The sequence below is a fragment of the Chinchilla lanigera genome, unplaced genomic scaffold (assembly GCF_000276665.1).
Source record: "Chinchilla lanigera isolate Chin_1 unplaced genomic scaffold, ChiLan1.0 scaffold00016, whole genome shotgun sequence".
Classification (NCBI taxonomy): domain Eukaryota; kingdom Metazoa; phylum Chordata; class Mammalia; order Rodentia; family Chinchillidae; genus Chinchilla; species Chinchilla lanigera.
The window spans coordinates 3,265,278-3,337,366 of NW_004955417.1; the positions used below are offsets into that span (position 1 = coordinate 3,265,278).

The window sequence follows — 72,089 nt, forward strand, 5'->3', positions numbered from 1 at the left end:
GGTTTAACCTATGTTCTACTTGGAAGTTTAGGTTTTTTTTAGTTTGTTTTCTGATTAATTTTCTTATTTGTATAGACCTATTTACTTAGACACTATTTAAAAATTTATCCAGTATTTACAAAATAAATGTAATTTCCTGGCTTGCTATTGAATCCATATGGTGGGTAGAAGGAAATGGCTGCTTTTGATACTCAACTGACATGCTAAGGTTCTACTAGTATAAATTTTAGGGACAATACTGTGTAGGTTGCACAACTGGAGATGTCTTGCACAAGTGAAGCCATTTCTAAGCTTTATGTAGATTCACCTGATTTTTCTCTTAATCCAGACTTTACTTTCTTCTTTTCCTTTCATCTTCATGGAAGTGATAACCCATTTCGAGACTCCATTTGTATCTTAAATTTGAAAGAAAAATGATAACGGGTGTTATGGTTTGTGTCTGGGTGTCCCCCCAAAGCCTCATGCGGTCATAGGGCAGGCTTTTGGGGTTTGATTGTTTATGGGTGTGAGAGCTACACCCACCCTGGGGTGGATAGTTTGCATATGTAAGGGAGAGGAAGAGGCTGCTTGGGGCCCTTCCTCCCTTGTGTGCTTGCTGCTTTTGCTGTTTTCTGCCACCATGAGCTGTAACCCTCTGCCATGTGCCACTCTGCGTTGTAACCTGCCAATTATGGACTAAAACCTCCACAAACTGTAAGCGAAATAAGCCTTTCCTTCCTTAATTTTGGGCATCAGGTATTTTGTCCCAACAATGAGAGAAAAGTAACCAAGACAATGGGATAATGTACAAAAAATACTGAAGGATCATGTGGCATAAAATCATAGAGAAACATCATTCATTCATATCTATGCCTGCCTCTCTGTCTACCTCTTTGTGTATTACCTGAGATCGAAAATAGCAGAATCTATTAGTAATAAGGAAATCCCTGTACAGTGTGTCATAAGGAATAGTTGACAAGCACTTGGAGTTCATAGTAATCACAAAGACACATAAAGTATTTTCTTATGCTTTCATGGTCTTGGATACAGAGAATGTTCACATTACTCTGAATGATTTTGGCCCATTATTAATCTGATGATCTTAGTTGAGCCTTTTCTTTTTTGTGGTTTTAAACTATTTTGCACCTTTTTTGTTATTTTACCCATTAATAAAAAATTCACTAATCTTTCAATTTTCTTTCATTTTTATCTTTTTATATCTTTTCTAAGAAACAAACTTATATCAACTTAAAATAATAATTGGAAAGAGAAAAAAGAAAGATAATTCATAAACTATCCCAGAAAGATATGGTCAGTCTGTCCTGAAGCAACTGCTATAAGAAATAAGGTAGAAAAGCAAAAATGCATGTTACATTAGGGAAAAAGATAAAAAATGTACAGCCCTTTATAGCCCATTTTTAATGTTTGTATTTAGAGCAAGGATCTTGTTCTGAGGTCCAGAATGACTTGTGACTGAAAAGAAATGAATAGGGTAGGTTTTTAAGGAGTATAAAATTCAGTACAAAATTTGGTTAGATCTAATTGTGTAATTTGTTTTGGAGGGGAGAGGGAGAGAGAAGTTTCACAGCTTTAGTCACATATTTATAGGTATCTGTGACCACAAAATAGTAAGGAGCCACAAATCTGGAGTAACATAGACAGATGCTCTTTTGTATACTGTAAGGAATAAATTGTTTCTTTTCATTTCTTTTCTTTGGCATAATTCCCCTTTGATGAATTTAATGCTCTCAGGAGGTTTGCTTTAGTTTAAACTTACAAACATGAACAACTTAGGAAATATCTTGAGCTCCTTGGGCTTGCAAATCAGTACAACATTGCCATAAATGCTCTGCATGTTCTTTCAGAGGAGGAGATGAGAAGACAGAGGCCAGCAAGGAGCAACCTTGGACCCTTGAACCTAGGCTGGGCCTCATCAGCTGGCACTGTCATTCTGGATGCTGAGAAGCCCCCTTTGACATAAGGAAGGTCCATTGACAAACGTCATGGAGAAAACAGAATCCTTGCACCATGTCCAAATCCTCTACATAACTAAATTGACAGAAGAGGAGGGTATACAAGAAGAGGATGAGTCATTGAAACATATGAGTTGAATTCTCAGATGACCTAATGCTTAGTACACATATCTTCTCTCAACAGCTGTTTTATCGGCTTCTTCAGAGAAGGATGGAAAGCCCCTATAAAGCACCTGGTAAGTTGTGCCAAATTGATGAAATTCTCGCTGAAGCAGGAAGGAGAAACATGCTCCCCACCTGGCATTTGGCTTAGTGATAAAGTTTGATGACCATCATATGTCTCCGGTCACATGTTTACCCTTTCCATAAAGGGACTCACAGACTTATCTATCAATCTAGGAATCCATTTCAACCTTCTTAAAATATATATGAGATAGCAGGGTGTTTTAAAAAGTACTTCCCATGAAATTTCTAAATTGCTTACTTTCAAAAATGATTTCAAGTATTCCGTAGGTACTGAGCATATTTTGTAGATGTGTTATCTACAAAATATCTATTTCTTTGGCTCTCATGGTAACCCTTAATAACTTTAGAATCAAAAGCCAATTGATATGATCTGTGTGAACTAAGGGGATAGTTGTTTTGTAAAAATAAATCCACCTCTATTGAAGAGCTCCCTCAGTGCAAAGAAGAATGTGCCTGGTCTGTCTTTCTAACTTTGATGACAGTTATTTGGAGATTTTGGCTGATTCTGTGATATAGATTAACCAAAAAACACTGAAATGAGCTTTGGTCTCTAATATGATTTTTCAGACAAAAGAAATAAAGTAAATCACAGTAAATATTTGACACAGGATTGCAAAACTCTGAATGTAGGTATGGCTTCAGAGAACACCGGTTTCAGATTAAGTGCACAAAAGACTGAACAATGTTTCTCTATGATTTTATGCCACATGACCCTTCAGTATTTTTTAAACATTATCCCCTTATCATTTTTCTTTCAAATTTAAGATACAAATGCATGCAAATTAATTAGTCATAATAAATGTAGAACAGCATTGACCTTGATAATGTGGGGAGAAAAAGTAGAAGCAATATTTAGAAGCATCTTCCTTTTTAAAAGATAGCATTCTTATAGAGAACACAAATGGTAGCAATGTTGGGCCAGCATAGTAATATTAACATCAGGTGACATATGATGTTACATATTTTCTTTAAAAGTAAGCAAATGACTTTCTTGATATTTCATCTCAAGTTGCTCTTAGGTTTCTTATATTTGAGGCAAAATACTCCTTGAAGTAAGGTATTTAACTTTTTAAAATGTAAATGGAATAGGAGCTTAACGGTCTTTATAGAATACTGAATATACAGGTTCAAATTCTCTGTGATGAATGTGATCATTATATATACATCTAAAATGTACCAATAATGCCCCTCAAGGTGTTGCAGGTGTGGCTGCTGTGTCACATCTGCATCACTAGGCAGCAGAGAGAATCGAGGCTATGTCTACGCTCAGTGTTCCGACCCGTGAAGGCCTGAATGATTAGTAGCCTGACACGGACAGAGCCATTACAGGGTGCCATGTGCTTGCCAGCCACTTGGAGCCTGGTGAGTGAGGCCACCTTCTGCTGATGACCCTCAGTCACCTGAGGGTCTTGCAGTCCCGAGGCAGGAGTCAGGAGATAGTTCACTGCCTGTGGGAAGGAGTTTGTTAGATTGCCTCCTTGAAAGCCATAGAAAGTAGTGCCTCCCCTCTTTTTGAGACAGGATCTCACTATGTAGCTCAGACTGGCCTTAAACTCATGGTAATCCCACCTCAGCCTCCTGAGTGCTGGGATTACAGGCCTACACCGCCATACCTGGCTAGATGCATGGTCAAAACCTAACAGTTGTACCAGCTTCCAAGGTGTGAGGATGCGAAGAAGCAGCTTTTCAAAATCCCAGGGCCTTATTCCTGACGCAGTAGCACACAGTAGTCCGAGAACTGGGTAGCTGAGGCAGAACAATCACAAGATCAAACCCAGCCTAGACAATTTAGACCTTGTCTCAAATTTTAAAATACCACTGGGGCTCGCTTCCTGCCTCGTAGGCCCCCAGAGGGAAGGCCTCCGGTGCACAGGGAGCCACGGGCAGGGAGCACCGGTCTTCCGGCTGGCTCGCTTCCTGCCTCCTAGGTGCCCAGAAAGAGGGCCCCCGGCACAGGGGAAGCCACGCCGCAGCGATCACTGTTGCGCACTGGCCTTCAGGCTGGCCACCGCGGCTTAATTGAGAACTACCACGACACAGAGAAACAGTGACATAACTGGTCCACCATGCACCGGCTGCAGATGCCCACCCACGGAAGTGTGTGAATCATTCAAACACGGAGAAATCCCTGGGAATACATGCCATACAATGGGCCACTCTTGTTCCTGCCACTGAGAACCAGAAAGGTCCAGAGTCAGTGGAGGAGCAGCTGCTGAACAAGGACACGGAGAACATGAGAATGCAGACTAACCCCGAGGAGTCAGAGGTCTTGTGGACTGGGGTCTTGAGAGACGCTGGGAAGCTGTAAACCAGGAGGATCTTGCACAATACCTGCAGAGACTCCCTGGAAGCCATTCTTCCCCTGACAGCACAGGCTGTGGTGGAGCTCCGGAGAAGTCCACAGCAGGATTCCTGCTGCCTGTGCTGACAGTTGGGGAGAGGACACTAATTGGTTGTGGAGTCCTAATGAGATGGGAGGCTGGAGAGAAAATGCTACAAAAATGGCTTTTGCCCCAAATGGCTCACTTGAGTTTTTACAACCCTTAGGCTGTAACTACTTGTTAGATTCTTCTTGCGTATCTCTGTCTTCCTGAGAAACCACTTCAAAGATACCACCATGTATTACAGCAGCCATTGATATTTTCCTACTAATCTATCCATAACTCTGCAATGTTTGTATTGTTCCTATCCCATTTCATAAATGGATGCATGTCTATCATTATGTGTTCCCTACAACAACCACTGAGAAAAGTTAATGAGTATTCAATAGGTCACTCATGTATAGCTCTATTTATTTTCTTTAGAAGCCACTCTGAAGATACCAAAGTATAGTACAACAACTATTGATAATCTCCTACCTCTTCTGTCTGTAACTCACTATTATTTGTCTTTTTATTTCCCTGAGAAACTATTTTGTAGATAACAATATGTGAAACAATGACCATTGATAATTTCCTACCACTTTGTCTGTAATTTCATAAGCCCCCCCATTATTATGTAATCCTTCTTTTGCTCTTTAAAATAAAAAAAAATGTACCAATAAAATCTGATTGAGAAAAACATAAAAATAAAAGAGCCACCCAATACAGAATAGACAAAAAGAAACAGATAAAACTACTTTATTGAATCAGTGAAAAGAAAGAGACAAATCACTTAGCTGTGATTATAAAAAATTCCATAAAATAAAGTTGAATTTATCATAAACTTATGCTTATAGATCAGTATTTGCAAGCTTAAGGATGATTTGAGTTATGCACTGAGAACTAAACTTGATGTTTCTCTAATTCTCTAGGATAAATGTATAAGTATGCTCTCTTGCTAGTATTGAAATGTTTGTTTCTTAAAAATGATCATCTGCGTTATGTTGGAAGCACGGCTGGGTTCTTGAGATGAGCTCCTTCTTGGCCCCATCAGAATGAGGCTTTCACCACTCTACCCTTCACTGGCTGTGGTGGTCGGTTGTTGTGCTGTATGGGGACAGCTTTGTCACCTTCGGCACTGGATAGAAGACTGCGGAACTGTGCCAGCTGGAAGGGTACGATATTCGAAGAATTAAGAAATATTAAAGTCCCACAAAACACTGAATTGCCAGTGTAATTAATACACTGATATTTAGAAAACTGAGTTGAGGATTGCATTAGCTTTTTTTTTGTCTTTTTGAGACAGGGTCTCACTATGCAGTTCAGGCTGGCCTTGAGCTCACTTTGTAACCCAGGCAAGTCTCAAACTGGTAACGATCCTCCTGCCTCAGCCTCCAGAGTGCTGAGATTACAGACGTGCTCCACCACACCCAGCTGTATTAGCTTTACCAATGGGAAGGATCCATCACATTCCTTTAAGTTAAGGATTTTGCTTAAATTATTGATGATTAACTGGATTAAAGTACTAAAATACTATTTTATCACTTTTCAACTGGGGTACTTTGGGCAAGTAATGAGAAATTTTGTGCCTCACTTTTTACTTCATTGTGTTGTAAAGGTTAAATGTGATAATACATAGCGTTTGCTCAGTGTCAGTTATCCATGGGCTGCAATGTTTGCCCTGCATGTTTGTTATGAAAATTGGCTGACAAAACACATGCAAGATACCTAATAGAAGCAGTAGTTTGATCAATGATAATTATTGTTATCACTATAAAGGATAATTAATATGATATTTTGATATATATTTAAAAACAAGCTTGAAAATAAACACAGCAGCTACAAACGCATGCCAGCTGAGAGCTACATTTCCTTAAAGTCTTGTGGATCTGTCAGGGACGGTTTTTCCTGTTTCTGAAATTCTTAAGGAGACAGTTACAAAGGTTAGGCTTTTCCTTATTAAAGAGAATAGTGGGAGTTATGAATCTCATGTTTTTCTTTTCTTTTCTTGTCTTCCTTCCTTTCCTTCCTTCCTTCCTTCCTTCCTTCCTTCCTTCCTTCCTTCCTTCCTTTTTCCTTTCCTTTTTTCTTTTCTTTGCTTTTCTTTTCATTTCTTTTCTTTTCTTTTCCTTTTGTACTATGGATTGAATCCAGGGACTTCGACTGAGCTACATCTCTAGCTGCCATTTAATTTTTAATTTTGAGATAGAGTCTCACCAAGTCAATAAATTTCCCAGGCTGGGCTGGAACTTGCCATCATCCTGCTTAAGCTTCGAGAGTGCTGGGATGACACGTGTGTGGCACCATGCCTAGTTCCATGCTTTTATTTTTTGCATAAAAATTAAATAAATGCTATTATACTACATTTTTTTGGACATAATTCAATAGAATTGTTCCAGGGAACAGTCTTTCATAGCTGGGGGAAAAAGCCTCTCAGAAACCTAGTTGAGATTATAACACTCCCTGACTCTATCAGTTGAAGTGGCAGTCCTGAACTGTAGTCCCGAATCTCACTCTTCCCCTTTGACGCCGTACCTGTTCTGAGCTGACACTGATGGTCTCTTTACAGATGATCCAGGTCACACTTTCATGGAGGGGAGGATGAGTCAGAGAGCCAAAATAGGTCCAGTAATCCAGGGATGAGGGAAGGAGAATGGAGGGGTCAAAATCTGTGAATGGGGCCCGTTTGCCCTGAGAAAATAAGGAAAAATATACATGTATGTGTACATCATCTTTTCATGGCATAAAATATTTACAGCAATATGTAAAGGAAGAGAAAATAAGTTCTCAGAAACTTATGCTATCCAGAGATTTTAGCTAAGGGTTTGACTTTGTTACTATATATTATTTCATAATTGGTGTGTTTGTGGATCTAAACAACACAAAGATTAGATAAGAACAGAAATTTTGGCCAAAAAATCTTCCTCTTTCTTCATTTGGTTGAAGATAAGCAAAAGTAAAACTTCTTTTTATAATTAATATTCATGAAAAGCTGTTTAATGTCTATATCTAACATAAAACATTTTGTTTCCTTAGGAATTATGCTAGATTCTGTTCTAGTGAAAAGATATTTATTGACATGCTAGCAGGTTACAATTTAGTTATATTTCCCCCTTATTTCTTGGTTATTATGGCATGTAGAAAATGAATCATTATAATCTTTTATGTACATGGGCTTTTTAGATGATTCTTTTGAGTTTTCCAGGTAGATATCAGTTATTATATTATCTGTCCACAATGGTATTTTGTTCTTTGGTTCTCCAATATTTATCCTAAAATACACCTATATTTCTTCCTCACTTTATTGCATTGCTTAGGACTTCAATTACAACATTTAATTGTGATGACAACAGCTTTTGAATAGAATATATTTGCTTCAATTGCTTTATGGGTAATTTTTTGATGTTTGATTCAAGTTTCCAGGTGGTGTCTTTTATCGAATGGAAGAGGTTTTCATTCCTCTCATTTTGTTTTACCTTCAAGAATGAGCACTGATTTTTGCAAATGCATTGTAATCATTTAACAAGTAGATGATAGGGTTTTTCTTCTTTGTTATGTTTCATGAATTATATTATGCACACTATAATGAATATAATGAACTACATTAGATATTCTATCACTGATTCATCCTCCTATCTATGGACTAAGCTCTACAAGTTTAGGAACATTGTCTCAATACAGTATTGAAGTTGATTTGCTATAATTAATCTTAAGGTTTCCTTTAGCAAGCATATGATGTAGTTTTATCATTAAAGCTTTTCTTCTGTACTTTAGTTATAGATCTTATCTTTTAAAACTTTTATTTATAATGGTATTTTGTGTATGTGCCACTTTTCCTTTACTACAGATGTCAAAAGTATGCCTTTTTTGTTGGTTATTCCAAAGAAATGACATCTCATTTTATTGATAATATTTTGTTTTATATTTATTCATCATTTGAAAATTTTTTTATTTCACGCTTTTGATATCTTTACTACTTATTTTCTTTTCATATGTAGTTTTAAAAGATATTTTTGAGGGGTTGTTTTACAGTATACTTATTTAAAGTTTAATCATCTCTCAAATCAGCACAAAACAAAGTTACTTTACATAGTGATAACGGTCTTTACAATGTGAAAGAAAATGACAAACCTCTGACTTATGGTTTAAATATTTACTGTTAAAACAATGAAAGATTGGACATTTCAGAAAATCCCTTTTTTAAGTTTAGTTGGATATCATGATTGTCAAATATGGCATACTAATGTCACCTCAAAAGAATATACTGTACTTCTAAACTTTTGTATTTCCAAAAAAAGTTATTTTCATAAGGTGAAAAAAACTCATACTTCAGGTGGATGCAGTATTTCAAGTGAGTTTTAATGACTAAGTAACCTCCTTTTGTACTTGGCCAAAATCAATAAAAAATGTGAAAACAAAACAAATTCCTGAATCAGAGGGTTTCTCAGACACAGGCAGTATCTGTATAATATGTTGATTTTTCAGATTGGTAACTTTTACATCCAGAATAAGTACTCCCCACTTCAAATGTGTGACTGAGTGATTTTCATATTTCTATGGATTATTTGTCTTAGAATTAAACTATCTTGTTAAGTTCATTTACCTTAGTTTTAACTTCACTTAGGGCATCAAGTACTTTCTGCAGCTTTGAGTTGGCCTGACCAACCTGGAAATTTAACAAAATTAGTGTTAAATGCATATTAGTAGTACACTAAATGTTAAGCTTTTAAAATCAACAACAATAACTGAAAAGACTTAAGGTAATTTCTCTCCTCTCTGGGATATGGAATTTTAGGTGTGTGTTTTTGTAGGTGCTTGTACCCTCATTATGTATTAGGTTAACCACAGGCAAAGTAACAAACAAAATGCTTGGCTGAAATTTAATTATAGTCAAGACGTTCAAAGCTACACAAGACAAATCTAGAAACTGAGTAAAATTATGACATAAAAGCCAAAACTCTTCATTTTGGTCTTTTCTATTACTAATAACTAGCACATTTTGTCATATTCTGAGAGCTTAATAAAAGTTAGGGGAATCACTGTAATTCCAAAAGTGATTTAATTGCTCAATCATACTCAGTTTAATAATGATTTTCTTACATAACTTTCCAAGGACTCTTCAATAGAGGATTTAAGCACCATCTACCAATTGAAAAAATCAACTGAACTTTATGGAGAAAATCTCTTAACTTTTCTTTTCTGATGAAATACTAAATTAATAAACTCCTGAGTCTGAGGTAAGAAATGTAGTGAAAAGGGAATTTGGAAAAACTGGAAAATAGAAATTCCTTTTTCCCTGTTGACAACTTCCTACTTCCCTACTCAAAAATTTCTTTTGTCAAGAGGGAAAAGCATAGGAGCAAGGCAACAAAGTACAAAGAAAAGTTTTCTTCAGCCGTAAGTAGAAGGGGAACTTTCCAGATGGAAAACTTCAAATGTCTTTTGTCTTATATCTTTTATTTTGAGATCTGATTGCTAAAGCAATAGCACTAGTTGAGCTCTACGGGTATCTGTAACTCACCTTCACCAAGACACCAATAATTGCTACACCATCAGGCTTTGAGATGGCTTCGGCCACACTGGAGTACTTCGCCGAATTCCAGTGGACTATGTGAAGCTAAAAATGATAATATGGCTAGTTAATTATTTATAAGAGGATAAGGAAAAAAGGTAAGTAATGTTAACTTGTTAATATGTGAAGATGTCTATGTCCCACTCTTAGGAAGAGGGATCTCTATCCTGAGTAGTGTAAACAGTGTACAACTCCTAACACTACTGAGTAAAATTTCTTTTCCTATAGTGTGAGGAACTATTAAATATTATTCCTTTAAAATATCTTTTGATTGATCAATATTGATCAATATTGATTGATCATTATTGCATGTCTCTGTCTGTTTTCATGAGTAACCACTTTGAAGATATCAATATGTAATACAACAAGCATTGTTAATTTCCTACCACTTTGTTTAAAAAAAAAAAAAAACCTCTCTTGCTATAAAAAATATCAGGAAACCTGACCAACTGTTTTTAGGAGAAAAACTCCTGCCATTTTCTTCTTCTTGTGGTAAATCATCCCCTTGTAGGAAGGGCTCCTGGGCTTCCTGAGAGCCTTAGGCACATCAGAGTTCTTTTCAGACATCTCTCAAACCAAAACCTGCAGCCTGAGCTGCCTGCAGAACTCTAGACTTGTATATCCAAGGATGTTCGCATGTCTTTTCATATTCTTTTGATATTTCCACGTGGATATCTCAAACCTTACACAGCCAAAATAGAACTCTTGATTTGTACTTGCCAACCTGTTCCATTTTCTCTTCTTAGGAGAAGATAACATTATGCATTGAATTTATTGCTCAACTGTAAAGTAGTTCCATGGTTGTCACTGATTTCTCACTTTCAACAACTACATCTCAGATTAGATCTCACTTGTCCAAAATGTTCAGTGTTTGCATTAAGTACTGATTTTCTCTAGAATTTCCTTCTCCATAATCTTTGAATAGCAGACATCTTTGTCTCTAATTGTGTTGAACTCAAATACTACTCTTCAAAGAATCTTTATTTGATCACCCATTATAAAGTGACCATCATAAATAAAACCAAGTCTTTCAATATCGCTTATCCATTTTTTTTGTACTGGGAATCAAACTCAGGACCTCATGCTTTGCTGGCATGCAGGCTCCAGGCTGCTGAACATACTCCTGGCCCTCCAATTTTCTTTTTAAGTCTATCTCTGCCTTCTTCCCTTTCCTTTCTCTCCCTTCTTTTTTAACCCTCCTTCTTTCTTCCTTTCTCCCATCCATCTTTCCTTCCTCTTTGCTTCCTTCCTTTTAAAGTTTCCTTTCATTTATCATATTCAGATTCTGATAGAACTTCCCTTATAAACAGTATCTAGCTTATTATAAGTGCTCCATAAATATTTGTTGAATGAAAAACAAAGATTAGAAAACCATTTCACAGAGATCACTTACATTCCTATTTGAAATGTCATTCATTGTAATATCCTCTGGCCATGCATCTAGAATCTGTCCTTACTCTTAATTGATTATTCCTATGTCTATGTTACCATGGTGCTTTGTGAATATTCTTATTGTCACTTGCAACTATATTTATTTAATCACAATCCTTTATGCATACACTGCCCTGTGTGAGGAGGGCTTGCTTGTGTCCTAACTATAGAAATGTAATTGACTGAGTATTTACAATGTGAAAAGGGCTGGTCTAAGTGTGCCTTACATGGGTTTACTCATTCCACTGTGTCAGCAGTTGTTTGAGGTAGATATTAATATTATCTTGGTTCCACTGATGAGAAGACTGGGACACAGAGTGATTTTGTCCAAGCTTATATGGCCAGTAAGTGGCTTTGAAAGTCAGCGGAGGAGACTGCGTTCTTAATCACTGCACTGCCTCTCAACCTGGTACATGATATGCACTGCATACAGGATTATTGAATTGCAACATGTTGAGCTTTGTGTCCAAGTGTCTCTACCCTAGTTCAGATTCTTTTACTTTCATTTTTCTCAATTTAGCTGAAAGAATCACTGGTTTCACTTTCCTGGCTACCAAGTATCCTTTCAAAAACCTGGTGCTAATGTAGGCTCCTTGCCCACTTAATTTCACTCTACCTACCCTTCATATCATATGAAAGATTTGGGGAATAAACATTTAATATATTTCTACAATGTTGAAAGACATTATCTAAATTTTATAATATAAAATAAGTCATATTTTCATAAAATTCCCAAATCATCTGTCAGAATAAAAGTTGCACATATTTTATAAGCTCTTTTGAGAAAATGTCTTACACAACTACTTTTACTGGAGCATTCGATACAAGGAGTATGTATTCATTTTTTTTGTAAAAGCAAAAAAAACCTCATAGTGGAATAAAAATTAGATGACATTATAATTATCTATCAACAGAGGCTGATTAAATAAATTCTGATATATTCTTGTAATTGCAATCCTATACAAATGTTAAAAGGTGAGAATTAAACTTCTTGACTTGAAAAGAGTGGTCATGATAAACTGGTAAGTAGAAAAAATAGCAAGGTTCAAAACTATATGTATTATAAAATTCATTTTATACAAGTAATATTAAAAATTCAACCTGCATATCTAGGCAAGTATGCTCTATGTAGTCATACATATAAAGAGCAAAGTTTCTCTCAATCTCCCAGATCTTCCATTAAATCTGATGTGCATGTGTTTTTCTTCAGATATACAGATAATGATGTCTTGGTATAGATCACACACTTTTGTGAGGGGAGGTCAAGAAGGAGTAGTGGTGGCCTTCAGCCAGGGAACTTCAGAATCTCATGTACATGCACTCACCTCACTGCGATTGAAGCTGTGATTAAACTTGAGCTCTTTGCAGGGTTTTACTGAAGTATTCCTGTCTCTGACCACACCCTTGGTATGATTTTGTGTGCCCAAATTTGAAATTTAAATAAAATGGGAATACTAGTGTCTGCATTTTAGGGTCAGAACTTTAAGGGAGAGCAGTGGTGTCCCTCTGAAGATAGCAGCATGTCAAGGTAATCATTTTTTATATACTTTTAGGACAAAAATAAATCTTGGATTCCAGAGTTCAGGTCTAAGTTTAGTTGTTTCTTTTCACATGAAACATGTGCTGCTATTGCCAGGCATGGTGGGTCTGTGTTTGATTTTAGGGGAGTCTGGGAGTTCCTTATGAAAACCAGAATAATACTTTTTTTGGCTTTTGGGCACACTGTCAGGTGATTATCTTCTAGTTACTAAATCACATTACCTCTGCAGAATACTTGGCTCCATCCACCAGGTGCTCAGAACCGTATGCATCTGTACTGCCCCAGTGAAAATGGAACTGACAGAGCCTGTAGCTGTCAGAGAAGGGGCCACCTTTCAGCACTGGAAGAGAAGGGAACTAACTATTAGTCTGAAGATCACAAATTCCAGCTTATCTTTGCACAAATGCACACTAAATTCTGTGGATTTGAAAGGCAAACAAACCTAGAGCTTAAGTCTGCATCTTCTTTTTGTTCCCTACATCGATGGTGGTGGCACTTTTGCATGATGCATCCCCCATTGTGACACTGACGAGACAACCCATAAATTATATACAATTCCCAGTACCTGAGCTACAGCTGTACCTGTTTCCACTGCCAAGAAAGCACTTTTTTATTTTAAGAGAAAAAACAATAACAAAATAACAACAGTGAAGACAAAAACAAAACAATATAAAGCTGAGATGAGTTTACTGCTAATGTCTGTTGGTTTATTGAAAGGGTCAGGTAAGGCTTTTTTTCTTTTGACCAATTTTGCATGCGTATATCTGGTAATAGGAACAACTAATCTGAGGACAACAATATGCAATATAACAACCATTGCTGAACTCCTACCATCTTGTTTAGTGAAGCTCTGTATCATTTCTAATGGTTTTTTATTACTTGTTATTGTTTTTAACTGTTTGATTAATGGTGAATGTATTATATGATTACAGGACTTTCTTTGAAATTCTGCAGTTTGCAAGTTCAATAATTACTCTTTCAACAAAAACTGCATAGGTAGTATACATCAAAATCTATAGCAGTTTATTCTGAGTGACAAGTTATGCATTACATACTTTGTACTTAATGAAACACCACAGTGTATCTTAACAGTTATACTGAGAACCCCCGGGCCAGGGAATGAGAGAAAGTGCCTGTGGGGCAGGGTCACTGTTAAAAATCTGACATTGTATGACCTGTTGTTTTGGAATTCTGTCTAATCCTATGATCGTGTAAACACACATCCCAGACTTAATCTAGCATTAATAAAGGACATAGTTCCAAATGCACCTAAAATTTAGGCTCAGAACTCATCAAGAAAGTGCTACAACAAGTATGGCCTTTTATGTCAGCAGAACTGTCTTACGAAATTGTCATTTAATGACTGATTCAACGATCACGGAGGGAAAGTTGACTATGTGGCGGGCGATGTGCCTGCTTCTGAGGTGTGAGTACTGCACAGTCGTCCTGTCTGTCTTTCCCCCTGTGCTCATCCACTTTCGTTCCAACTGGAATGTATTCACCCTTTCAGTTTTTATCGTACTCGCTAGGACTTTTTGGCTGTTTATAGAATGAACTAAGTGAGCGTAAAGATCCTGACATAGAGGAAGGGGTCGGGAGGTGTTATTAAATAGTGTAAGTACTTAAAAAAGACAAATACAGGGATTCCAAAAACTATCTTTGTCATTTGGACGCTTTCCAGAAGTCCAAGCTGTTTCACCAGAGAGCAGCACAAAATGTTTAAGATGGCTGATGGTGCTCTCTACGCTTCGTTGTTGCAATTTCCCCAGTAGATTTTAGGAAAAAATAGCAGAACAGTCTTTGGCCTCACCTGATTTATCATCCTCAAAATTCACATGGAAGGAATGTCCCACGTTGACGATTTCTTTGGCACCAGCTGGATTGTAAGAGACACTGATGGGCTTTAGAGAGGTGTCATGTTTGGCCTCACTAGTTTTAATGTCAATGGGAGACTGGTTATTTCCATTGGCAATGGGATACAGCTTGCTCCATTGATCAGGACCTAACAGGACAAATGTGTGCATATAATCAAAACTTTACTGAATGCTTGATTCCAAGTTTTAGGACTATACCTGTTTGCTTGTCACTTTATGGTTTAACCAAGCATCTTAAATGACATTGAGTTAAATGGAAATTTTGGGTTTGAGAATATTTGCTTTCTATACTGTACTGTAAAACAGTGTATGTGTCAACACCAGCAATACAGGCCTAAACACATAGCCTTTAGGAGTAGACTATAAATATTTCATGAGCAATAGATTTCTAATATATATACTGAATGCATTTTTTAAACATTTATGCCCCAAAGACCATCTGCTAAAATTTCTTACAAGGATATTATAATTATTCAGTCCAGGAAATCCAAACCATCAAACTATGCCTGTCCTATTGTTTTAAGTGCTTAGCATACCTTCTATTAGAAAAGACAATCAACTGTTATTTTGATGGATATGAAAAGAAATACTCTTACCATTTGGGCCATCATATCCCCAGTCTAGACTTGCCATGATGTTCTATTTAGTTTTCTTTTCCTGAAAACAAAAATAATATCTGGAATAACTGACTGCAATTGTGCATGCAGCAGATACCCTACTGAGTCTCTTGGGGTTTTTATAGAAATATCAATGCCCTGAATAGGCTACTATTGCATCATCTCTGCATATCAGGAAGCATATTATCTAAAAAAGGTGTTGTAAAAATGTTTACAAAAGTTAGTTGAGTTCCAATTGTTTTATTATACTATAAAAAATTAACATCATACATTTTACTAAACTAAATCCCATTTCATGTTAGTAGAAAACATGATTGAATATTATCATATGAAATTCTTTCGATTTCTTAAATTAAAAATACTTTGCACACTACACTCCAGTTCTGCCTTTGCTTGATAATTAAGGAATACTAGCAATAGTAATTTGTAAAGAGGTTAAATTTACATGTTTACAGGATGATCTGAACTAGCAGCATAATGTTAATTTAGAATTAGAAAACAAAATTACTAAGTATTTATAATGCATATTATTCATAGTGGTACATTTCGTAGACACATAAATTCCTTCAGTCTGGAGTGATATTGGAATTCATAAGTAGAGAAGATTTATCAATATTGAACTTAAAGTGGCCTAATATTTTATATGTTAAAAAAGTATACTAGATTAAAAGCTTTCTCATTTATAGTTCTATACAATTTACAAAACACTTTCATACTACTTTGTTTTTATTGTCACACACACAAACTCTATAAAAAATTATGATTTTGTAGTTGAAAGATGTTGAGAGATTTCACTATAACTAGCAAGAAACCAAGAATTCAGTTGTTTCCTTCCCTATGTCTGATAAATCACCACAAAAATGTTTTAACATCCATATGGGATGGGAGTTCACATAAAGTTTAAGTTACAAGATTGTTTTGCCACACTGGGTGAACTCTGAGGTTGAAGATCTAATTCTTCTTCTATGCCTACAAATCTCTTAATACCAATTTACTAGATGTTATCACAAGATACGGTAAATATTTAAATTGAAAACTAATTTTGTAGAAGAGGTGTTGTCATTCACCCTTCTCAAAATACTCACTTTGAATACAATTATCCCATTGTACTTGCCACTTTCTGAAGCAGTTCTGGAAAGTTCTCTTTCATTGTGCTTTTGTGGCCACCATGATATCTTGAATTAATTTAAAACATTTACTTTTCATGGTCATTTTGTCTTTGGGGAAGAGCTAGAAATCGCACAGTGCCTGATTCATTGAATAAGGTGGATAAGGACACAGTATAATGTTTTTATGTGGCAGAAATTGCCATAAACGTTTTAAATTGATTCAGAACATTGAGGCAACCACAAAAAGTCATGAAAAAGGTCGTGCAGTGCTGCCTCTCTCATGAAGTGGGAAGAACAATGGGGTAAGGGTGCTGTAAGTATCAGGGAGTGTTTTGAGGAGGACTAGGGCAGTGTGTTTTGTACTGTAATAAATGTAAACATTCACCATATCTGTTGATCGCAGCTCATAGTCTGCATGAAGATGAGATTTGACAGCTGTTGAGTGCTTAGAAGCTCCACAAGACTTTCCAGGATAGTACAGGAAATTGATTAGGACATATTGGACTCTGGCGAGGTCTTCAATTTTAATGCTGTACATATGCTCAAACGAAATACAACCAGAAAAATAAGTTTCAGAAATACTTGCTTTAACACTTTAGAGTCTGAGTTGCTTGCAGTCCCGGAAGGAAGATGAGAGGCAGGAGCGGCTTTTAGCAAGGCTGATGGGAGATTTGACGGGTTCTTTGTCCTTTTGTGACCTTTGTGGCCAATGACAGTGCCCTGCCTCTGATGAAGAGTGGACAGTGGCCCATGAATACCCACAGAGTGAAAAGAGGCCCAAGTTCCCATTCCACAGTGTTCGGTATAGGGAGCTCTTACTTAAAGGGGGACTTTTACAACATTTAATTTTTAAAAATTTGATAGATAACATTGTATATACTTATTGAGTACGACATTGTTTTGAAGTACATATACACTATGGAATGGTTAAACCTAGCTGATTAAGAATTGCAATACCTCATATAGTGATTTTTGTGGTACTTGCAAGTAAAATCCAATCTATATTTTTTGAGAATACAATAAATAATCATTATACAGTCACCGTGCTGTATCATAGATCTCTTGAATTTAATATTCCTGTGTAGGTACAATCATGTGTCCTTTGACCAACCTGTTTAGACTTTGAAATGAACCACAAATTTATCCTATTTGGACAAAGACAACCCCTTTTTCATTACATGATTACATGATGAATCACCACATGAATGTTTTAATATCCACATGGGATGGTAATGCATATAAAGTTTTAGTTACAAAATTGTTTTGACCCCTAACTATTATGATTCTTTGTTTTATTATGTACTCCGGGTGTATTTGAGTGCTCTCACAAGCAAAAAATTAAATAGAAAGGATGTAAAATTTAATGAGCACATATAATTTTAAGCCGTAAACCAACTCATTTACCTTTATTCTTTTTCTGCTAAAAAACTTTGCCTTTCTCAGTTTTATATCTAAGCTCAATCCAAAATTAAACATTTTGCATCCAATCCCCCCTCATTTACCTTTATTCTTCTTTTTCTGCTAATAAACTTTACCTTTTTCAGCTTTATATCTAAGCTAAATCCAAAATTAAACATTTTGGATTCATTTCCCTCTGACCTATAAACTGCTCCCACTATACTTTTCCAGGGCTGTGATCTTTGAACCACTTCTGAGTGCTGAGAAGGCATTCCTTCTACACAGCTTCTCTTCTTCTAGACAGCTTACTTTTGCAGGCCATCAGATAAATACAGAAATACATATGGAAGAAGTATTGTTTTTCCTGAAGGATTATTTTGAATGAATCCATATGTATTTGATACCTAGAGCAACTAGGTTGATGGAAAAGTTATATGTTTAGAAATATAGTACAGGGAGGCTGAGGCAAGAGGATCGTTGCAAGTCCAAGGCTGGCCAGGGCTACAAAGTGAGCTCAAGGCAAGCCTCAACTTCATTGTGAGACCCTGTCTCAAAAAAGACAAAAAAAAAAGTAATACAGAATTGCATAAGTACTTTTGTTAGAGAATTGTTTATTACCATTAAGCTGTATCACAAGCACTGAAGAAATTCTTCTTGTTGAGGAGAACTATTACCCAGTGTATTAATGCCAGGCTGTGGTGGTATGGTCTAGAAAAGACTACTGTGTACTCAGTGATTTCTGTCTGCTTGGCCCTATAAAATAATTGTCTAATTCAGTTCTCACAGCAGACCTAGTGTCAAGTTAGCTTTTAAAAGGAGAGATTTGAAGCTCAGAAAAATTCAAGGAGAAGAATCAGGATTGCAATCACTTTTTACCTTTCCTTCAAAGCCTAGAACTTCATCCTTTTTCCATTCTATCACAGCACCACCATGATCAGGTTTACTGTGACATTTCCTTTAAAGTTAGCTAATAGTTTATTATATTTATTTTTATTAACACTAACTGGCTTTAGCTGAAGAATGAGAACATGGTTTTCAAAAAAGGAGCAAAATTTTATTTTTCACTAGACTTTAAAACCATATTTTAAGTGATATTTAAGGACTTCTTAATGTTTATTTTAACATTTTTTTTCTTCTAGTTCCTTAGATTTTCTTTGATTCTTATTTTTGTGCTTTAAAATTAAAACACAAGGGCTAGGCATACAGCTCAGTGGCACAGCACCTACCTGGCAAACACAAGGTCCTAAATTCGATTCCCAGTACCAAAAAAAAAAAAAAAAGTCCCAAAATTAAAACACAAATACATATAGAAGCTAATGATTATAATGAGTTTCAAGTTTAATTTTGTAATTAAAAATTATTCTTTAGTATAGAAAGAGTAAAAGTGTTAAGAATGTGATGCCTAGTTATGGTATATTTTAGTTCTCAAGAGGCTATAGCTATTTTTCAGTGCTTGTATTTCCAAAAAAAATAAGTTACTTTGCTGAAATTCAGACTGTATTAGGCAACTTCTTATTACTATAACAAAACACTAGAGATAATTAACTTATAAAAGGCTTGTGTTACCTCAGGGCTCTGGAAAGGGCATGGAACTCTTGGAAGTTGTAGTCCAAGGTAAAGTGTCCCCATTGTTTTGCCTCTGATGAGGCAGAACATCATGGTGGGAGTGGGTGGTGGAGTAGACCACTCACCTCATGGTCCTGGAAGCACAGCAAGTGAGAGGACCAGTGGGGTGACACAATCTTCAAGGGCATGTTCCCAAAGCCCTCACACAGTCTTCAAGGGCATGTTCCCAAAGACCTAAAGACCTCTCATAAGACCACACCTCCTAATGGTCCACAACATCTGCCAAAAATACCACCCTCAGGATCAAACCTTTAAAACAATGACCTTAGTGGGAAATTCAACATCATCCAAACTAAAGCACAAACTTTCCTTAAAATGAGGAAATATATATTGTGAAAATCAAGTCTCACTTTTGGCTATTACATTTTTGACTAATTTTGCATTGGTACTTATATTCCCTGTCCTTACTGAAATGGTATTATTTAATGAGGCAAGATAGACCTCCTTTTGAGTAGGAGAAGTGGGCCATAGAAAATGTTGCTATTAGCCAGGACATTTCCACATTAAAATCTCTAGAAATTCTGATTGGTGAACTTAACTGGCAGGATAGTTTTCTAGAATTTATATCTATCATTCCTTCTAACTTGGACTTTCTCTGTACTGAAAACAAGATGTGGTACTAACTTTACTTTTTTCTAGTGGATGTCTCTGTCTCTATCAATTCCAAGTTTGTCCCCATTCGGGGAACATTATGCTTGCTGTTCTCCTCTCTGAATTGCTCCATACTCAGTTGTTTGCACAAGCTCAAATGTTACCACCTCAACTTTCCTGACTTCCAAACCCAACACAGGTCTCTTCCTTCCAGCCACTGTACTACATCATTCTGTTTTCTTTCTCCGTATTTGTTGCATCCTGAAAAATTATTCTGTGTTTTGAAATTACAGAATTCACTTTACAATTTAAGAATTCAGAGCATTTTGGGTGTCAGATTAGATATGCTCAGCTGATAAAATTTATGCAAATATTTCAAACTTTGAAAAAACTTTAGAGTCCAAGGTACTTCTGATCCTAAGCTTTTAAGAAAAGGATATTCAACATATATTTTATTTGCTTAGTTGCTTAATACCTATAATCATCTCTAAAGTCACACCTTTATAATTTTAGGATAGTGACCATTTTTTGCCACTGTATTCTCTTCCTTTTAACTTGCCTGCAAAACAGTGGTGCTCAATAAATATCTATACAGAGAACAATTAAGTGATCAGTTTAAAATTCAATCATTTTATTTTTATAAAGTCTTAGAGCAGAATGCTCATGGGAGACCATGCCCAACCAAATGCACTGATCTAAACTCAGGAACGTATGACACGCTGATGTGTGGGCATGTGAATGAGCTCGGCGGGAGGTAAACTCATGATCGTGTTTGGACTAAGGAGAATCTTTCCCCTTGTGGTTCTATTCATGGGAGAGCGAAGAGACCACCTGTGTCTGTCAGTCATTGTCAGGAGAGTGAGAACGTTGGTCCTTGGAAGTGTCAAATTTTTTGATACTTTATAAGTGTCAAAATTTAACTCTTCAAATATGACTTGAACTCTTGACATAGAAATTTTAAAATTCCATGACTTTTATTACTGCAATGAAAGAAAAATTTCAATATTATAATTCTTGTTTTGGAACATTTTATTTCTGAGAGAATTTTTCAAATCTACTAATATATGTCTTTTATTAATATCAAGTCAACTCTATAAAAGTATTTTAATCCACACATAGAAAAACAAACAGTGCCTGAAAACTTCATGTTTGTGAAAACTTTAAATCTATCTAGTCATGCTTTATAAAGTTACTGGCTGGAAAGATATACTAGGTACTCTGACAATATAGGTTTGTGAACTTCTGAATTAATAGGAATCTGTTCTACTGAATGAACAGCCAACGTAGAAAAGTTAAATGAATCATCCTTTCATATTTATCTGTAAAACTGATAAATTAATTTTATGTATGTTTTTATGTATGTATGTATGTATGTATTTATATTTTGTAGTACCAGCTACTTGGAGATACAGGGGATCAAAAATTCAAGGCCACCCTGGGCTATTTAGTGAGACCTAGTCTCAAAATTAAAAAAAGAAAAAATTATATAGACAGGCTATTTATATCTTATTCTCTATAAGTAGCTGCAGAATGAATATCCCCTTCTATTACAATGACATTACTAAGCAACATTTTTGTCTAAAAAAAAAACACATACAATGCTTTGTAACCCATATAAAAGAAAGCTGCACAAAGTTATCACATTAAGCATTAAAATGAAACAGTTGAATATTTAACTCTGAGGCAAATAGATGATTATATGAAATAGCTCAAAGGATTGCATGTGCCCTGAAATCCAAACAGTTGCATAACAGATATTTGCTTGCCACAGATTAAACTAAATGTAAGAGAAGGAGATAAGTTCTAAAGTGTAAATATTGAGGGAAGCAAAGGTCAGTCATATCAGGGATCTTGTCATGACACCTTTCATTCATCTTTTTCATTCATCTTTTTGTATATATAATCATACATATACAATTATCTCATGGTTAAAATATTTTTTCTGATTCTCCCAATAACTTCATCAGCTCCTAAAATCTTTTAAACAAAGACTAGATTTATAAAACACATTTGAAACTAAGTGTACATTTTCTCAATCTAGTGTTTCTTAGTATACAGTTTGCATATCACTGGCCTCAGTTTCTCCTGAAGGTGAAACTAAAATGCATGTGTGAGTGTGTGTGTGTGTTCTCGTGCATGTGATCCAATCTCTTATTTTTGTGAAATAGCCTTAGCCGATTCAGATGTTTAACAATAGGTTGTCATTTAGTGTTTAAAAATGTTAGAAATAATTTTGTACTCATAAAATTAGCATTATTAAGAGTAGCAAAAGGAAAAAAATAGAGAGCTTTTGCAAAAAGGTGGAAGAAGGGGGAATAAAGGGATAGAGGGCAAAAATAAAAAAGAATAAAGATGTGTCTTATACGTGTACCAACTCCCCATAAATATAAATGGTTATATTTATTGTGGAGAGTTGGTACACATTCAGATGCCAAGTTCTTTTGTATTAGTTGTCTTATTAGAGGTACCTAGGGGCTGTGTGACTCCACTTCCACAACATAATTACCAAGAGACATGTTTAAATGAAAGCAAGTCCTTGACCAAATTCCCCAAATGCATGTATTATTAGCACACAGGCACACAAGAGTCACACAACTTGTCTGTGGTTTCAGGGCCGTGGGCTGCAAGTGAAGCTGTCCAAGTAGTGCCTTGCATAAAAGATTCACTCCGAACAGGTTGCAGTGATGTGAAGATTGGTGATCCTTACTAATGGGCCAGGCAGCTGGCTTTAGTCTAGGCCTAGACTCACAGCTCACATCAATGTGTTTGAGTGCTACAGCTGGTCGCACATTGACCCTGTTTATAAGAAAATTTTGGTCTGGGAAAATTTTCCAGTTCAGTTACTTTTTATGTATTTTTAATTTTTTATTAGAACCTGTTTGCAGTATGTAATGATTATATTTATTGTGGGGAGTTGGTACACGTATAAGACACATCTTTATTCTTTTTTATTTTTGCCCTCTATCCCATTATTCCCCCTCCTTCCACCTTTTTGCAAAAGCTCTATATTTTTTTCCTTTTGCTACTCTTAATAATGCTAATTTTATGAGTACAAAATTATTTCTAACATTTTTAAACACTAAATGACAACCTATTGTTAAGCTTGCTTCAGATACCTAAGTATCCATGTTTGAAGATACTAGGTCTGGTTAAGATGCTATTAAGCACTGCTATTCTCTATTAGGTTACATGAACAAATATGTTATTTATATTTAAGCAATACATATTTATATTGAAGCAATATTTTTGACCCATTGAGTCAAAATTCCTATATGTGAGGCCTGGAAGTCTGTGCTTTTAGCAAATATTTCCAGGTGAGATTTAAAAAATATTTTTGGACACCTTTCACAACTGTTCTTTGAAGATTCTCAATAATATCTGCCTACATGCTTTCTCCTTAAGGAAGCATACTGAATTAGTACTCATTTCAGCAGCCACTGCAACACATACTCATTGTCTCTATTAACTTAGACTCTTTTCCTGTATGTCTTATATCCTTAAATCTTTTCCAAGTATCCAACTCCAGAGGAAAGATACTTTTAAAAATTTATCTTTTCTAGAGGAAGTGTTCTCAGCTACTTTGTAGTACCTGTTTGCAGTATATAATGACTATACTCCTCCTGAGGAGTTGGTGCATGGATATGACACATCCTGATTCCTGTTCATCCCCTCTTCCGCCACTTCCTGCCTTCTCCCTCCATTTCTTCGTTCTCTTTCCTTTTGCAAACGTACTCTCTCCCCTTTTCCTGTTATCTATCTTCTATTTTGCTTTTTACTTATATTTTCAGTTTCTCACAGAAGATAAACCATATGATATTTAAGCCTGTGCAATTAATGTCATTTCACATTATGGTCTCTAATTGCATTCATTTTCCCACAGATGACTCAAGTTTATTCTCCTTTATGGAAGAATGCTACTCCACTGTGTACAAATACCGCACTTTTCTTTAGCCTTTCATTTGTCAATGGACTTACAGGCTGCTTCCAATAGTTAGCTATTATGAATTGTGCTGCTAAACAAGCACTCCAAAAGATTCTCTGTCTAAATCTTGGAAATGACCCACCTGAAAATAGTTGTGAAGAAAAAGAAAGACTTAGCAAGTGCATTATAGGTATTCACCCCACTATATGTCTTATTCACTCTTTTATGATCAGTAAAGCAAACCTTTGTAATGTACTTGTGTGCATTCTGCCCCTGAATAATAAGTCATTTTGCAAACTGTTAGTTAAAGTAGAACATTTACCCCTTCTGTTTATGGAACTTCTTAGGAGAAGGAGCAAGTGAGAGTAAATTAAAATAACTTCCTGCATGCAAAATAAATATTTCTATTACCGGAAGATGCTTGGTTATTGTATCTGTCTTTGCATAATCACTGATTGAGCCTTAGAACTGACCACAGAATTATCTGTCTACCCCACTTTGTTTGAGGAATGGTATTTCTCATGTGTGTGAACCTGAGTTAATAACTCACATTAAAGGCTTTTCTTAGATGTGTGTTAGGGTAGAGACGCAGAGCAGATGCACAGTGTGAGATATCCTTTATTTCTTCCTCAGGGACCAGTCATATCGGAGCCCCAATGGGTTGTGGTTGAGTAGGGTGGGGGAGCTGACTGCTGCAAGAGCTGAGGGGGGTGCCGGGCCATGCAAAAGCTTTCAAGCTGATTGATGAAGCATATTATCTTATCAGCCTTAAAACTGTGGAGCAAAATCCTCCCTAGGGATTTTTAAGGAAGTGAGAAATAAATGGAATAATTACAGGCATTTTTCAAGAAAAATTTCTTTTAGTACAGTCCCATAGAATTGGGATTTTACCCACTGTAATTGTACTCACATGATCTTATATGTAACTTTTAAAAAGATTGAGCTGGTAGTGAAAATATCAGCATTGGCACTTCAAAAAAAAAAAAAAGGGTTTCACAGATGAGAAAGGTAAGCTACTTGTTCAAAATTGGATATAAGCATTAAAATTATAAGGTCAAATCTTCATTGTTTGCATATGATAAATTATTGGCAAAATCGAACCAACAGCTGCTTTTCTTTCATAACTTTTTACTTTATTATCACAAAAGAGTTCACTCATGTGAGAAACTAGTGCCTCAAAATAGTCATTGTAGTTTCCCTAAAATAGATAAGACTTGGTTTTAAACCTAGAAGCTGGTAGTGAGACCTGGGCATTCTCCCCCGCTCCCATGAAGGCATACCGTGTTTTTCACACTTCCAAAGCCAGTCCCTTATTTCTCAGACAGAAAGAGAAAAATCAATAAATTTATATTAGGGTCCTAATAACAAGATTTCAGAAAAGATTCATGTCCTCTTAGCTAAAGGCAAACTAGCAAGATTTAAATTAAAATACTTAGTTTGTCTCCTTTATGCAAAGAACTATTTGGGTAATTAATTGACAGAAGTCATATCTTATTCTGAATATCCTGTTTTTCTTTTTGATTTTGTTCAAATTGTTCCAGGCAAAGGAGAGTTACCTGTTTGCATAAAATTATAATAAGCAGTTCTCTAACATAGATTTATTTGTAAGCATATGAGGAATTTAAGGACTTTCAAAGATCTCTGATATAGTGTAACTCATCCTTGAGCAATAATTCCTGTAGAAAGAGCATAAGGTTCTCTCCTCTGGTTTCTTGGGGCCCCGTTAGCCTCTGGAATCAATATTTTGGAGAAGCTGCTTAGGTAATAGGTCTCAACTAGGCCCTGGGTTTCCAAATGCCAGAGTTGTAAGTGAAAAGGTATTAAGTGAAAGGAGCCTTATTGCGTCCCACTGAGTTCATCTAGCCCGTGGTGGAACTCCCTGATATATAATGCTAGGGTTTTGCCATAGTAGATCTTATTCCTTTAAGGCTGTCTAGGCTGTGCCTTTAACTTGTTGGTAATGTTCCACATAACCTTTGTACAACTGCCTGAGGATTACAAAATGAGGGAATGACATATTGGCAAGCACCCTAGTTTTCCATCATCACCCAGCAGGCAGCCGGAACCAGTCTGGTGAGAAAGAACTCCAGGAAAAACACCTTCCGGGTTCATGTCAATAATGTTTTAAGATGAAGACCCGTGGAGCCCAAGAAGTCCTAAGGGTTCTTGCGGCTGAGAGCCACACTCCGCTTAGAATAAGATTCTGAGTGAGAACAGATAGGGCTGATTTTATGCAGTGATTTGATCTGGAAAAGATGAATTCCTGGCAACATTCTCAGCGCTTCTTGTTGGTAATGCTTAGGGCTACTAGCCAGCTAGCATTCCCAGTTCACATCCTTATAATGTGATCTTTTGCTGCTCTGTGAAGACTCCGAGAGTAATCGTGAATTCCACTGCAGAGTTGGACAGGATTTTGTTGTGTAGTTGATTCCACCTGGCACCAGCTGTTGCTATTCTTTCTATCATATTTATTTGTGTGTGTGTTAAAATTGTTTTTCTAGTCCTCCCTCCACTTCTCATAGTTGGTGAAAGTATTATTAGTAGAGTACAGTGGATTTTTTTCCCCAAAGGAGTATTGGCTCTATGCATAAAGTCACTTCTGTGTTGAGATTGACTGTGCCATTTATTTTGGAAATATAATGTTTTTAAAAGAATCATTTTAACTTTAAAATCAGAGGCGAAGCCAGGAACTTTGCTTAGGGATTCTAGTCCCTAAATTTCAAAGTTGGAGTGGGAAAGAAGAAAGGAATCATCTTTTAGAAGCAGCTAGATATATCAAAATTTGAAGAAAAGAAAGATAGGGTGTCTTTTATTAGATCAAATATTGACAGCAATGTTCTGGCATGATGGGCATGCCTTCTGTGTGAGATGAGTATGACATCCACTCACAAAACAGCCCAGTGGGAAGAGCAATGCCAACGATAATAGATGTGACCTTTTCGTGCTTTGGCCATTGGCATCACACTAGGGTAATGCTAGATCACCCATTTTTCCATTTGGATGTAACTAAGACTGATGCGGCAGGTGTCCTGCATAAAGCAACTGATTTATGGTGAGCTCTCAGTCTCCTTCCTACTTGCCTCTTTCAAAGCTAGCTCAAAAATCGAATCCTTTTACTACCTCTTCAGGGAACCCACAGACAAGGACCCCAGATGTATTCCTCTTTTCTGGAGGACTACCGTTGAACGAATGAAAAGACCAATGATAAATTGATGTATCCAACAGATACGTAACATGGCTACTAAATTTCAAGGAATTAAAATGGAGCTACTGACTGAGGAGTTGAGCTGTAGTGTGTAGATGAAGCTAAATTGAGCACAATTTAATCCCTTCATCACAATGTGAACAAGGAACCAAAAAGAAAATGGAGCTGTGCCAGTTCGGTGCTGCTTCAGGCATTTTGGATGTTGGAATTAGCTATGAGTTGAATCTGTAACTCAAAGTTAGTTACACACTGCCATTGATGTCTCTGGCCTCTTGCTTAAATATCAGAGTTGTAAACAAATCTTCCAATTCAAGTCAAGGAGATGATGGATGGAGAATTTTGTTAGGACTTCAGTGAGCCATGGCTTCCTAAGATATAAAACTTGAGCTAGGCATCATTGAAATTGGAAAGAAAGAGAATCACATTTGGCCCTACCGCATGTCACCAGTGGTGCTGGCAGGATTCTGGAGGAGAAGTGCTCAAAAACCATGCAGGGAGCGTGTTTCAGCAATATCTTGGAGTGCATTTATGGGAAGCTATCTTTTATGAAAGCCGGATATGGGTGAGCTTGAATATCAAACCTACACTTTTATGCTTGGTCTGTGTCCTGCTCTGTGGCACTCAGGGCAACTCAACTTTCTGGACTTCCGGCCTAGTCCTTCAACCTGGACCTAGGCCTTGCCTCTGACTTGGTAGGCCTTACATTACAGGACTCATGTCTCAGGAATCACGCTCCTGCTCTGACCACCCGCTGCCTGCCACTTCAGCTCAGTGCCAGGTCCAGGACTCTCTTATCCTGTATTCTTCAGTGTTCTGATACTGTCAGTTGAGTTCAGACTCAGGTAAATATTTGGGCCAAAGACTGAGTTTGTGCTTAGGAAAAATACTGTCCAAGGGGAAGAGTGCATGCTGGGTTGTACCAAGAACAAAGGGTATGGTCTTCAGGGGTCAAAAATTAGAGGAAAATAACTTGGTTCAAATGGGAGAAAGCAACCCCCCCACACACACACACACAGAGGTCCGTTAATTATGTACCACACTCAAACTAACATGAGCTATGCACTTGTAACTCAACTGACTCGGGCAGCGTTTGGACAGCTTGAGTTTCTCATACATTGTGAAAAGTCATCCATTAACGTTTTAGTTTACAACTTTTATATAATCTTTAAAAATAGATACTATGTTTATGTGATTCCAAATTCAAGGGTACAAAAGGTAGAAAATAAAAGCTCCCTCTACCTTCTGTCCCAGAGATAATCTAAGTTATCAATATCTTTCATACCTTAAAAAGAGCTATTTAGTATATATACATGGGAATAACTGCATGCATTATTTGCTCTCCTTTAAAAATGCAAGTAATATGCTGTATACACTTTTGTGATTCTTATTTTTTCTTCTTAATGTGTTATCTTGGAGTCTGGCCACATACTATAAAGAGTGCTTTTCTTTTTGACCTTATAATATACAATTTTATGCTTTAACATGGTTTCTTTAGTCATTCCCCAATTAAAGATATTTGATTGTTTTAGTCATTAGATACCATGTTGAAATTATTAGCATATTCCTTTGGACACTTAGGAAATTGCTACTGGAGAAAAGAAAAGGAATTTGGTAGTATAAATGGCTTATAAATTAAGATTTTACTTTTTGCTTTCACCTATATTTACTTAGATTCTAATAGTGACCTTTTTTTAAAGGCTTTTTTTGTACCAGAAATAGAACTCAGGACATTGAGCTTGCCAGGCAGGTATTGTGCCCCTGAGTTTTATCCCCAGTCCTGTCTAATAATAATCTTGACAGGTAGAAAAAGATAAGGAAAAACATCTGTAGAAAAAGATAAGGAAAAACATCTCTACCATTTTTGCTTTCAGGAAAAGTGCTAAGACAGAAATCTTGTTGAGATAATTTCCTGCTTTTGTAGTTCTTTAAAAAAGATTGATTCCTCACTCATGTACAAAGTAAAAGAAAGAGGATAGCTTATAGGACAAGGGATTCTATCACACTGTTGGGATTGGGCTTAAGCTACTGCTGCCTGGAGAAGCCACTGGGATAACAGAAAACACTTTCCAGTCTTTCTGATTTGGTGGCCGTGGGGAGCTAGGAAGACAGAAGCACTATGTACTGATGAAAAACACTCCGAAACACTCTCCTATTTCCTATGCAAAGAGAAAATGCGTGCTCTGAGCACAAAGTAAGAGAAAGAAATGTGACACATTGGAGGGGGGTTAGTCCCTGATTGTGAGAGGAAATTGGAGCGGCGAGTGAAGGACTGATGTACACAAATGCTGAGAAACATCGCTCCAGAGGAGTTTTCCTCTCACGTAAATGTAAGAGGGATACGCACAGAAACCCTGAAGGTTAGCGAGAAGGTTACCAAATGTACTCTATGCACTTATTCTTTATGGAGGTGTACATTTGTTTCTACTTCAAATATGTTAATTTTAAATGTCAGAATGCAGGCAAATATTATATTTTAATGTAACTCAAAATCAAATGGATTTTCTGAATCAAGCTATTCTCATTAGCACTAACTTGTTGCAGATCAAGGGGTTTGTTTTTGTTTTGTTTTGTTTTCCTTGGCTATTATTAAGAGATGAAGAACCTCTGCCTGCCAAAGACCATTGAGCTTATTTAGCATTTAATGCTTCCAGCACTCGACGTGATTCTCAGGACAATGTGCAGGACGTATGTAGGGACCTCCACTTTACAAACGAGGAGACAGGCTGAGTGGCATTTGCCTGACGTCATACCTCAGAGGGGCTGTGTTGATATTTCAGGCCAGCTGTGCCTTTAGTGGAAGAATTCTTCCCAACGCAAACAGGAACTTTATGATTGAAAACACATTTAATTTTATCATATAATGTTATTAAAAATAAAATAATAGTAAGAAAATGCCCTCTACAGAGCTAAAGTATGTAGAGCCATTTATGAGGAATATTATTGGCCTCAGGAGAAGCCATGGTGTACCAGAGAGGATATGGTGCCCATGCTCTCCACCCAGCCCTGTATTTGCGTAATTGGAACCAGATGTTTTAGCCTCATGGAATCTCAATCTCCTCATCTATAGAATAGATATGAAAATACCCCTCGGACAGAACTGTGAGGGTAAGTAATGGTGGGTGCAAAGTGTCTGTGCAAAAGCAAGTGGCAACTTTCTTACAATAGTTAGTATCACACATGAACTCAGACAGGTGAAAGGTTTCATAAATTGCGAACTGACATAAATGCAAGGAATTTTTTTTATAGTTTTTAATATTTATTCACTATTTTAAGAATATAGTTTAATAGTTGGATTTATTTAGTACATTTACTTTAGTAGTTTTCTAAGTCAGTATTTTAGGGATATCAATTTTTAGAGTTATTTAACTGAAGTAAATATTAGTGTTTCTTACAATGGTTTCTTCCACTTTCATTTCATTTCATTTTAAAACTAAATATCTTTGTCTAAGAACAAATTACCCAAATTCCAGCAGAGTCAAGGATGATTAATAACATTAAATCAGGTAATAAAACTGCCTTAAAGAACATAAGGCCCAAAAAGGTCTCCTAAATTCCTCTTAATGTGTTAGGAAAAAGCAAGTAGAATTTTTTTAACTCTTAAAAGCTTTGTAAGCTATAAAGCCATTCACAAATATAACTTAATACAGTTTCCCAGTTGCTTATCTGAAATCCCTGGATCCACATATGTTTCAGAATTCAGATATTTTCAGATTTTATAAAAGCAATAAAACACAAATGCTAAGTTGGATAAGTCTTACCCTTTACATGATTTTTGCAGTAGAAGGTATGAAATATTCATACTAAGTAGAATGTGACTTAGCCATGTTAGCCTCATGGCAGCTCAGGTTAGATTTGTCTGCAGATGAACTCAAGTCAAGCTGGGTGAGGATTTTGCAGAACATGCTTTTTTTCACAATTTTTAGATTTCAGGACTGTAGGTAGGAAACTGTGAACCAGCAATTCTGCTTCTTTGTGTAAAGTGTGTCAGTGCAAAGGCACTGCAGGTGTCTGGAGGCCACAAGGCAGGCCACAAGTGAATCCGAAAGTTACTTTAGCCTTTAAGCTTCTGTATCCCCATTTCAAAATGAAGAGAAAGAATTGTACTTTGGAGGATAGTTGTGTGAGTTGATGGTAATATGTGACAAGTGTCCAGTACCTGCTAAGCACACTACACCACAGTCAGCGCTATCATTGGACAAGAGAAGTGATGTCTGAAGAAAGAAGAAAACTCTGATTTTCTATGATTCTGAATTTGAAGGGAGCAGGAGGACGGAGTAGGAGTTTCATATAAGAATCTCCACAGACTCCTTAAAGGGAAAAGGGTCAAGACCCCAAAGCTTTCCCTCTGGCACTCAGATTTAATAAAACTTATTGAGCTAAACAGGGCAGCACTGACCTAAGCTCAGGGTCAGGAACGTTCGGAGAACCTCTGGACAGAAACTACCAGGAGGCTCTACTTTACCTGACAGTGGGTGGTCCCCCCTGCAACCTGGGGAGAGGGCAAAGGAAGTCTGGGGTCATGAGGGACTGGCCAAAGGAAACGGTCCCACCCTGAACATCTTGTGGTCCTGCTTTTAGTCTTTGAGAGTGACTATGGAAATTGATTTATTTATTAATTCATTTAGCAATTCTTTTGAAATTTTGACTAATCATAGTTTTATGAAAATATTTAAGAAAATAGAGATATGGTCCTATTTTTATGGGTTTTATAGTTTATTGTGAATTCAGAATAAACAAGAAAACAACAGCAGATTGCTACAGACTGTGGTGAATTCTCTAATGAACTAGGTCCTTGCTCTAAGTATTCCACACTTACTATTGCTTCAAGTTACTTTCAAAGAACAGAAGGGTATGGAAGCATTGTTTATAGTAGTTAATTGCTGAAAACTAGAAACAATTTAAATATCAACCAATAGAAAAATGGACAAATACAGTCTGGCATTGTCATATCATGGAACATAAACAGAACAATGTGCATCAGCATAAATAAACCTCAGATATAAGTAAGCCAAAAAAGCTAGATTGGAGAATAATGTATACTACATAACACAACTATATCAAGTTTCAAGTATGTACACCGATGAACAAATAACATATGGACTCATACGGTATAGTAATTACATACTTTAAGAATGTAACCATGAAATCCGGGGGATGATAATCACCTCCCAGGAGGAAAAAATGGACAGAAAGTGGGAAGTGAAGATTAAAGATTTTACTTGTATCAAGAAGTTATTTTCTTTTTTAAAAAAAAGCTGAAACAAGATAGAGAAAAACCAATGAAAGTGTCTGCAAGACGGATTTGGGGAGATTGGCAGCCAAAGCAACGTTACTCTGAGGGTCCAGCTGACGTTGCAACAACCTAGCACGACATAGTACCTTGAATGCAGTGACCAAAGAAAGAAATGGCGTGTCCCTTGGTATCTTGAGCCTGTGCACTTGGGAAAACACCCACAGGTCATGCCCTAGTCAGGAGAGCCACATGGCCATGTTGGTTGTCAACAGCCATCATAGAAAATGCAGTGCATTTTAAAAATTGCTTTTGAGTTAAGAAAGGCCACAACAGCAAGGCCAGCTGCAAGAACATGAGCAGGCTTGTTGCTGAGCTCATGAAACTCCAAGGACTTGCTGGATGAAGTTTTGGCTGGTGCTGGGTGTGAGGAGAAGCTAGTCCTGAAGGCCAGATCTGTGAATCAGTGGCTTCATTTGGTGGATGAGGGCTAGGGAAATTCAAGCTACACTTAAAAATAGAAATACCTGGACTTGCTAACACACAAGTACAAATAAGATTCAGTGAAATGTAAATGGTGATATCAGTACCTTTCTTATTTTAATAGGTGGAGAGGATTTGAAAGAAGAAAGAGAGAATGCTGAGCTGCAAACCAGTAGAAAGTCAAGCACTGAGATAGAAGGGAGGCTGGAAGGGGAAGCAGGAGAAACAAAAGGGCACTTTTGTTGAGGGTTTTCTTCTATGTTCATCTTCATCTGTGCAAAAAAGAAGCTGTTTTTGCTGGGACTTCACATACCGTTCACATCTTCATAGGGTGGTGAGCATTATAGGGAAGGCTCATTGCAGTATGGTAACATGGGCACCTATTTCATCTTTGAGCATAGGACTCCTTTGAACATGCTGGAGCATCCATGTACTCTGAAAGCTAAGTCCTAGAGTTATCCTTGCTGGGTCAAAATCCTTTTACTAATATTATATATGATATATCAGTGAGGACACTAAATTTTTATGGAAATGCAGAGAACATGTTTTGATATTCCGTACAATGAATGGTTTTTATTTCCAGCATTTGATCAAAAAGAAGTTAAAAAACAAAACAAGAGGTAAAGATAGCAAAAGAACCATTCAAGTCCTATTAAATCCTTGTCAACCAGTTTTAGGGGGAGAAATTCCACAGTTCTTCCATAATCCTTCCACAAAGATAAAATATATGAGATTTTGCTATCTCTCACCACCTTTAACTCTACTTGATTAAAGTATTCACTAACTGTTCATATCTTAAATTGAAAATCAAGCCCAATCAGATTTTATTTGGTAGTGTCAAGTTTGTATGTGTGTCTATTTTCAGGTACTACCTGACTTTTTCTTGTCAAACTACAAGGTAATCAAAATTGGCCTGACAGTCAAAATTAAAACTTAAAACATGGGATAAAAGCAAAAGCTAGTGAAGTTGGCACATCCAAAATGTTATATTTAATTCTTGTCTCCCATCCCCCACAGCTTTACCTTTCTTCACACCTTTGGTAAATGGCAGCAGTGCATTTCTTATTTCTTGAAAAAGAAATCGGAAAGGTCTCTGAGTATTTCAAAACCTATATGTCAAATAATTGGCAAGTTTAATAGTTTCTTCCTCCTAATCTCTACCTGTGTTCTTCTTCTCTGCTATAAGGACCCTGTGCTCATATCAGGCCCACCTGGGTGGCTTAAAATGTTCCATTCTCAGGATCCTTAACTTAACCATATCTGCAGAGGCCCTTTTGCTGTGTGAGGTAATGTATTTACAGGTTCTGGGTATTACAGTATGGAGATCTTTGTGGGCCTTTATTTAGCTGAACACAGATAGGGAGTAGAAGGCAACTTCTCAAATACTCAGTAAGTAATGCTAGAGATTGGAGATGGTGATTGATGAGGTATCCAGGAGAAAATAGGCACAAGAGATTAACTTCAGCAGTAGGTATGAATGGATTAGCATGTTAGGATGGGAGACTGAAAGAAATTAGCTGCATCTTGAGCTGAAAATGATTGAGAGGTTTTAATTTCTAAAATGTGGATATAGGGCTGGAGACATAGCTCAGTGTTAGAGTGTGTGGTTAGCACACATGAGTCCCTAGATTCAATCCCTAGAGATGATAGTTAGTTAGATAGATAGATAGATAGACAGATGGACAGACAGATAAAAATTTTATTATGGTAGCCAGGGAAGTTAGTGGTAGTTGAAGTAATACAAATTAATACATTTGATTACTGCTTTGAAAACTGTCTTTCTTCAATTCAACTGACTGTAATAAATATAACAAGAAAAATTGATCCTCTGTTGTTTTAATTGAATTTTCCAGGCAGATAATATATTATCTTCTGAAAAATATCAGTGTAATATCAGCGTTAAGGTCAAAAATACATAACTGAAAAGTAATTAAGAAGAACTGAAAATTTTTATATTGGTGAAATGGTTACCAACAAAGTCATTTATGTAAACTGTTCACCCTTAATTCACCTGTGGCACAATAGCATAAAGTTGATTCAGATTGATTTTGAAGTAAATTTTATTTTATAAGGGCTATTAAGTCTACCCAAATTGGCTTAGTCACCAAGGTTGCTATCTTGTAGCAATCCATCCACTTACAATTTAAAGGAAGAGGGAGCCTTTCCTTCCTTCATTTCTTTCTCTCTCTCTTTCTTTCTTTCTTTCTTTCCTTCTTTTGTTCTTTCTTTCTTTCTTTCTTTCTTTCTTTCTTTCTTTCTTTCTTTCTTTTCTTTCTTTCTTTCTTCTTTCTTTTCATTAATGAAATGAAATTAACTCCGCTTTTCCAACCTTCCTCCCAACCCTTTCCAATTTATGGCAATCACTTTTCTAGTTTTAGGTTGACTTGTTTTAGGTGCCCCTTGGTTTTATTACTTGTGAAAGAAAGTCCAGTTTTCTAAGTTAATCTTAAAACAAACCTTTGCTCACATCTTTCCAACCCACAGAGTTCCACGCATAGGAACACAACACAGTATTTCTATTCGTGCAAGTGTTGAATAATATCAACAGCTTCACTTGCTGCAGGGTCTGTGTGAGGTAATGTATTCACAGGTTCTGGATATTATAGTATTGAGATCTTTGTGGGACTTTATTTAGCTGAACACAGATAGAGAGTAGAAGGCAACTTCCCAAAGACTCAGTAAGTAACACTCGAGATTGGAGATGATGACTGATGAAGTATCCAGGAGAAAATAGGACAAATGAGGCACAAGAGGTGAATTTCAGCAGTAGGTATGACCGGATGAGCATGTTAGGATGGGTGATTATTTTACAAATGCAGATTTAACCTCAAAGTATATTTGTGAAAATGTTATTCCTTTAGCTACAATCCCATCTACTTCCTACTTAAGGCTCAGCACTACCAGAGTGGTTTGCCCATACTCAGGCCCTTCCTGCCTCCAAATGAACTTGAGATTGTTTTCCTTTTGCTTTCAGTATGGTCTAAAAGTGGTGCCATAGTCATGAAGGGTCAGGATCTAGGCCCACAGACGTGGAGTCACCTGTCTCCCTCACTTCCTTGTGTTCCCACACATGGACGATATTAACTATATCTCCACAAGTCCTTTGGCTTTTCTCCCTCCCTCCCTCCCTCTCTCTCTCCTTCCCTTTTTTCCTTCCTTGTCATTGCCTCTTACTTGTTGACATGGAATCATATCCTAGCAGGTGGCATGTCCCAAGCCTTTGTTTTTTCAGATCCAACTCAAATCCTACGTGAAAATGATACTCCCAAAGTACCAGTCAGTTCACTCGTGGGGTTCTGCAATGTTGAGCAGCTCCCCACAGCTTTGCAAGAAAGGTGACGGCAGATCCAGCATGCAATGGCCTCAAATCCCCTTTCTACACATATATTGGGAGTTCTCTTTCTGTTGTTGATTTTTCGGCAAAACAAGACCGTCATCTCCAAATTTATACTATCTTTCTCCACTTTCAGGATTCAACATTTGCTGGTCTTTTAAGTGGAAAGGTCAAGTTTTCATCCCAAACGCATGCAACCACTTGTGAAAAATCTAATCTATTATTCCAAATACACCTCAGATGATAGATATAGTAACTCTCCCCTCTCCTATTCATGGTGATAAGTTCCAAGACCCTCAGGAGATGCCTGAAACCATAGATTTCTATACACACATACTTACTGTAGATAAAGTTTATTCCTAGGCATAGTAGGAGATTAACACTACCTAATAATCAAATCAACAGTGTACTGTAATAAGTTATGTGAATATAGTTTTTCTAACTCAAAATATCTTACTGAGCAACTTTGTTGAAGATAACAGTATGTAATGTAGCAACCATTGTTAATTCCTACCATGTGTCATTTTCCTGTTGTTTTGATTGTGTCTTCATTGTTGTTGTTTTGTTAGTTTTTTTAATCTTTAAAATAAAAACAATCTTACTGTACTCTACTAATACGTGGCAACAGTGTGTCATACAATACCTATGTGGTAAGGTGAAGCAAGATGAGTGATGTTGATATTGGGACACAATATCAGTTTAGGTTAGTAAGGTTTACTTGAGCACAAGCACTGCAATACTGGGACAGTCAGTCTGATAACAGAGAGCTACTGAGAGACTAATGGAAGGGTAGTAGATACAATGTGGATACACTGGACAAAAGGATGATTTACATTGGAGGTAGAATGGAATGAAATGGCATGAAATTCATCTCACTACTGGGAACAATGCATAGTTTATAACTTATGAATTGCTTACTCCTAAAAATTTCCATTTAATATTTTTAAACTGCAGTTGACTGCAGGTAGCTGTAACTGAGAATAGTGAGACTGTTGATAAAAGGGAGTACAGGGATTCCTTAATGAAGTCTTTCATGAAACTAATACTTTCCCATTGCCATAGCATTTATTTTGTATCTTTCTTATGACACTTTTCACATTCAAACCATGATTATAATTATGTTTATTTTTGTCTCTCCACCAGATGTAAGATCCTGAATATCACAGACAGAATCATATCAATCCTTCATTATTCTCAGTAGGTACTCAATAAATATTTGTTAAATGTTAGAATGAGTAAACAAGTTAATTGATTTTGCTCATTTATTTCTGTGGGAAATTAATGATACTGTGAAGAAACCATTTGAGCCCACTCAAGAATAAGCTCCATCTAGAGTTGCAATAATAGAATTTTTAGTCAAACAAGACTGCTTTATTACTCACTGGATTATGAAAACTCTCATCTGTGGAAAACATGCCAGCATCTTAGGAGAGGGATACCATCTCTCTACCTAAAACTTGGTCTAATCTTAGTACTAGAAAGCTGAAACCTCCTAACTGGAGAAAAAGATAAGTTTCAATATTTAAAAGATGATAAGTTGTGACAGCGCCAAGAGTATCAAATTAGCCCAGGCATTAGCCACCCTTCGGTGCCAGCTGGGGGGCATGTGGAGAGGGAGGTACATGTGGTGGGGGTGGGGGCCGGCTTTCAGTCACGGTACTGACAGGGACAGCTGCTGTGTGGCTCTGAGGCAGCCCTCTGCTCTGCCTCAGTGGTCAGGAGAAGGATGAGAAAAGCTCCAGCTGAGAAAGCCAAGAAGAGACCGGGAGGTGGTGGCCAGATGGAAAGGGGGTTTAGCAGAACTCAGCTTTGGTGGGAGATGGGGCTGAGCCAGCTGAAGCACGGTGATTCCCTAGGTCATCATCAATCTACAAAAGGCGAAGAATCTCAGAATTAAGTTACAACATCTGCTTGAAAGACTACAGTCTGTCATTTATGAGCAAAGTCACTTCTATGTTCCTGAAATAAGTGATTTCCTGGGGATAAAACTTAGATGTGTCACATTTCAGAGCATTATGAAAAAGTTATAGACACATAAATCTAGAAGTGGATAGTTTCATCTCCACCATAATGGACGATGAAAGGTAAGATTAAATGATTCTGAAACTTTGCCTGACCTGATAAACCTCCATGACTTAAGAAAGTGAACCCAGCTTGGCTGGACACAGCCTCTCTAATATTATTATAGTGAAAGGAATTTCTCACATTCCAGGCCGGGAAGCAAAAGAAGGTCTCTGTGCCACCGTTTTCTATACTCATCCGTACACAGGGTTTTTGTTTCAAAATTAGCATTTGGAAGAGTCGGTAAATCACTTTATACTTTTGGCCTATGTTTTATTCCAGATAAATTTATAAAGGGTTGACCTGCTTTTATATTTTAAAATCTTCTCCTCTTCACCTTCACTATAGCTTTTTCTTATGGGGTTTTTAAACAGGGAAATCGCAGGATATTTGGAAAGAAAACATCCTAACGGTACATCCTGGACTTGCTTTCCTGGCCAGTGCCCTGCTGACAAGATTCAGCTGGTAGAATAAGCGAGCCCTAGGAGCCTTCAAGTATGCGGCCTTACAGAAAACAGGTGCAGGCATCTTGTTCATAGGCTCAGGTGGAAGTCGGGAATCCCAGGTGGACGGAAGGTTCATATTTTAGCCTCAGAACCCAGTAGATCCTTCTTAATCTTTGGGAAAAATTTGCTTCTGTCTGTCTCCCTTTTTGTGCTCTGCTTCTTGCAGGTCCACTTCGCAGCCCTGGAGCAGAACTGCAATGTGAACAGAACTATTGTCAGTCTGCAGAGCTGAGGAGGAAAGGAGCTCCCAAGCCCTTTCTCACTCAGAGCACCAAGAGGTCATCTTTCCCCCTTTGCTTCCAAGGAAGCCTTTTAATGCTTTGCTCACAAAATAAAAGGTGCCTGAGGTGACCTCTGTGTTGGGAAATGCAGATCAAAATGATGGAAAACAGGGAATGGAGAGCAAAATTCAAAATTCAAAACACTGACTGTGTAACTTGTGAGAACATAAAGCACTATGCTCGCTAGTTTACAGTACTTATTTAAATTTAAATGGACAGAGATTTGGACCCCCCAAATCTCATTTTTAGGATGCCACACTATTGAAATTTTAAAAAGAATAATTGGAAATATGTATACAAGATGCCAGCTGAACTAGTGTTTGTAAGAGCAGGCATTTAAAAATAATCTAGAGGGGGGAAGTGGATGAAATAATGATACTAGGCAACTGTGTTTATGATATTTTAAGCAGAGAAAGCAAATTTCAGAGAAATAGTATAATATGATCCTGATTTTGTATATAAAACTTTTTGCACATACAGACTTATGCATTCGGTGAAATAGGAGCAGAAAGATAAACACAATTTAGTAACATTTGTTGCCTTGAAGGGAGATGATTGGAAGGGAGAGACTAGTGATTTTTACTTGGTTTACATTTCTATTGTTTGAACATATTACAATGAACATATATTACTTTTAAATGGTCGTATAAAATTTTTTGGGAAAAATTTGCTTTTTAAAACCTTATATTTAAATCACAAGAGGAAAAATGCATTTGTGCAGTTTCTGAGTCTACTGGCACATTGTCAATAGAGCAGCTGTGCACCTTTCTGAATACTGTTTTATTGCCTTGTCAATTGGAAATCTCTAAGCAGATGAGCACATGGGTATTTATTTTATGCTGCGCTATCTCCAGCACAATTACAGTCCTATGAGGGAAGAAAAATGTGCTTGTTTAGAAAAACCAGGAGGGGTGGAATCTCACTTTAACTTTATGGCATAAGAGGAGAAAGCATTCAAATTCAATGACTGGAAAAAGAAAAATCTAGGGGTAAGCTCTAAAGCACATGAAAATCATTACCTTGTGCTTCTATATCGATGGCTCTCAAGTATCAGCACACATCAGAATCACCTGCAAGGCTCTTGGAAATACAGCTTGTCAAACTTCTTAGAATTTCTAGTTCAATAAGCCTAGGAAGAAAGCTGAGATTTTGCATTTGTAGCAAATTTTCTCAGTGATGTTGATGCTGCTAGTCTGAGAATCACACCTAGAGAATCACTGTGGTGGATTTATATCCTTTGTCAGAAGTGACCGAGATTTCAAATGAATTACACAACTTTCTAGCTAGTTACTCTTAGAAGAAAATAAGTAAGACTGGAAAATATTAAAAGAAAACAGAATACTTATGAATTACATTGGAATAAAAAAGTTATTATCTGTCTCTAGTTGTGGCACTTACTTTCTTTAAGTATGTGGAAATTTTATTTTTTAATAAAGCAAAATAATACCCTGGTGATGACTATGTTTCATTGTGACTGAGGGCCTAGCACGTACAAGGCCCTGAGTTCAATCCTCAGTACCACCAAAACAACACACACAGCAGCACTGTGACTGAGGCAGTTGGCTTGCACAATATATGCTTTAGAATTTCTCTTTATTTTTTCAAGTTTGACCCTTCATGTTTCTTAGAATTAAACCTTTTAGGAGAAAAGAAAATTGTTTAAAAAAAGAAAGAAAACTCCAGGGAACTGTAATTTTGTACTGTCCTTGTGGTGTAATGCCCTCTTCCCCAGATGATCCGAGAGCTATGCATTGAATGCAAGAGGCTCCAGGTTTGCTGCCATCCTGTCCCCAGAGATCTCCCCTTCCAGGGCTAGATCAGACTTTTCACTTGGACCAGTCCCACACTTCTGCACAGAGTTTCAGGGGAAGGATTTGGGGTCATATGTTTTTTCCAAGGAGGATCAGGAAAAGCTTTTCTTGCAGTTTGGGTTTGATGGCTGTAGCTCAGTGGCAGACCAAGGCACACAGGAAGATTTCCAAGCAAGCAGCCACTTCTTTCCTCCTCTCACAGCCTTGAACCCTGATCTCTGGGCTCTTCCCTCAGAAGTTCTCCCTTGTTCTAGTTAAATTGTACATTGCAATTGCACGGCCATCCCAGATGTTACTTTTAAATCACATGTTTACTTTGTGAAAGCTCTTACTTTAGGGAAACCAGAGGTCAAGATTGCAGTTGGTTGACAGATCTGTGAAATAGCTCTGCCCTCCTACCTCATTTTTTATATCAAATTTCATATTGCTTGCTATCTTCTCTTTTCCAAGTTTAACTTTTCCTAATGCTGTCTCTTGGCCACCCCAGTTTGGGGACCACCCTGAGTTCCCTAGGACATCTTCCTTCAGTCTCATAGCCAAAATTGCCTAATTTTGGCTAGTTAACCATCTTTTTTTATTTTAAAGAGAATAAATTTAAAAAACAAAAACAAAAACAAAAGAACAATAGCAAAATGCCGACAATGTAGACAAAAACAAAACAAAGCAAAAGCAGTAAGAATGATACAGGGTTTCAGAACCATCTTAAAAGAGATTTACACCAGAACATTAATGGCAGAAAAGGCTGAACTAAAAGGTTAACCTTTTCCAACCCCATCTATATTTTACATGGTGATTTAGAACGCAGAGGACCTTAGTAAAAGGATATATTCCCACCAATGGAATATCATGAGCTGCCACTGAGGTAGACATTTTTTGCTAGAGCAGTTTTTCTGGGTCCCTTACACCAAAATATGTACTCTAGTTTGAGATTCTGAGAAAGTTGAACAGCTTAGGGACAGGCTCATGTTTGGTAGACCCTATTATTTTTTATTAGGGAACAGAAGAATGTTGTCTTTTAAACATATAATCTCAATCTCGACCTGAAGGGGAAATGAATGCGAACCAAGGCACTGTGACTGATTGATTGTTGTGTTCTTTATTCATTGCCTACCTCTGTTACACACCGTAGTCTACTTCTTATTGATTGGATGTTACATTTATTTAGGGTTAAAAAACTGTTACAGTTTGAGACCTGTATGTGAAAAGCAGGATTGAAGTTAAACAAATAGAGTTGTATGGGTAAGTTGGGAACCCTAGACTTTGGCTGTGCTGGGGTTAAGGTGCCTAGCAAGTACTGCTTTTATAAAGAGAAATAACTCATATACATGGCAACAACTAGCACAATAATAAAAGGTAATAATTGGACAATATCAACAAAACCCCAACCCTTTCGGACTCAGGCCAGAATTACCAGGGAAGGGAATTGGGTCAGCTGCCTGTGAAGCTGGACCACTTCATGACAGCCTAGGTAAGAGTATAGAATTGGCAGAACTCTTCTAGAGAACCAGTGACTTTGTGTGCACAATCTATAATCTCTAAGCTCTTCAGCATTTGTGCTTCTTGTGTTCCCCTGTTTATTTATATGGGTTTCCCTTCTCTTTAAAAAGCTGAGTCTGTTTTATCTCAGTCAAAGGAAGCAGCGGAGGCAAGCCTTCTGGGCCCAGGAATCATAGTGACAGTGGTTAGCCTTGGAAAAGTAAAATCAGACAAAACCAAATCCAAGCCCTTTAGGCTTAGCACTTTGTTTAAGAGCACTGTAACTGGGAAGTTTTCAAAAATAGCCTTAATTTTTTGGCTACGTTCTTTTTTATTATTTAAAAGAAGGGATATGCAATCCTTATGGTCACCTTAGATGATTCAGCTGTGGTCAGAAAGAAAGACATTCTACCTCATTTCTATAAAAATACAACCCCCCCAATACAACCCAATAGCAATTTGTATATCTAGCTTGACTTGCTCATAAAAGCAAAGGTTTTTTAAATTTGTACAAAATAGTTACAAAGCAAGTTTAACTGTCTGAATATGACAAGTATGGCCAAAATTTATGAAAATTCACACTATGTGTATATACAGACACTACTTTTCATTTATGTCTTGAGCTTTTTTCCTTTTCTCAATCATTATTTTTATTGAACTTGATCAGAAATAATTTTAATCAGTGTTCAAGATGCATCACTTCAAATTTGTTTTATCAGATCAAGACATGAAAATGGATAAAAGTATGATTGACATAAATAGAAGCCTTTGTTATTTTAAAAATGGGTGGTATAAGTGTTAAATTGTGTGTTTATACTACTCTAGGTACTTCCAGGAGTTTTAACTTGACATCACAATTCTGCTATCACACTTGAGTGTCTGTATTTAGCCCACGTAGGAATAGGATCCCTGCATACTGCAGGCTGCCTTATCAGATGTAGATACGAGTAGAAATCAGCTATGCCAGCGCAGCACCCTAAATCTGAATACTGTGAATCTCGCCTTACTCTTTGCAGACCACAATCTTGCAGCAATCGCTCGGTGAGGTCCACCCAATACAAAGATTTGTCTGAAGCAGTATCCAGGAGAGGCATGATTTACAGCTTTATGGGAAAAATAAAATCATTTACTGAGCATAAGTGAAGCTACTTTAGGGAATGAGAACAATAAACACTTTACTATATTGATAAGGACTTCATTGCGTTCAGTGAATTACAGAACAAAAAGATTCTGATATGTACTTTCAGTTCCCCTTCCCTGGGGAATGTCTGAACTCCTGTATTTATTTGAATACAACAACATATCCTGTGTTCTGCAGATTATTTCCAGCTTCACCATCAGTCACAAACCACTAACTTTGGGTCAGGCCCTAAACTAAGCTGGGTGTTGTGGATAAAAATATCAGTGGGGGGCTTACAACGTAGCACAAGAGAAAGATGTGAACTCAGGAAGGAAAGGTATTATTATTTTCTAAATAGGCACTCTGCTCACGGTTGCCCATACATTATTTCACAAAATCTGCAAAGCAGTCCTAGAGACATGTTTACTGTTGTGATCATTTTGCAAGTGAGGAAACAAAATCCAAGGGAGGTAAGTAAATTGACCATTTACCATAGTGGAGCTGAAGTTCAGACCTGAGTCTAGGGGATATACAGGTTTTTTTGGAGGGTGTCGTCTTAAAAAATACACTTTACAATACACTTCACAATAATCAGATAGCTATAACAGCCACACAAAACACCCCCCCAAAAACAAACACTGTTAATCATGTGGAGAAGTTTTGTGCAGTGCAGGTGAGAATGTAAAAGGGTGCAGTCATTGTGAGAAATTCCACTTTCTTAGTTTCTCAAAAGTTAGGCACAAAATTACCATCTGATCCAGCAAGTCTCCTTTTAGGTATATATCTAAAAAAAGTGAAAGCAGAATGTGAACAGACACTAAACAAGCATTTGTGTTCATAGCAGGATTGTTCACACGAGTCAAAAGGTAGGAACAAAACAAGTGTCTACTGAAAGATAAAAGGATTTTTAAAATGTGGTAAATACACACAACAGAACATTGTTCAGCCTTCAGAAGAAATAACAGAAGCTGAAGCAGGGATGAAACTCGACACTGCGTAAAGTGAAATAAACCAGACACAAAAAGGAAAATGCAGTGTAATTCCACTTGTACAAGGTACTCTATCTAGAAAAGTTAACTTCATAGAGAAAATAGAGTGACATTTGCCAAGGCAGAGGAATGAAAGACTTGGCAGCTATTGTCTAATGGGTACAGAGTTTTAGTTTTATAAGAGGAAAAAGATCAAGATGAATAATGGTGATTGTTGCGCAACAACGTGAAAATGCTCAGTGCCACAGAACTGTATGCCGTCAAAGCGGCAAGTCTGATTTTACCATAAAAATACACAATTAATACTAAAAATTAGTGACTAAAGAAACTAGGACAAGAAAGGAAATCATTATAGGCAAAACCTTCAAAAAGTTAAACTCCATACAAAAATAAAAAGCAGAAAAATAATACATTTTATATTAACTAAATTTCACACATAATTTTATAGGACATTTTATCTATATTTCAGTTTCATAATCTTTATCTCCTTAGATGTCAAAGATTTTGTACTGCTTATCATGCAGAGAATAAAACATACTTCAGTCACCTACCATGGTTAAAATTTATTTTTTCTTTGTTATTGATATTAGATGCAAAACACCTCACACATTTAAGCTACAGCTAAGAGTTCATGCATTAAAACACAATCTTCTTTAATTTTGTACTGTTTCCATTGAAAGATGTGAATAGGCTTAACTAGTTGTGAGTAAATCTCTTTTGCAAATTTTTTTAAGAACATACAGCAATACAAACACATTTCTAGAGCCTTTGAAGGTCTTGGACGTGGACTGAACAAGTGGACAGTCCTAGAATTTAAGTATTGTTTTTTTCACGATAACACCGGCTCTAAGTCTATTTGCCTCATACATTTTTGTTTCTTACCAATGCACTCTTCCACCTTACATACTTATAAAACATGAAGGTGATAGTAATGAGAGAAACCTGGCTAGATCATGAGGACACACCAAGCAAGGACGCATAAAACGGTCGGTGCCAAGGACAGCTCTGCGGTGAAGATCTCACCTGTCTCGTACCAACCTCTACTGGACAAGCACTGTTTTATTGCAAGACTTTTATGGCTACTTCCATAAAATTAATAGTGTCCTCTCTGCCCCACCAACAATACATCTATTTGCATTTGCACCCCTGCCCTACTATTTTATGACCAGTAATGTCATGAAAGATTTTAGAAGATTTGTTTTGCCTTTTTTAAAAAGGAGTAATGTTTCAAACAAATGGAAAGTTGGAACAAGTGTTGCATGACTCTGGGAAGGTAAAGCAGGAAGATTACAGTTTGAGCACAGCCTGAGCAACTTACTCAGTGAAATCCTGCCTCAAAATAAAAATAAATTTAAAAAAGAACTGGGGATGTGGTTCAGTGCAAAGACCCTGGATTCAATGGCCAGTACCACACACATATGCACACACATGTGTGCACAAACAAACATAAATGTTGGCGTGACAGAAGCAAACCATAAAATAGACAAAAGCATCCAAGGCAGGCCCTACACGCTCTAAATAAGCTTACATATTTTTGACAGGGATTAAACCTAGAGTACTGGGACAATGTTCATGTAAGCTGCATTACCCAATGGCAGTAGCTCTGAGATGGGATGGAGATGCAAGCACAACCACTGTGTCTTGGCACATGCTAGCCAAATTTCAAAAATAGATTGATGATATGAATGAACTATAGATCATGACTGAATGCTGGCTTAGTTGATGTCTTTTAACAAGTATCCAGTAAATAGTAAATAGTGTTAAGGGAATAGTCAGTAAGGTGACAACCACATTATTGATATTAAGCTAGATATGAAATGTATAAAAAGAATGTAAATTCCAATAATAAAAAGATTAAAGTTCATCAAGTGATAAGATGAGCAAAGAATATTATCAAATTAGATGAGTAAAAGAAGCAATTTTAAAATATTAGATAAAAGTCCACATGATGTATCAGGCTACACAGAATGGTATGAACTTGCAAAGCTCTACTACCTGGAGGAAGTGACCAGCGTGCTGGCCTTTGGCTCTGACAGATCACCTTGGCCTATGGAGTACTTCAGAAGTTCCCTGCTCCTTCCTCAAATTTTTGAATTGACACTTATCCTGGGCCCTAATTCTTGATACAGCAATCTCAGCCCAGGAAGTCATACATTTTTCTCCTTATTTGTGTAAGTTACCTTGCAATTCTATGAGAAGAGAAATAACTATAGGATTGTTAAACTTAATCGAACCCATAGTGGAAACACATTTAAAGTTTAGGAATTTATTTTATAACCTGGAATAATCTATAATTGTGTTTTAAGGTAATTGAAATATGTAATAGGATCTACTGTGTTAGGAGATTAGCTATATGAACCACATGATGTTAAGTTTATGAGTGAGAGAATTTTCCTAAATCTCTACACAGTGTGTTGTATTGTGTTTTGTTTTGCTTTGAGACAGGGTCTTGCTATGTTGATCTGGCTGGTCTCAAACTGCAGAATTCAAGTGATCCACCCACCTTAGTGTACAAAGTTGCTAGGACCAGGCACAAGCCACCCAGCTAAATTCTCTACAATGTGTCAGAATGTTTTTAAGAGTGTAATTTACTCTTGTACATATTTATCTATTCCTTTTTCCCAAAGTTTCCTCCATTTTAAAAAATTTATCAAGTATGTAAAAGACTAACATGTCAAGCACTTAAAATGTTTGAGAAATTCAGATAGGCTATGTTTGTAACTGAAATTGTTTTATATGTAAAGGAATGTAGTCCCGGCCTGGTGGCACAGGCCTGTAATCCAGGACTCGGGAGGCTGAGGCAGGAGGATCGTTACAAGTTCAAGGCCAGTTTGGGCTACAAAGTAAGCTCAAGGCCAGCCTGATCTGCATAGCAAGACCTTGTCTCAAACAAACAAACAACAAAAAAAAGGAATGTAAGTCTATCGATTACATTTTTTGGGAGAATTAACATTAACTTGAACAGTAATCAAAGAATAGGTATAAACAGTAATTCATACTTTCCCACCAAAGTCTCAAAATTTACGAAGATTTATTTGTTAAACATAAAAGCTTTAGAAAAACTAGTTCTTGTACTTTGCAACAATGAGACACTGGTAGAGCTAATTTATAAGCTGCAAAGATTTTTGTGGTGGCTACAAACAATACATAAGCCCTCGACTAGATGAAAGCAGAACTCTATTACTTACAGGTCCAAACTTCCGGCCAGTGTCACACCTGAGGACAGGGTACCAGCAGCTGGAGTGCAGCTGTGGGGGACAGCTTCTATATAGCAAGCAGGGTGGGGTTACCCAGGTTCCCAGGTTTCTCTGGCTGATTTGATTAATTTTGGCGGCTCCAGAGGAAAGGGTCTGTCCCTAATTTTCTGTTGCCTGGCCCTAAAGTGATTAGTACAGGTATGTAGTGAACCCAAAATATGGACATCCGATAAGAGAAGTCGTTGGGGTGTGGACTTAATCATCTACTCAAGAGAAGGAACTGACCAGCCTCTAATCCTGGACTCAAAAATAGACCAAGAGAGCATAATAAATGAAAAAAGAAAAAAACTTCACATATGAAATTATATATATATAGCTTATAAATATTTTATTTATATATATATATATAATTATTGAGCCTTTAATATGACATGAGCTTTGAGCTGAACTATTTGGGGTATTTGAGTGGCTTGAGCAGTAGGAACCTCTCGAGAATATGGCATAGAGTCTGATTAGGGGGCGATCATAATTTTTCTAAGGGTTGAGTAAATGAGCACACATTTTATTATGATGATAGCAAAGAGGAAAAGACCAAGTAGAAATATGGAGAATTCCTGATGATTGGTTTATCACTAGGCCCCCCATGTGTTTCGAGTTAGCTAGAATTAATCCGTCATTGCTCAGTAGCAAGTATCAACAGGAGAAGAGCTCAGTAGCATTGTACTTGAATTATAGAGCATGTTAAAGGTGTGATTTGTGATTTTATGACAATTTTATGTCCAAGAATTTGTTAGAGTGGTCACTGTATTGGTGGTGGTAACCCACATACAAGAAGCCTTAATGCTACAAATGCCACTTTGACTAATATGTAATTAGTGAAAAAGTTATTGTAAAAACCACTGTTGCCAGAGCACTCTGGCCTTGATTTGACAGACCTAATGTTTGTTGTACTTTCCACATCCATAGGCTAGTGCCAATCGTTTTTGTTCCTGCAAGTCCCAACATACTCATAGGTCTTGATGTTGTAGGTAAGAATGTGAAATATCAGTGATGCTTGCTGAGGTCAAGAAGAATGATTGACATTTATATAAATGGGAAGGCCAGGAAAGATCAGAATGCATCCACGTGGCTTCTGATTTGGGGGTCATGGAAGGACAGAGTAGAGGGGATGTGTGCCCCTGTATGTTGGGTCACAATAGAGTCTTGTGGACTTGTCCTTAGGTTGGAAAACTATGCCTGATTTTAAGTAAATGGCTAAAGAGTGGGAGTGGAGGAAAATAGTGGCTCTTGTTGGGCATATGTTAATGGTACTGAGCTGTCCACTAGGTAGCTTGCTTGTGTATATTGAGAAACCATGGGAGCCATTCCACTGCCATTAGGGGGCGCCCCATATACAGAGAGACGGCCCTTCTGAAGGGGGTTTAATTTCTGTTTTCCATCTCTAAGGCAGGCAGATAGACAGATGTATGATGTGTGACACCTGGAAGTAGACAGATGGAGAGATGGTAATTTCATGGTTGTAGTCAATGCACAATAGGCAACATCAATTAAATATATATATTTATATATACATTTATATATAAATATATATATTTAATTGATGATATATATTCAATATATATGATATTCATGTAATGATCCGAGAGGCTAGGGCAGTGGGCTTGCATTTTACTTGCTGTGTAGTCTCTTACAGTACAAGAGTGGTAGACTTGTTTAAGATAGGAGAGATGGAGAGGGAAGTGGGGGATCTCAAAATGGGGAAGGGTGAGGGGAAGAGAATGGAGGGATTGAATGATTTGTGCATTGGGAGCTCAACAGAATTCCCATACACAGTGTGAGAGCACACAGTGTGGAGACTTAGGTATTATTACCCTTTGGGCAGGAGAGGTGAATGATATTAGCAGGAACCTGAATCTTGGAAAGATTATGGAGATATTGGAGTTTGTCCCCCTGAGGCTTAAACTTAACATGAGATAGAATTGAATTACAGTCATCAAGACAGAATTTAGAGTTTTATAATAGGAGTGGTGAGCAAAGGAAAGTCTCATAAGTCACTCCCATCTGGTAGATCCCTTCTTTCAATATGAGACTCAGTGATTTCATTAGTTATTGCAAGACCAAGAGCCTGTGGTTCCTGTCGTGGTGAGGTTTTCTAAGTTCTGGTGCACTCCACTTCTGTACTGCGAATCTCATGTACTACACTCCTGGCTGCTGGCTGGGAGAAAAGGACAAGTCAGTCTTTAATGATGAGGCTGAGGTGATGTTAGTGGGCTATCAATCCACATGGAACTCATGTGTGGTTCATATTTTTGTTTAATTTCTATTTTCCATCTCTAAGGCAGGCAGATAGACAGATGTATGGTGTGTTGATCTATAGTGCTATAATAAAATTGAGCCATTTGTAGAATTTGAATGCCACATTGGGTCCTGGGAGCTTGATTTGCAAATGTCTTTAAGTCAAGAACTTTGTGAGTATGTAGGTGACAAGATGAAATTGATCTATGATACTGTTCTAGTTGAACAAAAGTGTGGAATCTGATTGGCAGGACTGAATCTCAGTCAAGGGTAGCTGGATCTAAAAGCTGTCAACAGTGCAAAATTCTTCCTTGGTGGGTACTGAGAGAGGTTCTGTTGTGTAAAGGTTAAAAATTGTAAAAAAAATATTGCCTGATTTGAGTGCACATGGTTAATAGGATGTTAGGTTGCTTACCAAATAAAATATCTGCGGCTGAGATTGGAGTTCCATTATTAGTCTGTAGGCAGGCCCTGTAATTTAACCAATCATTGCAGGTCCTTTGTCTTGGTTGTTGGTTGGTCCTGGGCAAGACAATGTTTTGCAGGGAGCATCAGGGCCTGCATTAGCAAAACTCAGTGGCATTTAGATCCTATCATTAGCCATACTTGGTAAAAACGAAGCTTATTTGAAGAGTTAGAGATTCTGGATTGTAAAACAATGAAAACAGCCTTACTAATAATAAGACTAAAATCCACCACAATGATATGTAGTTGTATCTTAGTCTTTTGGTCATTCTTCTTTCCTGCTGGTGTGAATTACAACTAAGTAAGTACTGTTTGCTTTTAATCATAGTGGGATAATATATTGGTTCCATTGTTCTTTTTAATGGAATTTTCATTTATCAAGTGGAAGTGTTTATCTCCCTTCTTGATAGCTCACAATATATGGAACAACCCTTGAACAATGATTTCAATTTCACAAGAAGGAGTTACAGAAAGAAGTCATATTAATCATCCATTCCCTGTAGCCTGAATAGTATGGAAGATTTCTAGGTGGTAAAAATTTAGGTTCAAATGTGTCCCCTGAAAGTGGGTGCATCTGACTGAGCCTGTTGGGAAACCTGTTATTAGTGAGTCCATTTGATCATCATGGAAAGCTTTAGATAGGTTGGTTTTGATATAAACAAAATTGTGGATGACCCAAATTTTATGGTAAACACTCAGCAACTGTTGCCAGTGGAAGCTTAAGGACAGTTCTTTTTCCACTAGATGGAAAAAATGCAAGACCTTTGACTATTGCCCTGGAATTTAACTGAAGTTGACAGCTTTTGGATTTTTTGTGGTGTCATTGCACAATCTCTGGTTAGGAGTTGGGTCACAGTGTTATCTCTGTCTACCTGGATGGCTTCCAGTGATTCAGATTTCATGAAAATACCATTCATATAATGCAACAGGTTTTGATGACTACAATTATGGGCCATGACATAGTGTTTAAATATCCCATAGACTAATGGGTTAGAGGTATATTTTGTACTTTGAGGAAGACAACCAGAACCTGGGAAGCCCCATGAATGGTAACAGAATAAAGCATACTAGCTAGGTCAATGACAGCAAGTTATTCGGTCCTCAGTCACTTAATAACATTGAGTGTAGGTGCCTTGATGGGAAGAACTTCAGCATTTTGACCACAATAATCAGTAAAGAACCTCGATTTTTATGCACTTTAGGGACAGAGTAACTTCACCATTAAAAGGAGAAATTTTTAGGCTTATGATCACTTTTTAAAAGAAATGTTTCATGACAAGCAATAGTCTTTCTATTCCTTGTTTTAACTCACATGGTGGGGCATTAACTATTTTAACCAGTGTAGGTAAATAAATGGGGTTTAATTTAGAATGGTCCACTAATAACACTTACACATCTTCATTTATTCCAGTCCATGGTTTTTCCTGTGATGGTGTCCATTTTTTTATGGAGAATGTGAATTTTAGAATAGCAATAACCACAGAAGTTTTCCCATGGAACTGTTCTAAATGTAACATCAAATTTAATTAACTTGCCTGAGACTTGAGAACCAGTGACCCCTTTTAAAGTTGAAAGGAGGACTTTTATGCTATGAGGAAGATTCAGGCAGTTGTGCTACTACTTGGTTTTATGATTCTAGGAGAGTCAGGAAATTATCAGAATTGTTCGGGCTCCAAAGGACCACCACAATAATGTAAGGCTGATTTTTGTCCAGTATTAGCAAAGGGTCGGGGAAAATGCCAAATTCCTATGGTTGGTGGTTGACCTCAGTGAAAATCAGGGCAAGAGACTTGAACCAGAAATAAGAGGGCTGGTATTTTAGGAGGAGCTTGGCTCTGTGGTTGAGAACACTTCTGAGGAATTCAGAGTATCTTGCAGTTGTTGGAGGCAGTGATCTGAAACTGGTCATTATTTGTTCCTAGATGACTTAGTTGCCAATACAAGGCCCCCTGGCAATTTGAGAAGCAGAGAAGTAGATGGAAGTTGAGAAACATGGAATTTATTGGGAAGGCCTCATTGAACTCAGTTATAATTGCTTTTATTTGTGGTTAAATGGGCACTTGTGTGGCTGGGCAGCATCTTCATGATGGACTAACAGCTCTGTATTACCTAGTGTGTAATTCTACTAGTAGGACAAAAGGGAGTAGGGTTGCCTGATAATGAGCCAGGAGAAACATACAAAAGGAAGTCTTTTGCTTTAGTGTCTTTTACCTTCTTTATTCCCATTTATCCCACTTAACTTATTGAATATCAAACATGTGCCAGTCATTGTACCAAGGGCTATTGACAAAAATGGATCTGTTTATTGACATTAAATGAGAAAAATATACAAACAACATAGCTCATTTGGAAAACTACATTTAAATGAAAGACATACATAAACACATTCTACAGGGGAAGAACCTAACAGGTGACTATTGAAATAGAAAAGAACAAACAAAATGAAAAAGTAAGATAAGAAAGAGGACTTTGATGGGAATAATGATAGTTTTCTCTAAACTAGAGATTAGGTTGCACCTGAGCAAAGTACAAAAATAAAGGAATAGAACACAGTTTCTAGCCTCAAGGAACTCAGTCTTGCAGGCAGACACAGGTGGAGACATGAGATTATACCACATGACTGATTCGGACATGAGTGCCAGCACAGAGTTCATGAAAGCGGCATCTTACACAGGCTGCAGGTGGCTGGGGTAGGAAGCTGTTATCGGGATACATTTCTCTGGTCAGCTACTACTTAACCTGGTACAATGGCGGAAAAGGGGAGAAAGGTAATCCCAGACTGAGAATATAGAACACATGAAAATACAGTTGAGAGAGAAAGAACAGTTTTTAAAACTGCAAGTACAACCCTAAAAAACAAGCATTGTTAATTCCCTACCACTTTGTTTGTAACTCTGTATTGTCTGTCCTGTGCTTGTGATGTTGTAAAATGTTGTATGTCTGTTAATGTTTCCCTCCTTTTATCTTTAAAATAAAAAAAAAGACTGAACAATATCACTGAGATATTTATTCATTCAATTACTGATTAAACTCCTACTCCACACCCAAGTACTTACATGTTGCAGCTCAGAGAAATTGCTTTCTGAGATCACAGAAGTAGAAGGAGCCAGAGCTAGGCTTCAAGCTCAGCTTTCAGATTTCATGAATACTATGTTGTTCCCCCTTGCTTCCTCCTTTGGTGAGCAGTGGTGAAGGAGCTCTTGAATTAGACAGAGAGCTCAGTCAAATGACCCACAGGCTTTGAGACTGTGTTCCATGAATAACATCGTTAAAGTGTTTTGACTTTGCACATAATACTTTGATGGCTTCTGACACTCTTAGATGGTACATCCGTGATGCCTGTTACAGACGTGGTAAAGATAGAACAGTTGTTTTAAAAAGTTTCTGAAACAACTGAGCAATGAGTATCAACTTCAAACAAGCACTAGAAATGTTGTAATATCCTGTTCTTATGTAAATCTCAGGACCATCCTGGTTGGAGGTCACTGGAGTGGACACAAGCTGGGCTGGAAGGATTTGATCTGGGCAGTGTCTGAGATACACAGATATCTGCACTGGTCAGGATTGGTGGTGATGCACACCCTGGAATGGAGGCAACAGTCAAAAGAAGGTAAAAGCTGCTTTGTGAGAAACTAGATTACTAATTAATTCATCACAAAATAGGAAAAATACGACTTGGACTCATTCCCATGATTTCCTTCCCATTCTCAGTCATTTGCGTCATGATACCTTAAAGATAAAGTGTGTGACCACTAGAATTCATGCCTTCACCAATTCATTTACATTAAAATTTACATGTGTACTCCAAGAAGGTGCTACTCCAATTATTTCTCCTACAGAAATAGGAGGAAATTTAGTTATTAAGTAACTGGCATGCTGTCCTGTTAATTTCAAATTCTTTTCTTTTTAAGAATTGTATCTTTTTTATTATATTTATTGGTACATTTTAGATATACATAATGATCATATTTGTCATAGGGAATTTGTACCCATGCATGATATATTTTGATTTCTCCTTTTTTCCCATCCCCTCTCCTCCCTTCAACCCATCTTCCCCTCCCTATTTACAAAGCTTTATTTCTATTTTATCTTTTTTTAAAATAAGTTTTCTTTTCCTTTTCCCTTCCTTCCTTTCCTTCTTCCCCTACCCTTATTCTACTTTCCTTTTGAATGATTACTTCCCATTTCATGACATCTATTGTACATTTTGGTCCTTATTTACTTTTTCATTTTCTCATACCAGGGAGACAATGTGATGTTTACATATATGAGTCCAATTTATTTCACTTAAAATTATGGTATCACAAGGCATCAATTTCCAAAAAATGCCTCAAATTTATCCTTCTTTGTAGCAGAGTAGTACTCCATTATATTAAAAAAAATGTTTGTCCATTCCTTGGTGCATATATTGCTGTGGTATGGTGTTTATAATTCTTCCAGGAAGAAACCCAGAAGGGGAATAGCTGGGTCAAAAGGGACCTCTAATCCTAGTATTTTGAGGAATCTCCATACTGATTTCCACAGTGGTTGCACCAGTCTACATTCCCACCAGTAAGGGAGAAGGGTTCCTTTTCCCCACAGCCCCTACAGAATTTGTTACTGGTGGAATTTTTTTTTTTTTGGTGCTGGGAATCAAACTCAGGACCTTGGGCTTCCCAGGCAGGCACTGTACCACTGAGCTATATCCCCAGCTCTACTGGTTGATTTCTTGATGATAGTCATTCTTTCTGGAGTGAGATAGAATCTCAGCATTGTTTTAATTTGCATCTCGCTAATAACCAGTGATGCTGTACAACTTTTCATATATTTATTTGTCATTTGTATTTCTTCATGTAAGAAGTGTGTATTCATCTCATTCTTGGACTGAGCCTTTCAATTTAGGGGACCTGATTTTTTTCAGTACTTTATATGTTCTAGATATGAACAACTTGCTGAAGGACAACTTGCTACAATTTTTCCCACTCTATGGGTTGCCTTTCCACTCTGTTGGTGATTTCTTTTGTTGTGTAAAACTTTAAAGCAGGTTGAGATACCAGTTATTGATTCTTTGTATTATTTACTGTGTGATCAGGGCTTTGTTCATGAAATCTTTGCCTATACCTATGTCTTCAGGAGTTCTGTCTATTCTCTCTTCCAGCAGATTTAGTGTTTCTGTTTTAATATTTAAGTCTTTGATCCATTTTGATTTTAGTTTAGTAGATAGTGAAAGACATGGGGCTAGTTTTAGTTTTTAGCATGTGGAAAGCCAGTTTTTCCAGCACCATTTGTTAAAGAGGCTATCTTTCTTCCAGTGAACGTGTTTGGCTCCTTTGTCAAAGATAGGGTAGCTGAGTGTGTTTGGAATTATTTCAGCATCTTTTAATCAATTCCATTTGTCCTCAGGTCTGTTTTTTCTTTTGCCAGTACCATGCTATTTTTATCATAGTAGCTTTGTAGTATAATTTCAAGTCAGGGATTGTAATAGCTCTTGCTTTGCCATTCACAAGTGTTGCTTTTGCTATGTGTTGTGGTTTGTGTCTGTGTGACCCCCAAAGCCTCATGTGGTCATGGGGCAGGCTTTTAGAGTTTGATTGATTATGGGTGTGCGAGCTACACCCACCCTGGGGTGGATAGTTTGCATATGTAATGGAGAGGAAGAGGCTGCTTGTGGCCATTCCTGGCTTTTGTGTTTACTGTTTTTGCTGTGTTCTGCCTCCATGAGCTGTAGCCCTCTGCCATGTGCCACTCCTGCCTTGTAACCTGCCAAGTATGGACTGAAACCTCCACAAACTGTAAGAGAAATAAACCTTTCCTTCCTTAATTTTGGGCTTCAGGTATTTTGTCCCAGCATTGTGAGAAGAGTAACCAAGACACTACGCTAGGCTTTTCTGGTTCCAAATGAATTTTAGGAAAGTTTTTTCTAGTTCTGTGAGGTATGCCAAAGATATTTTGAGTGGAATTTCATTAAATATATAAAACAATTTTGAGAGTATGGCCATTTTCACTCTGTTGGTTCTTCCTATGAATAAGCAAGGGATATCTTCCCATTTTCTGATACCTTCTTTGATCTCCTTTTTCAGAGTGCTGTAGTTTTCAGTGTTAGATCTTTTACTTCCTTTGTCAGATTGATTCCTATTTCATTTTGGGGGATGCTAGTGCAAAAGGTGTTGTTTCCCTAGTTTCTTATCTGCATAATTATTTCCTGATTCTCTATGAAGCTTTTAACAACTGGCCAAAATCCAGGTAGAAAAAATAGATTACAGAATCTAGCTATAGTATTTTGTAAACTCTATGTTCAGTTTTACTTGTTTAGAATTAATTAAGAAAATACTTGAGAGGTGATATATACCATTTTTTTTGAAAGTATAATGCTTTACATATGCTGTATTATGGAAAATGTAAACTCATTGATGTGATTTTCTGACTTAATTATGAAATTAGAACGTCAGTAGAGCTAAGCATCATTACACCACAAGTTTTTTTAAAAGCCTTCAAAAATAAGAATAGTCTCCATAAATCTTAGAGGAAAAGAAGAGGTGAAACTTACTTGCCCTAAATCATCATTGCAAAGGCTACCACATCTGAAAGTGTGGATCAAATCAACCTTGTTCTTAGCTTTGGGGCCATGACTGTAGAATTCAGACACAGCTCTGATCTCAGATTTTAAGTGGCCATTTGGAATCATTACTCAGGACCCAGCATTCTGAAGGTAGGGTCTAAAGCCCCTTATCAGCAATGATATTTCTCTCCACAGACAAGTGACTCCACCCAAAATTTAAATCTGGCTTAGGGGTATTGAATATCCAGCATCACATCATTGTTACTGGCTTTCCCTGACTACCTTGCCTTTGGGAAATGTGATGATACTTTTATATAACACCGAGTTTGCTCCTGACAAAAGAGAGAGATGAAAAAATAGCCAAATCTTTTAGAAGATAAATGACAATTAAAATAATCTTACATAAATGACAGGGCAAAAAGGCCCCCCTGTTATGTCTATAATTTTGTCATTAGTTACTTCTTTACTGTCATGCAGTGGCAACATGTTGACAGGGATTAATTATGAGGAGCCCTGCCATGTGGAGGCTCTTCATCTGCTTGGATGACAGCCACGCCATGAACCACCTGTGGCTGTGGAGCACAGACCGAGCCCACTGTCAGTCAGATTTACTTCCCTCGTCTGTGACATAGTAGTTACAAATATCAGCTGCTTGTGGTGGTTGTGAGGCTTTCATAAGGTGGTGTTCTAAAGTGCTAACACAGTGCCTAGGATCTGGAAAAGTCTTAATAAACTATAGCATCTATGTTTTTAAAAAATATAAACACTGTATATTTGTATGCAGGATTTCTGTGCTGAAGTAGTTTTCTATCTAAAAAAAATTTTTTTTTAATATAGCATTTTTTTCCTAGTTTGGTTTCTCTTCAGATTGCATAGAACTTTTATCCATTAAAAATGGCACTTTTCAGTGGGGGAAATGTAGCTGAGGGGTAGCACATTCTCAGGTTCCATCCTCAATGCCACAGTAAGAGCAATTTTCCACAAATAGTCACAATTTTGAGACCAGGGTCTACTTCAAAATCAAAGAACCCTATTAATCTTGATTTTGTTTGTAAAATCACAATTCTCTCCTTTGACAAAATCTATAATCTATCTTCAATGAAGTTGCTCAGTCCACTTGTTTTGTTTTCATTGTTGTTTTGTTTTTTCTCTTTAAAATAAAAATTTTAAAAATCTATACTATAATACAGTGTAACACATATTAACAGGACACCATATATTTCTAAATTATAATTTTGACTATATTTATAAAATATGAATACTGTATGCATTATCTTGTATATATCCATGTTAAATTCTCTTACACTCTTTCTTTTTGTCAGTTTGTGTTCTATATTTTTTTTTGGTTGACAAGTAATTTTGTGTATTAAAGAGATAAAATGTGATTTCTTGATCTATGTATACATTGCAGAAAGATTCAACCCAAACTAATTAACATACCTGCCACCTAGCCACTTTATTTGATTTGTAATAAGAAAGTTAAAAAACTATTTTTTGGCTAATTTTGAGGCATACAATACATTCTTATTATCTGTGGTCACCATTCTGCAATAGATCAATAAAACTAATTTCTCTAGTCTAATTGAAATTTTGTACTCTTTAATCAATATTTTCTAATTCTCTATCCCACTGCACTCCTTTCCACTTTCCTACTTGTTGACTCTGTGAGACTGACTTTTTAAAGATTTTACATATAAATTAGATCAAAAAGTATTATCTTTTTATATTTGGCTTAATTTATTTAACCTAATGTTCTACAGTTCCATTCATACTTTTTTCTTTTTAAAGACCATATAGTATTCCATTTTGTATATATTACACATTTTCTTTTACAGTTTATCTGTTGATGAGCACCAAGGTTGCTTCCATATCTTAGCTGTAGTGAATAATTCCAAAATAACTTGTGGGTCCAAATGCTTCTTTGATATGTTGAGTTCAGTTCCTTTTTCCTATGTAGCCAGAAAAACTATTGCTAAATCATATAGTAAGTTCTATTTTTAGTGTTTTGAGAGATTTCCATACTGTTTGCCCAAATGGCTATGCGAATTTCACCTCTACCAATACTATGAGTTTCCTTTTCTCCAATTTTCACCAACACTCGTCATTCATTATTTTTAATTGTAGCCGTTCCAGCAAGTGTGTGGTGCTATTTCATTGTGGTTTTAATTTGTACTTCCATGATGATTACAGATATTGAACATTTTTTTCACATTTGTTGGTCATTTATATCTCTTCTTTTGAGAAATGTCTGTTTAAATCCTTTTACTTACCTCATAATTGGGTTATTTGTTTTCTTGTTATTGAGTTGTTTGAATTCCTTCTACTTTTTGGATAGCAGTCACTTGTGTATGATCTCAAATGTTTTCTCCCAATCAGAGTTGTCTCTTCACTTTGTTGTTTTCTTTGCAGGGCACAAGCTTTTTAGTTTGATGCAATCTTATTTGTCCATTTTTATTTTTGTTGCCTGTGCTTTTGAAATCTTACCCAAGATGTCCTTACTCAGACCAGTGTGTTGGTGTTTTCCTGCATGTCTTCCTCTAGTAGCTTTTTGTATCAGGTCCATGTTTAGTCTTTTATTAATTCTGAGTTCAGTTTTTGTGTGTGATTTAAGGTTCAGTTTCATTCTCCTGCATGTGGATATCCCATATTCCCAAACCTATTATTGAAGAGACTGTCCTTTGCACATTGTATGGTCCTGGTACTATTGTCAAAAATCGATTAACAATAAATACTTGGATTTACTTCTAAGCTTTCCATTCTGTTCCATTGATTGCGGTATGTATTTTAATGCCAGTTCCAAGCTGTTTTGATTACACTAACTTTACAGTAAAATTGAACATCAGGAAATGTGAGGCCTCCAGCTTTGCTCTTTTGGCTCAATAATACTTAAGCTATTTGAAGTACTTTCTGGTTCAGTATGAATTGTAGATTTTTAAAATTCCATGTTGAATATCTCTCTCTAAGATTTTTTTTTAGACCTTTAAGACTCTAGTAACAGAAAAAAAGCAGTGAACTAAAGAACTGATAAACTTTTCTGATAGTCAGAACTGTGTAACACATAATAATTTCCTTTATAATTCTAGCTCCCATATGGCTTCCATAGATACAGGGATTTATTTTTGACTCTTAATTTTATTCATTTGAAATATGTGTGTAGCTTTGTGCCAGTACCATACTGTCTTCATTACCATATCTTTGTAATGTGTTTTAAAATTAGAAAGTATGCTAATTTCTTCTCAAAACAAGTAGAACATTAAGGTTCAACATTGTTATAGGATACTTTCTTGCAACTCTAAAATTACATTACCACAATGTAGTATTGTCACAATAATCAGACAGCGCAGTGAAATAGAAATGAAATACCAGAGATAAGCCCAGATACATATGGAAATTTGGCATTAGTAATAATTATATCTCAAATCATTGAAAAAAGTGAATTACTGGAAAGATAAAAGCAATTTAAGAAAAGATATAGTCAGATCAGTATATATCTAAGCCTTCACACAATAAACAATATATAAAATGGACCAGGGATTTAATAAGAAAGAAATAAGAATCTATACAAGTATTAAAAGATGTATGAATTCTTTTACAATGCAAGTTTAGGAATGACTTTCAAACCATGCTTCAAAATCTATAGGAAATAAAACATAAAGATTGAAAAATCTAGTTACATAAAAACGTTCTTAAGGCAAAAACCCTGTAAGTAAAGTTAAAGAGAAAACAAATTGAATACATACTGGAAATCATGGAGGCAATTTTTTATTCTACTTTCTGTGCATGTGCCCTCTTCAGAAACTATGTCTCAAGTTTAGCTCATATTGACATGATTACTCAGATACACTCTTTTTTTCTCTCTTGAGTTTTTTCTGGTAATGACATGAACCCAGGGCCTTCACACTGAGCTACATCCTCAGCCATTGTTTAAAATTTCGAGACAAGGTCTCTCTAAGTTGCTAAATTGCCCAGACTGGGGTCTAATTGTGATCCTCCAGCCTCAGATTCCCAGAGTGCTGGGATTAAAAGCGTGTCACTATGGCCAACTTTCACTTGAATTTATGTCTGATAATTGTCCTCTCTTAAACCCATTTTAGGAGCAATTAGTTTTCCTCCCCAATGGGAAGCTGAGAGCAACAGCTCAACTTTTGCTTTCTTCTGATCCATAAGCTTTTTTTTTTTTTTTTTTTTTTTTCTGAAAAATCTATTGTTTCCTTTCTTTGAATGTTTTCTTGTCATAGAAAAAACAGACACATGATTAAGGAATCTGATAAGATGCATATGCAGGCATTGGGTTATGAGATGATGTAACAGTGAAAAATGTATCAAAATATTCTCAGACATAAAAAGGAACATAAATATGAATTCTTATTAAAATAAAATGATCATATGTGAACTCATATATTCAGGTATGCTTCATTCTAAATTGATTTTAGATTGAATTTATGTTCAGCATATAGTATAAAAATAAGTGCTTGCTTTAGCAGCCCATGTAATAAAAATAGCATAAAAATAATATTTTCTGGGCTGAATAGTAGCCCAGTGGGAGAGAACTTTTCTAGGCATGCAAATAACATCAAATATCTTGTTTGATTCTAGAGAAAGTCACCTTTCCTCATTTAATTCCATTCAGTATAATTATGAAAGAACTGTAGAGTAATATGTCTTTAATTTATTGGTAATGAAATTACCAATAAATAACAGTTATTTCAAATAACAGTTTTCAGTTCTCTTGAGCTAAATTTCAAATAACATGTCTTTAATTTATTGGTAATGAAATCTGTACTCTTTCATCAAATAGCAACTAAACTGAGGAGTGACCCGACAAGTCCCAAGAGCTAAAGTGTATTATCTTCAAGCAAATTCAATTTTTAAAAATGTGTTATATTTTAAGAAAAATGGCTATCATCTTCCAGAAGTTTTAAATTGTTTAACAGTTCATTTTCCCAAGTGTTCCCATTTTTGATTGAAGAAAGTAAAACTCAGTTGTGTTCATTTTGAGTAGTTGCTAAGAAGGTTTTCCTTGCCAAAATCAGCTGTTTGGGTTTTAATTTCCCATACATGCATTTGCAATTGGCTGTTTCACTGACAAATTATAAAATGTAAAACATACTAATTGTCTTGGTCGGCTCTGTGTTGGCGTACCAAGTTACCTGAGACGGTTCACTTAGGGAAAAGGATTACTTTAACAGTTTTGGAGATTTTAGCCATGGATCTATCAGCCTGGCTGCTCTGGACCTGGATGAGGCAACACATCATGGAGTGAGCATATGGTGAAGCAGTGCCTCACCTCATGGCTAAGGTGAAAAGAGAAGGGCAAGAGCCCAAGGTTCCACAGTCCGGACACCTCAGCAACCTGAAGACCCCCAGCCAGGCTTGGCTTCCTCAGGTCCCACCATTTCCTGAAAGCCCCACTGCGGAAAGCAAGCCTGTATCACCTGGGCCTTTGGAGGACCCTTAACACTCAAACCACAGCCCTGGTTCTCTAATTTCCATTTACTCTATTTCTTTCCAGTGAGCTGCCTTTGATATAATGATTGCTAGTCCATCTCTACAGATTCTGAAACTCTGGTGTGAATTGTAGAACCTAGGAACGTATGAAAGCCTGTTATTTGAAATTTAGCTCAGAAACTGGCATGTCCACTTACAGCTTCTATTCAGGGAGTTATAGCAGTGTAAGTTTTACATAAAAATGCCAAGAACCTGTTTGTTCTCTTCCTCCCTCCCTTCCTTCTCTTTTTCTTTGTCTACTGGAATTCAGTAAGTGAAATAATTTAGGAGCAAAATCATTTATACTGAGACTAAAACCAGGTATGTGGTTCCTTATCAAATCACCAAAGTGTAATATTGGAAACATTTCTTAATATTGTACACAAAACCACAAGATTTGTACTCAAAGATCTGCCAAAAGCAATAAAAGTTCTTTTCTTTAGTTTTCAGTTCTCTTGAGTCTCTCTGTGACTGCCAAACTCCCAATAAGTTTCTCAAAGAGCAGTAAAGTTAAAGGTAGTTTCCTCATTGGGAGGGGTTAGGAATGGACTCTAGCTCACTTCTGTTCTCACTGTATAGATCTGCCGGCTCATCTCGCAGAAATCAGAAACAGAAAGAATTTTTTCTCTGCACTTATTCTAGTTTAGTAACAAGAGTTATACTTGAGTCAGATAGGCAGCAGGTACCGAGTTCTGTGCCCACTTGATCAGTGAATGCCCTTTAAAGTATGCATTCACTGTAACTCTCCTCTGTGCTATGATTGTTGAGCGGAATCAGCCTTCCGAACCATTGGCTTTGAAGTCCCAGTTCCCGGATGTATAAGCTCTGTTCAAAAGTAGCTTGCAGAACATACTCCCATGTAATTACATGAGGATCAGCTCTGTACTCTAGGAGACTTCCTGCACTGAATGTTATAGAGGTTGGAGACATCAGATTTATGAAAGAGCAAAGAGAACTTCCAGCTTTGGGGAAGTTTCAGCACCACCCGAGGTTGGCTGGCAAGGCCGGTATAGGGCATTCCACAGCAGCACCATGAGGCCAGGGAGGGACAGGAAAGGATCATTTGACCTACAAGTGTGCCCCTAAATGGCCAGGGGAATAGGCTCTTTTCTGTACCGTGGGATTACAATGGCTGAAAGTAAAGGAAAAAATCACTTCAGATCCTTCTATTATTAGTTGTTAAAGGAGACACCAGAATCAATCCATTGTATAAATAAAATAAATAAAAACCTGAAGGGTGGGTTTTAAATACTGACAGTTACAGCTTATGTAGTATAAGTAAATATATAGACATTTATAGCTAAATATGAGCAATGCCAATGAATTTGAAGTAATTTATTCATTTACTCAACTAGTAGTTTTTGAGCTCCTGCAATTGACAAGGTCCTGTCCTATACACATACACCCCAGCATAAAGAAATTTATTACTAGAGGAGAAAACATGTAAAGACATGGTAAGGGTGCAGTGCAATCTGCTGATATGAAAACTCATCCTCTTTGCAGTGGGAGAGGCTACATCTACCTAGGAGCAGAGAAGGTAGCACCTGAAAGATGAGTAAGTAATCAAATGCAAACAAGGAGTCTCATGAGCAAGGAAGATTCTTCTCGTCTGTTTAATAGTGCTAGGAGTAGGATTTGCAAACTACTGTTCTCCACTGTCAGGTGGACCTCTCTCAGATTCTGCTAATAGAAGGCATGAAGGGAGACTAGGGAAGGAAGAAGGGACTTATTCCTTTCTATTTTGCTCCCCATTCTTGTCAGAGTCTCCCCAGGAATGGTTATTCACCTATGAGGGACAATCATTTCCAGTTTTATCTTTCTTCACATATTCTAAGAACAGACCTTGTAACTGCTCACACCTCTTCAGGGAGCTGGAGCCTCGCTTAGTGGGGTCTCACTTCTTAGCTACTGATGTACCAAGAGGACTGCACTTCCTTCTAAGATTGCTTGGTCCCCGATTTGCAAAGTCTATGCCCTAAACCTTCAGGTTCTCTTTACCTCATCTTTTCCTTTGTTCTCCCAGCCACTGGCATGGCAGATGTCTTCCTCAGCTACTGTCTCTGTCTTACCACAGTTATCTCCTGTTACCTCAGTTTTAGACTCCAAGGGTTTGCTCATCTGATTACATTAAATTCTTCCTGTTAACCAAACTGGTGTGGTTCTTGTTTTTTGTTTAAAATTAGATGTTGAATAATATGGCATCCAAAATCCCAAATGTGTTCTAAAACATATATATAAATTCCCTATGATGAATGTGATCATTATGTATACCTAAAATGTACCAATAGAGGTAACTAACTAAAATATATATATTTCTGGAGCACAAAGTATGAGAGTGACCATGATAAGAAGTGAAAAGTAGCGTCAAAGAGCAAAATGATGGAGATTTGCTTGGCCTCTAAGCAGCTTATACTTTATTCTGTATGTAGCAGTGTGCTATTAGAGATTTCTGAAGGGGAAGGTGACAATCAGAAATTTGTTAGCATAACATTCTAGTAGTGCATATGAGATGAATTGGGGACAATTTTGTGTAGAGAGAACTGGAGGAAACTGTTACAATAGTGCTAAAGTTACTGAAGCAAAAATATAACTGGCTGGGATGATGGAAATTCATTCATCAAGAAAGAGAATATTGGAGGAGGAGCAAACAAAATGAACTAAGGTGAGACCAGGTTTGGACATGTCAGGTTTGAAATACTTCTGGGACATCCTGACAGACTAAGAAAGGGCTGGAGATTTAAATGTGGGAGTTTTATTATGTAGATAGGAGCTGGTATAGCATGGTGGGATGATAGAGTTGAGGAGTCTTACCGCCCATTGGTAGGGCTGCTGTGTCAACTATGAGATTAAGGTCTAAGCAGCCTTCCTGAGATCTTGAGGAGAATGAACAAGAGACTCAGTAACAGATATTTATCAGCTAGAGGAGCCAGGAAGGCTGAGTCAGTGGATGAGACCAAAGGGGAGAGGTGGGATACAAGTTGGGAAAGAAGTCTAAACTGGGCACTGGAACCAACTGGAATGACACTGGAGCAAGGTTAAAATGTGCTCAATTGGATTATGCAATGTGTGGATAACTGCCGACTTTAGCAATGACAGCTTCAGAGTAGCAGGGATGTAAAAGTCAGCAGGCAGAAGACCGAATGACAAAGGAACAAACTGAGTTAGCAGAATTGACCCACAGTTTCTGGGAAAGAGTTATAAAGAGAAGAGGGTTAGGGCAAGATAATTAGAGGTCTTTTGTTCCTAATTTTCAGATGTAAATGAAGCAAGCTCATTCACTTGCTTAAAAAATATGAGAAGAACTTGAGGAAGACATAAAAGGAGAACTACAGAACAGTATGTGGGTGACATACAGAGCTCATGTAAATTAATTATGGTTGATTGGAGTAGGGAGAACTCTCATTGCACGCAGCTGCGCGAGTGCATGGGTGTGTCCGCATGTGTGCCTGAGATAAAGTAAAAGCATACAGTGGAAAGAGGCAAGCAATTTTGCAGCTAATAGGTATGAAGGAATTTCAGTGGTTCAAGCCTGTGGCTTTATTTTTTCTACAATTTGAGGCAGTAGATGGGTAGTAGCCAGATACAGCTATTGAAATATCATTTTGAAGAACAACAAAAAGAGGTAAGACATGCAAGAGGAGAGGATTTTCCTAGACTAATAAGAGCACAGCTGAGTCATTTTATGTGTTTGCCAATTCCACCCTTCAGGGAAAGTGAGCATTAGTATTTGGAAGTGTAGCAGAAAATGTTCCCCAGCTAGTATACTTCAGCTACCCACGAGACAGTTCCTGCTGCAGTTCCAGTTGCTTCTGTCTCTTAGAAACTGTTCACTGTGATGCATATTGTAAGAACTAATCAAAGACAGCCAAGTACTCTACCTCTGTACCCTCGCCCTTTACAACCCCATAAAAACCTCATACCCTGGCCTTAAAGGCCTGACCTTTTGAGGAAGAATTGATTCCTAGTCAATGCCTGTCCCATGTTAAATAAATCTGTCTCCAAATTCGTGGTGTTATTTCAGTGTTTCTACTTGCCATTGCAGAAGCAGAAAATTTGGACATCAACCACTTGAAAGACAGTTTGACAGTTTCTTATAAAACTACAAACACTATTACCAGATAGTCCCTCTTAGTATTTACTAAAGTGAATTGAAACCTTATGTCCACATAAAGTCTGCTCATAACAGTTATGTTGTAATTATCAAAATTTGGAAGTAACTAAAATGTCTTTTGGTAGGTGAAAGAAGAAATAAACTGTGGTACATCCACACAGTATTATTCAGTGCTAAGGAGCAATGACATATCAAGCCATGATAAGATATAGAAGAAGCTTAAATGCATGTCACTAAGTAAAACAAACTTATCTGAAATAACTACATATTGATGATTTCAGCAATATGACACCATAGGAAAAACAAAACCCCACGAACATGGCAAGATCAGTGGTGGCTGGGGGTTGTTGGACGATGAAAAGATGGAGTACAGAGGATTTTTAGGGCAATGAAACCTCTTTGTGATACTATAATAGTAGATGCATCTCATATTTGTCCATAATTTATAGATTGTACAAGCCAAAAATGAAATTTAATATAAATTATGGATTGGAATAATAATGACATGTCACCATAGATTGCTTGTTTGTAATAGATGTTGCACTATGGCGCAGGAAGTTGGTAAGGAAGAACCTCTGGGGGTAGGGAGGATGGCAAGAGGTATATGAGAATTCTGCCCTTTCTGCTCAATTCTGCTGTGAGCCCAAAACTGCTCTAAAAACTAAAGTCTGTTTAAACAATGTTCAGTCATTCAAAATTCTAAAATTTTGATACAATTCTCTGTGAAGCAAAATCTAAGCTAATGGTATTTTAGGGCTCTGAGAAAAATGTAACTTGTGTTTTTCAGTCTTAGGCTGAAAGTATTCTGTTTCAGCGGGGTGATGTAGTCAGTCTCACGAACAGTCTCTAGACTGTCAGGGCATCTTGGAAAGTCTCAGCCAAATGTGAAAAGGTGGGGTCAGTCAGGTTCTTTCTTTTGGAGATTGAATTTAGAAACTTGAACATATCAGACTCTGATGTGTGAATAGAATTTGATTGGTATGAACTTCATTGGCCAAACTGAGAGAGGTGATGAGAATAGAAAATTGGTATAGTACCAATTGGTACAAGCAACAAAATGTGTAGAGTACCTGTCTTTGTCACTGGCTACTACAAAATTAATGGCATATCTCTCCTTGCTAAGAGTTGGTAGTCCAGTAGAAGAGAAGAAAATGTAAAAAATTAATGTAATGTGATAGCTACTAAAATATATATACTAGCCACATTAGCATTCCTTGGACAAAATATCTAACAAATACAGTTTTAAGGAGAAAAGGTTTATCTTGACTCACAATTTCCTAGGGTTCAGTTCATGGTTGGCTAGATGTAAGGCAGAAAGATCATGGTGGAAGGTCATGCAGAGGGAAGTTGCTCACCTCACAGCAGCCAGGAAGTGGAGAGGTAGTGAAATAGCCAGAGAGAAAGAGAGAGGGAGGGAGGGAGGGAGGTATGAGACTATGAGAGAGAAGTGGGGGGAGAGAGAGCAATAGAAAAGGCACAAGAATATACCCTTCTAGGTTACACTTTCAGTGACCTACTTCCTCCTACCAAGCCCATCTTGTAACAACGCATTTGCTTACAAGCTCATCAGTAGATTAGTTCATAGCTGATGTTACCCATTCATCCAATCACCTTCCAAAAGGCCCATCTTTGAACACAGATGCCTTTGGGTAAAAAACACAGATGCCTTTGGGTAAATATTTTTGAACCAAATCATAAAAAGGGCTGAACAGCGCAGAGTAGATAGTAACTGTGGAGAGAAAGGAAGAGGGAGAGAGAGAGAGAGAGAGAGAGAGAGAGAGAGAGAGAGAGAGAGAGAGAAAGGGCATTTCACCATAACATTGTTCGGTTTGAGAAAGGGGTTCCACACTGCAAGATCTTTAAACAAAAGTAGGAGCATGTCTGGCTGACAAAGACAGGGAAGATGCATGTTGAGGAATATGGGTGAAATATTAATGACTATGGACTGAACTGAGATTTATCCAAGGCAGAGAAAGTACCATATGTAGAAAGAGTGAAGGAGTGAAACAGAACTGTGTTCAGAAACTATAAGTAGTTTGGTACGTGCTTCAGAGATCTTCTGCAACAAAAAGCTGTTGACCAAAATATCCCCACACCAGTGACGTAGCATCAACTGCTCATTATTTCCAACGAGTCTCTGGGTAGGCTGGGTGGTCTTGCTGGTCTGACTGCACTCTGCTGACATAGTCTGGTTTCACTCATGAATCTATGGTCAGCTGGCCTGCAGCTGGGGACCCACTTTGTCTGAGACAGCCTGGGCTTGATTGCTTTACCTCTGCTCTATGCAAACTCTCATCCTCCAGCAAACTGGTCTGGACTTACTTTCATGGCAGAGGCAGGCTGTAAGAGAGTACAAAAGCCGACAGAGTCACTTAAACACCAGCTGCGGAACCAGTACAACATCACACTCTATAGTTAAAGCAAGTCAGTAGGGCCAGTGCAGATTCACAGCTGGAAAATAGGTAGATGCTGCATAATCAAATTGCAAAGTGGAGAGCGATAGGAATTTGGGATCACTTTAGCTAAGGATCCATGTCATTATATAAGAATGCAAGGAGCCATGTAATGAGTTGTGAGATAATTCTTGAAGGTTATGTAGAAACCCAGGCTTTACAAGAGGTAAGAAATGTAGCCTTGTGGATAATGGGGAACTTGATAGATTTAGGGCAAAGGAGTGATAGGATCAAGTTTCTCACTTTAGGAAAATAACTCTAGTGCCAAATAAAGTAGATGGATTGAAGGGATCCAATTTTTTCCTTGTAAACAAATGTCTGAGATGGAACTCTACATAGTTGTCTATTTATTTATATCACCCCTCATTCCAAAGAAGATATGATGTCGCATCTCTTCCATAGTTGCTATCAAGAATATATGTATTTATGCCCTGTCTGCTTCTGAAAAGAATTTGAAGCAGCCCTGTTTGAATTCTGCCCAAAGGCCATGTTGGAAGCATGTTGTCTTCAGACTTAACTGAGCTAGCTATCCATAAATGAAGCGCCAGAGCTTCTAGCCAAAGAATATTCCTGGAGGCAAAATAAACAGAGGTGAATTTGACTGTTTAAAAACACACGTAAGCTCTTTATTTAGAACTCTGATTCCATGGTGGCTGAAGAGAAAAAAGGTATGGAAAGGCAGAGTGAGTTCAGAAAGAATACTTACCATTCCAGTCATCTTAGGAAATGCTGCAATCATTTCTGCTTAACAGACACAAAAATAAACTGGTAAAACTAGTAGCCTGCCTGAAGAGCAAAGCTGGGATGACCAGAAAGAGCCAGCAGAGACTGGGCAAATAACTGGCAAAGTCAAAGCTGCTTTCATCCCGTTGTTAAAGTTGGAACAGACTTGAAAAGCTCTGTACATCTGCATGGGAAAGTAGAAGTGAGGATTAGAAGCACTCTTAGATTTTCATAAGATATTCTTCCTAGCACTCAATCAGTTGTGCTTCTTCCCACACTGCAAACCAAAGGAGAAATCTATTTTTTTATGTCAGTGTTAACCAATGCGGTAAAGGCCGGGATGAATACTCTATCTTCCATTTTCATTCGCCTTAGATACATTTGTCATATTATACAGGTCTGTGCTAAAGACTGGGACCAAAATAGTGATACTGTTCTGGAGTCACCCATAGTTAGATACGCAATAAGGCAAATGACCAGAAATCTTGTTAAGTGCTAACACCTACAGGTAATTGTGAACAAAATACTATGAAAATATAAGTAAGCAAAAACCTTCAGTGCTTGCATATTATTCACCTTTGTTTCAGAGTTCATATTCTTAGGACAAAGGACAAAATGGGAAGTGTATTTTCATTTGTGTGCTAGAATTTCCTGAGGGTTGTTTAATTATTCCTAACATCCAGACAATATCTTTGATCCTAGCTGATACAAGCATGCAGACGCCTTCCATCCGCAATGACCTCGGAGCTTGCAGCACATTGTTAATAGATGTTTATCTTCTCATTTACAAAGATGATAATAATTGCTAGTGTGATATAAATTTTCCACTTGCTAGTGTAACTATAGCATCTGCCTTTATCTCAGAGTATTTGTTAATAATATCTTCCTCATAAGAGTTCTGGTTTATATAATAAATTATATGGTCATTGTGCTAAACAAATGGCAGATCCTCAGTAAAATGTGAATAGTTGAGTTATATTTTGTAGTTGTAATTATTTTGGGAGAATGCCAAGTTTTCATCCTCTTTTACACAGTCTCTGCTTTTTTCTGACCAGGGATATGAAATTTCACCATATCTGGCTTAAATTGAGGGTGTTTGTTGTGGTTATGCAACAGTCCTTCCCAGAGCGGAGTTGACTACTTTGTGTAGAGATGGTGAGCATGGGGACCCGTCAGTGTCTGGCACGAACTGACAGGGAAGCTGGCTCTGGCAACAGCTTGATAATTGCAAGTTTGGCAAAGGGAAGAAGAGACTCTCCTCAGTACACTTTGCACTAGAATTATAATTCACATACCAGTCTTAAATTTTCACCACCATGTTAACTTCGATACTTGGTGTACTTGTCATGCTTTCTAAAATATGTTGTTGACAATACTTGGTATGCTTCCTAAAGTTGTCTGAAAGTTCATTTTAAATATAGTGTTGCAAGATAATAGGATAAAACACTTTTTTGGGGGCTACAGGCAGGGATTTAGGCCTCTGTTCTCTTTCCTTGTTGCAAAAGTCACAAATCATGCACTGATTTAGCGTGTAGATTAATGATTCTTTGATTTACCATCCTTGGATTCCTTACAAATTGAATGCACCTGAACATTCTTTGGTTAGTTAGACTATATAGTTTTGCTTTCTATTATAACTACTATTTGACATGGGCCTCGTTTGAATGGTATTATGTCGTAACTACTGGAAAGACAGCCTATGGTCATACAGCCAAACAGGCAGGTTTGAGTCCCAGCTTTGTCAGTCTATAACTATGTGACCTGGAGCAGGTTATCTACTTACTAAATCTCAGATGCATTATTTGGCAAATGGGAATATTAGGATTTAGATTTTCATCCTGTTTTGAAGATAATTGCAGGGCTTTATATAAAATGGACCTCCAAAATTCATGGGAGTTATATTCTTAAAGCATCTACAAATTGTGAAAAACTGTGAATTTCAAATATGGTCAGAAAAATGCCTATTTTTACAGTTTTAATCCTAAACATACTATGGCTCTTCCAATTATGTAATTTTATTTAATAAAATACTATATTAATAAAGTCTTAGAAGGTGCAGGGTGTTTTGGTGGTATCTTAGGGATCT

The 72,089-nt window shown here is 37.1% G+C and overlaps 1 protein-coding gene across 6 annotated transcripts; it reads right to left on the reverse strand.

Annotated features, from left to right (window-relative positions):
- Nucleotides 1-5,341: 5,341 nt before the first annotated feature.
- Ca1 (carbonic anhydrase I) lies at nt 5,342-47,984 on the reverse strand. 6 transcript variants are annotated; one of them, XM_013512805.1, is made up of 11 exons: nt 47,923-47,984; nt 40,358-40,467; nt 39,061-39,249; nt 17,087-17,231; nt 15,572-15,632; nt 14,912-15,103; nt 13,323-13,441; nt 10,080-10,175; nt 9,162-9,224; nt 7,094-7,249; nt 5,342-5,725 (listed from the first exon to the last, which is right to left on the reverse strand). In XM_013512805.1, exons 5-11 carry the CDS (start codon nt 15,606-15,608, stop codon nt 5,609-5,611), a joined length of 780 nt encoding a protein of 259 aa, XP_013368259.1. In that variant the 5' UTR covers nt 15,609-15,632; nt 17,087-17,231; nt 39,061-39,249; nt 40,358-40,467; nt 47,923-47,984; the 3' UTR covers nt 5,342-5,608. The 6 variants fall into 6 exon arrangements, with proteins under 6 accessions (XP_013368259.1, XP_013368261.1, XP_013368260.1 ...); XM_013512807.1 differs by having other exon boundaries at nt 40,358-40,479; nt 47,923-47,968; XM_013512806.1 differs by lacking the exons at nt 17,087-17,231; nt 39,061-39,249.
- Between the last annotated feature and the right edge of the window lie 24,105 nt (nt 47,985-72,089).

Coding starts and splice junctions, on each gene's coding strand:
- Ca1 (XM_013512806.1), bottom strand. CDS start 15,608: ATGGCAAGTCTAGACTGGGGATATGATGGCCCAAATG. Junction 9,225..10,079: donor TTATTGGTGTCTTGGTGAAG/GTGAGTTACAGA, acceptor TTAAATTTCCAG/GTTGGTCAGGCCAACTCAAA. Junction 5,726..7,093: donor TCAGTGTCAGCTCAGAACAG/GTACGGCGTCAA, acceptor GTACCCTTCCAG/CTGGCACAGTTCCGCAGTCT.